The sequence below is a fragment of the Onychostruthus taczanowskii genome, unplaced genomic scaffold (assembly GCF_017590055.1).
Source record: "Onychostruthus taczanowskii isolate IOZ18803 unplaced genomic scaffold, ASM1759005v1 scaffold158, whole genome shotgun sequence".
Classification (NCBI taxonomy): domain Eukaryota; kingdom Metazoa; phylum Chordata; class Aves; order Passeriformes; family Passeridae; genus Onychostruthus; species Onychostruthus taczanowskii.
In genome coordinates, this window is record NW_024498773.1 from 1,136,698 (window position 1) to 1,208,430 (window position 71,733).

The 71,733-nt window shown below is 42.6% G+C and overlaps 1 protein-coding gene across 1 annotated transcript; it reads left to right on the plus strand.

Annotated features, from left to right (window-relative positions):
- The first annotated feature begins 2,376 nt into the window (after positions 1-2,376).
- Positions 2,377-44,542, plus strand: LOC121333116 (3'-5' RNA helicase YTHDC2-like). Its single transcript, XM_041399179.1, has 30 exons — positions 2,377-2,586; positions 3,203-3,293; positions 3,645-3,838; positions 5,849-6,048; positions 6,655-6,821; positions 9,278-9,380; positions 10,584-10,740; positions 13,345-13,452; positions 14,546-14,694; positions 15,091-15,226; positions 15,577-15,703; positions 17,283-17,348; positions 18,145-18,323; positions 30,151-30,247; positions 30,323-30,410; positions 30,510-30,590; positions 31,541-31,623; positions 32,549-32,654; positions 32,791-32,910; positions 33,267-33,539; positions 34,036-34,162; positions 34,604-34,809; positions 35,501-35,696; positions 36,784-36,893; positions 38,338-38,627; positions 39,028-39,205; positions 40,190-40,393; positions 42,197-42,379; positions 43,470-43,569; positions 43,720-44,542. Exons 1-29 carry the CDS (start codon positions 2,412-2,414, stop codon positions 43,557-43,559), a joined length of 4,284 nt encoding a protein of 1,427 aa, XP_041255113.1. The 5' UTR covers positions 2,377-2,411; the 3' UTR covers positions 43,560-43,569; positions 43,720-44,542.
- The last annotated feature ends 27,191 nt before the right edge of the window (positions 44,543-71,733 follow it).

Genomic DNA, 71,733 nt, shown 5'->3' on the forward strand with positions numbered 1-71,733 from the left:
GGAGAGGTTACAGAAATGGGGCAATCACCCTGACCAGCAGTCAAAGGTTTGGAGAACTATTAATGTATCAGTGTATACAGTAGAGGGCAGTAAAGCAAGAAATGCCCATTTTCACTGCAGTTAATTTATGACACAATTATCTCTCAATATAATTTGACATCAGTCTTACTTCCCTAAATGTATATAAATACGTAACTTACTTCATGGGATTATTAAAGATCACAGCAGCCAACAGCTGTCTGGTTATAAATTTACTATGATGCTTAAAAAATCCCTACATACTGGAATTCCTTTTTTTTTTTTTTTTTTTGTAATCAAGGAACTGAAAAGAGAAAGAAATCTTGTGTTCTTTCATTAACGTGGTCTTGAAGAACCGGCGTATCAGTGATCCTTGCATCATATTTCAACAGCTACTGAGTCTTATAACACTTAAAATCATTAAAAAATTACAAACAAACAAAAACCTAGTTAGAAAGACTATTTTGCAGCCAAATCTGACACAATCTAATACAGTACATAATAGGCAATACTATTTCACCAACTTCCTTTACAGTTCTTTTTCTCTTAGAACTGGCATCTTTTGTGGAATGTAAGGGTGTTTACAAGAGAGAAAGTGTTCTGCAAATTGAAAAGAAGTCAGCAAAAGTGCCTCTAGGGATGGTAAAATAAGAATACCTAATTGTATTTAAACATACAGACGTATTTTTGCATAAAACTGTGCTGCCTCTTAATGCTTCTTATAAAAATACATAGGCATTTGGACATATGTTAATAGAAGGAAATAATTCTTATTCCAGGTGTTATTTGTTTTGAGTAAACATTAGCCAGAAGGCATTTCTGAGGCCAGTCATGAAAACGGAATTTTTAAATACTTAAAGGTGTTATTTCTAATATGAAAGTCTGCAGCTACTAATTTTTATTAAGAGAATACGTATAAAGAATAAAACCTCCATGTCTAAGAGCTTGGGTAAGCACAATTCTTTGCTCATTCATATGCTGAGTGCAGACTGCAACTCAGTGTTTAGCAGGGCTGCAGCAGGCAGTGAATGCCTGACTACACTCTCCTATTTTTTTATCTTTCTAATAGCATTGGAGAGTCAAAAAAGCAGTGAACAAAGAAAGGTATGTATTAAGGAATTTGTTAAGCAGGATGCACTCAGGTTTCATTCCACTCTTAGCCACATGGATGAGACCTAACCCAACAGTTAGTTACCTCTGTTCACTGCTGTATTTACAGGATTGCAAACTGACAGCAGAATTGAGCCTGAGGAATAATTTTTCAGCATCATGGGGATTTTTGTCTGTAGGAAGGCAAGATAATGCTGTTAAGAGGCAAAAACTGATGATGCTGTTAAGAGATCTGGGTTCATAATTAAAGATTTCTGATGTGACTCTTTCAAATTAGTTAGGAGCTCTCATTTTTTACTGTTCATATCAAGGATAAGAGAAATGCTCATCTTATTCAGATGAAGTGTTTACTTTTCCATAATAACTGTGATGTGCTCTAAGGTGGCAGTACTGAATGCCACAGGAACAGCAATGAGGAACTAGCATTATATACTTTGGTTGAAAACACACAGGCAGACACCTGAACTGAAAAATTTTTAAAGTAACCTTAGAACAGATCAATTGTTCCGCTCCAGTGTGATCTCTCAGTGCAGAATTATGCTGACGTGAGCCTTGAAAACACTTTGGTAGAAGTGGCTTAAGAGCTATTTGCTGTGCTGCTGTCCGAGTTTCTCTACTCCCTCGGGCAGGGAGGAGGTCTCGCCGGCTGAGCTGAAGGCACGGCAGCCGACAGCCGGGGGGGGCACTCCCTAGATGCATTCTTCAGCATCTATATCAGACAGTGAGTGTTTATTTTCTATTTATTTAATTCCCCACTTCATTTTGCAACTGAGGAGGAGTAGCTTGTTCTTCTTCCAAGTACTCTCCTTCTCACCTAATGATGTTTCCAAAGCAGCAGCCTTCAATACTGAGCCCTGTCTCATGCCCAAGAGGTTTGAGTTTAGTTTCTACCTCGTATCCTCAGCGTGCAGTCGAAGGACAGCAGGAAAAGACGATCCCAAATCAAGGGCAAGTAACACTTTGCAGAGTGAGGAGGCTGAGGACCGAGATGACCCTCGCCACGCCTACGTTTAATGCCATGCAATTAAATCATGTAATTTATGACCAGACAGGGTACCAGTGCCCCTTTTTGGTCACAGCCACATACACACCTCGGTACGCAGGCAGGCTTTCCCCGTAACAGCAGCAAAAGAGCCGATTTCCTTCCGTTCGGGGCGATTCCGCCTGTGGGTGACTCCACCCAGGCCCCGCCCCGCCGCTAGCGTCGCCCCCCGAGCTGCGGCGCCTGATCCGTGTTGGTGTCGGGGCCGGAGCCCGGGCTGTGTGGGGGCCTTGTCGGGGCCATGTCGCGACACAGGCGGGTCCCGCGCCGGCAGCCCGGCGGGGCCGCGGGGGGCTCAATTGCCGCCGCCGCGGTGCGTGCCCGGGCCGAGGCCCTGTGGGAGGTCGGCGTGGACGAGGAGGTGGAAATGGCGGTGCAGCTCGCCCTGGAGCGGTTCCGAAGCGGGGACGAGGCGGGTGCGCGGCACAGCCCGGCCCGGGGGCGGCCTGCGGGTGTTGGGAGGGCGCTGGCAGCGGGTTAGGGCGGGGATCCTGCCCCTCTGCCCGGCCCTAGTAAGGCGCAGCTCAGCACAGAGACGGGGAGCTACTGGAGGGGATCCAGCAGAGACCTCTGAGATGAGATGAGGGGTTGGAGCATCTCTTATTAGGAGAGGTGTGGGAGATGGTCCTGTTTAGCCTAGAAGAGTCTGAGAGGGCATCTTATTAATGCATGTAAATGTCTTCAAGATGAGTCCCAGGAAGGTGGTGCAGACTTTTTGACAAGGAGCAATGGCCATAAATTAAAACACAAGAAGTTCCACTTCAACATGAGGGAGAACTTTCCATTGAGGGTGGCAGAGCACTTGAGCTGCTGCTCAGGGAAAGCGTTGAGTTTCCCCCTTTGAAGACATCCCAAACCTTGGATGTGTTCCTCTGTCACCTGCTGCAGGTTACTCTGCCTTGGCAGGGGGCTTGCATTGGGTGGTCTCCCTTCCAATCCTAACAATTCTGTGGTTCTGTAACATCGAGATAATATGTCAAGATTACTGCCAGTTGCATTGGTACTGTTTTTCATTATTACTTATCGTTCCAGAGATGGAATTTCCTTCTAGTTTCACTAGTAGTGAAAGAGCATTTGTTCACCGGCTCTGTCAGTCTCTTGGATTGGTATCTAAAAGCAAAGGGTGAGTTGGGGTACAATTTTTGGTTTTTAGGTGCAGACTAATAGAATTTCATGGCTAATGATAACCTGATTGATGTTTCCAACATACCCTACTGTGTTGTAAGGAACAGTATTAGAGAAAAAAGTGTAAAAGTAGACACAGAAACAAGTATGCTTGGAAAACTTGTGACATGTACTTGCTTTTCCACTTCCACTTAATCCACTTGGTAGATTTAATGGCTCCATTAAAAGAGCTTCTCACTGTGATTTCTGGTTTTTTTCAAAGATTTTGCATAGAGTCTCATACCTGGACAGATAAAAATTAACCTAGAGTAGGTTCCTTATTCCTGAAATATGTTTTTCCCCCTTACAGAAAAGGAGCCAATCGATACCTGACTGTAAGGAAGAAGGATGTATCAGAGGGACATGCAGTCATGACTTGTGACTTGGCTCTCCGTACGAGGCACGCTGTTCGGAGTCTAATTCAGAGCTTTCCTGTCACAAATAAGGAACGCACAGAACTCCTGCCAAGGACAAAGAGAGGACATGCCTGTGCTGTTGAATCTGGTATGTTCAGCATGTCTTCTGAACACCACTTGAAAAAAACACCTGCAACCCAGTGACAAAACCTCTTTCTGTTCTGTCCCCTCTTGTGTCCTAACAGACACGGTTAAACAAACACATGAATTTTCCTTTTAAGGTCTTTTATAACTGGTGTTGTGAGGAACTTGGGAAGTCATATCACACACTTGTGATGTCTACCTTGTCCTGTATTAATTTAGAATTTTTGAGCCAGTTCCAGCCAAATCTTTTTGGAAGCACATTTGTGAAATGTGGCTTCATGCAAGTACTGTGAGGTGGGATTGAAGAGTCAGTGTTACCATGATGCCATAAGAACACCATTATGAGAAAATGAAGTTGTGTATTCTGCTTATAGAAATAAATGTCCTCGATAAATCGAGAAGTATAGTTATTATATTTCTTTTTCTTGAGCCTGGTCTTATAAGCTGTCAAAAGAATATATAATACACCAAAGGATAGCAGAGCTATTATTTTGGGGACAATAAATAAACAAGGTGACTTCTGCTGCAGTGTGAGAAACAAAAATGTTTAATAAAAGGCAAAATAACAAACAGAAAAACCCGAGCAAGGTGCAGAGGTCTAATCCTGGTAAAAACATCTCACAAAAGGCCCTAGCTCTTTTGTTCTCTTCTTTTTCTACCTGATAGGTCAGGCAGGACTTTTTGGCTTCTATCCAATTAGATGTCCTCTAGTGTTTGGTGAAGTCCCTGAGGTCCTATGAGGTGACTTTTCACCTAATCGTTGAGGGAAACTTGTGGGCTTCTTTCCTTTCTGGGGACAAAGGCTAGTTTTGCCACTCTGTCATTAGGGGGCGCACTCCTACACTTAGTTTTTATTTTTTCATCTCCACAAAATAGATTTTATCCTTAAGAGACTAATTTCTGGAATACAGAAGAGTTCACTGAAAGACAAACTTCTGATATAATTGTGTTGTTTTCTTTTTTTAAAACAAGGCTTTCGTCTAGGTTCTTGCTTTAGCAACTGCAATTGGAAGAGTTACATTGTGTTTCTGTGTGCAGAGATGGGTGTAGTGACAGAAAACAGTGGTACCAATATGCCTTGTTTAATTGCGTGTTTCTGATACATGGTATCTGTTCTTTTAGTGCTTCCTTTGCTGTTTTTTTCAATTGTTTCAGTTTAACAGCATTGTTTAATGAACAGAGGGAAGCTATAATAGAAGTACTGAAATGCAATGGCTTAGCAATGTAAGGGATAAGTTAATAAACAGTCTAATATTTGTCTTTATCTGCTTCTCAAGAATGTACTTTTAGTTCTACTGCTCTCTTAGTCTGTGTTTGTCTTGGTACAGCAGAGCTTGAAATTTAGTATATGAATCTATTAATCACAGTTATCGTGTGTATAATTGAGACTACAGCAAGCTTTTCATTATTCTGGAAAATAATTATCAAGGAATTACAGAGTAGCGCTTGCAGTGATGGATTTGAAGTAGCTCCCTCTGAACATGTGCATGTTTTTGCGCTACTCATGCGCTGCTTTCTAACACATCACACTGCTGTGTAGGGTCCAGGACTCTTGATGCAGCGTGGTTGCATTAGTATGATTTCAGGCAAATGCATGGAATAGCTTAAAGGTTTAACTCTGTAAGTGTGTATTTCTAGGGAGAACTGCAGGTGTGAAATGTGGGCGCAGATACAAAAGCCACCAAAATACAGTGGCTGGTTTTCTCTGGTTTATTTTCTCTTTCTCCTTTTGCTCTTTGTAGGCTTTTTTGACTTGGAGGAATACTCTGGAAGAGTCTGGTTTTGTTCAAAGTACCTAGGAAAGTAATAACTGTTTTGAAAAATACCTATTTCAAGCACCACAGGAGGACATGTTGCTATAAATATGACTTCTAAATGTGTGATAGGTTTGTCACTTTACCCACAGGGATGTATAAAAAGTCAGCAACATTAATTTTTAAGTACAATTTTTGAGCAGTGTTTTAGTGACCTTCCTCTATATCTGTATAAATAAACTTTTAACTTCTCTTCACAGAAAACAAAGAAGTAAACAAGACAAGTGGTCGACTTAATGATGGTATCCCCCAGGTCCCAGTGAAAAGAGGGGAATCAGAGTTTGATTCCTTCAGGCAGTCACTACCAGTTCTTGAAAAACAGGAAGAAATTGTCCAAATAATAAAGGACAATAAAATTGTTTTGATTATAGGAGAGACTGGATCAGGAAAAACTACACAAGTATGTTTCTTCAGTGAAATAAAAAAGATAACAGTATTTATATTAAACTAATGCCAGTTGTGTAACATTTGTGATATGGGAATTTTTTGTGCTATTTTAAGGCCTTTCTTTTCCTGTATGATTGAAAATCTTGTGTTCCAATTCAAACACTAAGCCAGTGGATAGGTACTAAAAGCATAAATTTTTCCTCACAATTTTTCCTCACAATTTTCTCATAGTTACAATTTTTTCGTTAAAATAATGCAAACTATTGAAGGGACAGTTACTGTGATATTTGTATAGCCCTTTTTCTTCTAAGGCTATTTCTGTTCTCAGTACCCACACTAATATATTTTTTGTGTTAAAATGAGAGATTATCTACAGGTTGGTTTTTTTTTTTTCCTAGATTTCTCTGAAGCAGGAGAGAGACACTGCAAGTTTTTTTCTTAAAAAAAAAAACCTAAATAGGTTATGCTTAGAAATTTATTTTCCACTGATTCAGGTATGCTTGCAGTGATAATCGTAATGAAAATGCAATGTGTAATACTGAGATGCAGTTAAATTTTTTCCCTGTGCTAACAAAGCTGTGACTTTCTCAAAGAGTAAATTTGAACCACTTCTTTACAGATCCCTCAATTTATCCTTGATGACTGCTACAAGAATGGAACTCCCTGTCGTGTGTTTTGTACTCAGCCGAGACGTTTAGCGGCTGTTGCTGTGGCTGAAAGAGTGGCAGCAGAAAGAAGAGAGAAGATTGGCCAGACAATTGGTTACCAGATCCGGTTAGAAAGCAGGTACTAGTGGTATTTCTAAGTGTGAGTTGATCTTGTGCTGGTATTGTAAATCTTGTGTACATTTGAACTGTAGTATGTTTGGGATGCAGCCCCACAAATTGTAGGTGGGATATGTTATTGCAGATGAGGAATACTCTTAAGAGTATTAAGAGTAAATAATTTTCACTCTTAAGATGAAAAGGATGGCTTTCTTCCTGTGTTTTGCAGTTTCATATAGTAGCAAATTCACTTGAATTTCACTGAATTTCAAGTGCTTTCTATTGATTTCTTCTGCGGAGTGTATGCATGTATAATCCTTGTCTGATTTTCAGATCAAGTCTACATTTTCTATTTTTTTCCCCCTCTCTACTTTTAACATGTGTGGATCCAAAATTCTGCAAGCTTTGAAGGTGGATGTGAAGACCAGCATGATGTGACAAATGTTATGTAGTGTGATTTGATAGAAGTCATAAAAGGAAAAACAAGAAATTTGGAAAGTAACTGATGAAGCTGAGCATTATTATCAGTCTGTTTTGGGCTAAATTTAATCTGCTTTAGCTTTTGTGTTTAAGACATGAAGTGATGTAAAAGTAGAGATTTCAATATCACTTGATGAATTTGTCTGTAAAGCAGAGCATGAATGGAGTGTGTGGGGTTTTTACATCCTTGTACTGCATAGGCAGTGACATTTCAGGGAAGGGCCAGCAGTTGGGATGTGAATGACCAGAAGATGGGAAAAGGTTATGTTGCTTGAGTGACCAAAGATGACACATAGCTGATGAAAAACGCGCTTGAACAGCAAAGCCACAATAAGAATTCAAATTTGTGTATGAAAGCTCACAAGGCTATTAAGAGATTAGAAGAGCTAGTGAAGATGTATCACAAATAAGCTGGATGATTAATAAATGGAAGTACTATGCTGGCAGAAGAAGAGCAAAGTCAGATCAAAATGGAAGAATTACTGGAAGTAGTGCAGAAAATTCATCTTGAGAAGAATCAGGACATTTACTCCAGAGAAACACTAAAAGGGGGAGATAATATTTTGAGCTGTGGACAAAAAAATATCTGGAGTGGAGATGTATAGTAGCACAGAAGTATAATTAAAGTTTTCTTAACTGTCTTCTGGAGAAGAGCTGTAGAGTACAGTACAAAGGAACTCTTCAGCTCCTTTAGGATGGCAGTGCCAGAGGAAGTAGAGACAATTGCTGTTTTTATTGGGACAGCTAACTTGCCCCAGGTATAGAATTTTAACATTTGAGTATTTTGACCTCCTGAAGAACCAGAGGATCAGCAGATTGCTTTGTGATTTAGTCGTCTGTAGTGTATTGTGTCCTCAAGGCAAGGCTTTGGGAGCTGTGGGGAGGCTTCTGTGGGAAGGTGCCAGAAGCCTCTCCGATGTCTGACAGAGCTGGTGCTAGCCAAAACAGACCTGCCTCTGGCTGAGGCTGAGCCCATCTGTGATGGTGGTAGTGCCTCTGGGGCAGTGGGGAATGGGGGAGGAGAACCTGTACAACAGAGGCAGCAATTCAAGAAGAGCAGTGAGAGCATGTGAGAGAAGCAGCTCTGCAGACAGGAAGGTCAGTGCAGGAGGGGAGGAGGTTCTCCAGGTGCCAGGTGCAGCCCGTGGTGAAGCAGCTGTGCCCCTGCAGTCTGTAGAGGTCTGTGGTGCAGCAGGCATCCCCTTGTCCAGGATTCTGTGTTGGAGCAGGTAGATGCTTGAAGGAGGTTGTGATCCTCTGGGAAATCCATGCTGAAACAGGCTCTTGGCAGGACCTGTGGCCCCTTGGAGGGAGCCCACACAGAAGCAGGTTTGCTGTCAGAATTGTGATCCTGTGGGGGTCCCACAGTGGAGCAAGCCGTTCCTGAAGCATTGCACTCTGTGGAAAGGGACCTGAGCTGCAGCAGTTCATGGAGAACTGCAACCCATGGGAGGGACTCATATTGGAGAAGCTCATGCAGGACTGTCACCCATGGGAGAGACCCACGTTCTCCTTGTCCTTCTCTTGACCCTGTGAGTCTTTTGTTGTGTTTCCTCTCCCCTACTCATAGAGAGGACAGATAGAGTAGCTTGGGTAGGCACCTGGCATCTACCCAGGCTCGTCCCGCCATGTGTAGTCAAATACAAAGGCTATATCTAAGCATATGCTGAGGAATTGAAACCTGGTATTCCACATGGAATTTTCTAGTAATGTGAATGATATGCAGAGTTTCTTCATGGTTCTCTTTTACTTCCTTATTTATTAAAATTTGAATCAATTAATCCATTGTCCAGAGTTTTGAGGCAGAAACACTACAAATTGTTAGGAAACATCTGGGAAAAGGCATAGTTTAAAAACAAGGGGTGTGCATGAGTGTTTTAGGGAGAGAATTGTAATTCCTCTTCTGGTCAGCAGCTGCTTTAGTTTTTGATCCATGGAAAGCTAGCTGCCTTTAAATGGTGCAGACCCCCTGAGTTGTCTCTGTGATGTGTTCCATAGGGTTTCTCCGAAGACACTGGTGACATTCTGCACTAATGACATGCTCCTTCACACGCTGATGGCAGGAGACAGCACCCTCTCCACCGTGACCCATGTTATTGTGGTGAGCATCCTGTGGTCTTTCTTGTGGGGTGGAGCAATATGTATTGCTTTAGAAAATGAGGTCCTCATTTTTTTAAATTTAAATTTGCTGAGCACTTTAGGTGTTTTTGTTTGGTAGAATCTGAATCAACTTTAAAGATTTTTGGAGTCCTTAAAGTAGCGTGCATGTTTTGTACATTTTGGTGTTTTTCTGTTTGCGGGTTTTTTCTGTAAAAATATCTTATGTTCATGCCAGTGATTAGTTGTGGAATCGGAAGGAGTTGAGGAGGACAGAAATGTAAATTTTTCTGAACTTCCCATTCCCCAGAAAATCCTTAGGGAGGCTTACATTGATATGGTTCAGTGTGATCGTGTCAGAATTTCTGTTTTCATGTATTTGTTTTAGCAATACCAGGTTTTCAGTCAGTTTGTTTGCCCAGAGTTTTCAAGATAGTGTGGAGTCCAGTTGCTAGCAAATTATTCAGGTGTGTTTCTTTATGATTATGTTAGTATCCCTATTGTGGAATTTAATAAGTAAGGGGAACTAGAATGTTTGTGGCAAGATTTAAGTACTGAAGATTAAAAGGAATCATGGTAGGTTTAGGTGCCTACCTGTTTATCAAAGCATGAAAAAAGCATGACAATGATCTAGACATGCTTGATATCAGCCTACAAACCTTTGAGCTGTATTTGAGCCCTTGTTTCATTCATTCATAATACAAAACAAAATAGAAGAATGACAAGGGTGATTAATCGGGTATGTGCCTTAATTTACAGGCTTTGTGTATGACTTGTCTAAGCAATGTGTCTGTTCTTCTGATTATGTGGTGTCATACATTTCTTTAAATGCTCATCAGTGGTGAAGTGAGAATTTATTAAAGTAAGATTTGTAGGATTTGTGGTTTGTGGTGTTTTCTTGAAATTTGACTTCAAATGCAAAATTAGAGGTTTCAGATACTCACTTTGGCCTCTGAAGTTAAGGTGTGTAGAGCTTCAGCATTGCAGTGCACTCAGCTCTGATAAAAACTTTTTTTTGCTTATGGATAGCATAAAAAACCCGCTTTTTTAAAAAAAACCCAAACCCTATTACTTAAACTAGACTTACACATTTTAAGGTCCCTGCCACCAAATCTTTTTTTTTTTTCTTAAGGTTGGTTTTTGTCAGAAGTTGTGATCTTGAATCTGTGAGGTTTTTTTTAATCTCTCCTTTTTTCTTTTGTTATAGGATGAAGTACATGAGAGGGATAGGTTCAGTGACTTCTTGCTAATAAAACTGAGAGATGTGCTGCAAAACCAGAATAATTTAAAACTAATTATTTCTAGTGCTGCTCTAGATGCAAATCTCTTTATTAGGTATTTTGGAAGCTGCCCAGTAATACATAGTAAGTATTTATCTTAATTCTTAAATCTTAGTATACCTGCCCTGAGATTCACAGATCTTACTAAACTGTAGCAAACTGCCGCTCCTCCTCCCAGCTAGCTGATGATTTTGGGGGGGGTGGGGTGGAAGATTCCCCCCCTCGAGCCCCGTTGAATGCCATGTGCCAGTGTCGGCGCATCATAAAACACAGGGCTGCACACAGGTCCCAGGGTAACTTTATTTGATGGTAAACTTCCCCTTCTTCTGCCTCCTGGGACACTGAGGGGAGAAAGGAGCTTATATGTGGGAACAGGTCTCAGGGGAGAGTACAGTCTTTAACAAATTAGGAGAATTGGGAGTAAAAAACAAGGCGGGAACCACAATGTATAAACCAATAAAAATCCTAAGGGAGGAGGACAGTTTCAGTAAACTGATAGAGTTTGGAGAAATAGCAACTAACAACAAGGAAAGTGACAAAAATACTGGGAAAAGGCAGGAACAAAAAGGAAACAGCATAAGGACTCCAAAATTACAAATCAAACAATAAACCTACTAATAAAAAACACACCACAACAGCAAACTGTTTTGAGTAAAGGCACATGATGAATACACTGAGAGTTACAGGAATCCTTGTTCTTTGTGTAGTCAGGTTTCTTGTTTCTTAACTATTTTCCTAATACAGAGTGAAGTGTTTAGTCGCTGGGAGTTCTATAAAGGCAGGTGTGTCCTGCCCCCCTCCACTATTAATTGAAGAAGTAGGAAAAGGTTATTGAAGTGCTGTCTTCATGCTGATACAGGACTTATGAGCTACATGAGTATGACATATATTAATACACTCCAGTAGATTCTTATTCTTCAGGTCTCATAAGGATTGTTACTGGTTACTGGATAAAACACACATAACTGTACCTGTTCAGTTCAGAAATACAGGCTTAGGCAGATTGGGTTTCATGCTCAAATCACATGATTCTTTGATTTAAAGAAAATTAGTAGCCATTCATCTAGGTAAATAGTCAGAAAAGGCATCCAGTTTTTCTTGGTTTGTGTTGACTCAGTTATCTGCAGTTAGGTTACACTCAAATGAAAAGAAAAGCTACCATTATTGTGTTTTAATTTCATTTGACTAATCTTCAGTAGAGGCAAAATATAAATATGTGAGAGATGGAAGGGTTGTGTGGGTGTGGATTTTTTTCCCCCACCCTCCTGGCTTGCAGGTTTTCTGCATGGATGACCTCCTCTGGCACCTTTCAGTCCTCTTACTTTTTCAACAATAATGTCCATGTTTAATGTGTTTTGAAAAGTAGCTTTTAAGATAAATGCTTTGTTTGACAATCAGACTCTCTGCATGTCAGCCTTTTTTTACAAAATCTCAGCAGTTTTAGAAATGGGCGGGATTGCTTACTGGTTTATTTTAGCAAATTCTTGTGAGGAGGAAACATCTTTTTCCCTTTTTTTTGCAGATAGAAGTGTTTATTTCTAGTTCCCAGTTTTATTTCTGCCTAGTAAAATAAGGCTTGCACTTGTTGAAGACAGGAATCTGGAAATTACATGTGAATTCATGTTATCTGAATATTTTTTGCGTCAGTTGTGATTGTTGTGTGTCTTTCCAGTTGACTCTCTTTGCAGCTTCCTGTTCTTTCAGATTGGTATATTTATGTTGGAAATTCTGATGGCAATCTCTCCAGTTTACCACAGTGCTTATGTTGGTTATTTAGCAGGCCAATAGCAATTGAGAAGATTTTTTTTGTTTGTTTTGTTTTTGTTTTGTTTTTGTTTGAGAATTGAAGATTTAAAAGAAGTGATTGTTTCTGTTAATGTAATGAAAAAGGTTTGATTCTCCTTCAGCAGTATGGCTGACAAAATCCTGACCATAGAAACCAGCATTTGTAGTTGTGGATTGCTGTAGTACACAGAGTTTGTGATCAGTATTGGAAGACTTCCTCTGTGACAGCTTCTAAAAGTATGCGAATTGTGGATTGCTCTTTCTGAAGGAAGATCCTGAGTGATCTAAAGTCAGCTTAAGGGACAAGAAGTCAAAATGTAGAGATTTTAATTCTTCATGCAAATAGCATTCTTTAATGTCCACCAATAAGGTCTGGAAAATAGTCGTGTTGAAAAAGAAATCAGGATAAATTATTAGAATTTAAAGGCCACTGGGATCTGTCAAGAAGTACTCAGTAAAGAAAGCTCAGCTTTGCTGAATTAGTTGAGGACATGGAAATAAGTCTATCTCCTTACATACTTCTCATGAAAAGAAAGTAGTTCAATACAAAGATGTATTGTCTCCATATTAATTGCTTAATAATTAGTTACATTTTTAATCCAGGTAGCAGGCTTACATGATGAGTTCTTGTTTGTAACCCTAAACAAAAACGGCTGTTTGCTTTTTCTCATTTAAAAAAAATTTGTGCTTAATAACTGTCAATTATATGAACATCTCTTGCTATAACACTTGATAAAATTGAAGAGGTTGATGAGAAACAAGGTGGCATTTTACATTGGAAATATTTTGTTTTGTGTAATTTTGAGAAAAGTAAACTCCGGTGAAGATAATTTTTAAATAAAATAAATGCTGTAAGTGAAGTTAGTGAACATATAATCTTATATGGATTTTTTATACTTTTAGTCCAAGGGAGACCTTTTGAAGTTAAAGAGATGTTTCTGGAGGACATTTTACGAAGCACTGGGTATACAAACAAAGAGATGGTGAAGTATAAAAAAGAGAAGGAGCAAGGTTGGTGGACTTCTTAATTGTAAGGAGTGTTGTAATGAGAATCATTGATTGATTGAACGAACAATTGACAGGATTATTCTCTGTTAAAATTCCAAAGTCAGGAGATTAAATGAGATGTGATTAGATGACAGCAAGTATGTTTAAGCTCTCAGTATTTATATTATTGAAATAGTTTATGCAATTAAAGAAAAAAAATCACTTTGATTCAGTGATTGCATTATTTTTGCTTTCAGTTGATGAATGTCGTATTTTTTCTAATTATTATGGTGTAGAGTTACATGTAACTGGGGGCTTTACCCACATTTATACTAAAGAAGTATAGGATGTTCTGTACCTTTGGGTGTAAATTAAAGTGCAGCTATTAAAGCAGGCAGGCAGGATTTTGTACATCTTGCACAAAATGTAGAAGTTGTTCTCTTTAGTAACATTTTTCCCTGCTTTCTTGAGGCATGGATGTATTTTTCATAGATGTTAACACTCTTGAGCTAAACATAATTGGTTTCCAGTTGATTAAGTTTTCAGAAGTTTTCCTGGCAACTGAAAGTAATGACCCCAGTGATTATTTAAAGATTTTTTTTTTTTAAAAATGCAAACCCCAAAGCTATATATATAACAAAAAATCCTAACTGAATATTTTTCACAGTGCTCAGCTCTTATCACTGGGTACAGAAAAGGTCAGTTAAGACACTGGTGTTTTCTACTGTTTCTTGTGTGCAAAAATAAGTTGTTACATGCAGGGAGTGTATCACTTGTCTTCAGCATTCCATTTCTGGAAAAAGATCTTTGCTGAGTTTGTGTGGAAGGTGATTACTTAAGGAAGATCCTTTGAATGCAGTAGTTTGGAATAATGGAGTTTGGGGGATTAAACACCAAAATGGTAGGTTTTGCCCTGTTCTTATAGCCCTTGTTTGCAGTGGTGAACTTTGGGTACCCTTAAACATGTCATTTGTGTTGGATTGGTAGTAGCATTCTAGATTTAATAAAAGAGGTTGAATAAGTAAAAATTTACCCTGCTGTAATTGTCTTCTTTAGTAGAAAACAATGGATAATAAAGATGACTCTAAAACTTTCTGGGGAATATTTTGCATTCTAGAAGAGAAACAGAAGAACACTCTCGCTGAGTGGTGTTCAGCTCAAGAAAACACTAACAAACTGACATCTCGGAGACAAAAATCGGTTCCAAGAGCAAATGAGGAGTACAAATGGTTGGATGAGGGTGGTGACACAGTATTTAATCAACTGGTAAGTTTCTTCTTTTTTTGGAAGAGACGTTTGTATTTGTGTTGTATTACTAGCCGTTTAAAATCTGTTTTCTAAAGATAGTTCTGTAGAGTCTTTCAGGATATTAATGTATTTTAAAGATTACTTTTTTGGGATCAACTGCTGTAGCTGAAGTGTGTCTTCTGTTATGGTGGTTGTACACAACTTTTCCTCAGATCAAATGGCTTGACTGCCATTGTGTTGGTACTTGCATATGACAAAACAGTGCATTAACTTAGTGCTGAGTGCATTAACTGAGTGCTGGGATTTTGGTTCCTGCTGGGAAAAATAACCATGCAAATTATTTGTGGGTAGTGTATGAGAATAAAGAGAACTTTTGGGAGAGATTAATCTTTCAATATTGTTTTTTATCTTCAGACTGAAAAAGATGTGAATTGCCTTGAACCATGGATAGTAAAAGAAATGGATTCCTGTCTTTCTGACATCTGGTTGCAGAAAGATATTGATGCGTTTGCTCAGGTGTTAAATCTCATTTTAACTGAAAATGTCAGTGGTAAGTTTCTTGTGTTATTACATAGGAAAAAAGCAACCAAATTGTTTTAGATTTTTATGGCTACTTTCATTTCCAGTTTCAAACCTTTGCATTCTGATGCCTACTGAAAAAATGGATAGGGCTAGCAGAATTAATGAGTTGTTTAGTTGGTTGTTGTTTTGAAGTATTGACAGAAGTATGTTTCTAAAATAGTGTGGAATTCACATGAACTGACTGCAGAGATAAAGTGAGGAAACAAATTCTCTTTGGGCTGGAATTTGAAAGCAATATTTGTACCATATTTAGATGAAGAAATAACATTTCTATTGGGTTTGCTGATTTTTTTTTTTTTTTTTGTTTTTACTTCTCAGTTGATTATAGGCACAGTGAAACTGGTGCAACTGCTCTGATGATTTCTTCAGGGAGAGGCTTTTTGAGTCATGTAGAACAGTTGATCAGTATGGGAGCAAGTATCCACTGCAAATCATCTAATGGCTGGTAAAAACAGAGAAACCAAAAGATAGATTGATTTGTCAATATAGGAGAGAGACAGAAAATTCTTTAACATCTAGATTAATTTGCTAACTTATCACACTGCTGTAAGAACTATAGATTTTGACGGTCTCAACAGTTTCTAACTCCTGTTAATCACATTGTTTTCTGTAAATTCTTAACTAAATTCTTAATTACATGGTCTTGATTATGAGCTATAAACTTTGTTTCAGTAGGTGTTATCGAAGACACTGGTTAGCAGAACAACTGTAATCTACTGACTTGGGCCAAAATGTTTGGCAGTTCTTATTTTCATGGAGTTACCTATATCAAAAGATCTTTCTGTTATGTTTCTAAATCTGTTGTAGCATGTAAAAATATTTGTGAATCTGTAAAAACTCAAGTTTTGTGGCCATGAAGTATGTCTTCATATAAACACGGAAGTACAGTAAATAATTGTAGTATGGAATGATAAGAATTAGGATTCCAGGGGTCTGATATTTGGTGCTGTTGTAGGTAAAAATCGATAAAGCCAATTTAATAGTTAATAAAAATAGAATTTATTTCACGACCGATATACAGTCTCGATAGCCACAATCAAAGGGACAGCGTCGACCCTGGGATCAGCGCTGGTGAACACTGGTCTGATCTCTATCGTATTGGTTCCCCCTCTGTTCATGAAGGTAGTCTGGTAGAGTCAGTTTTTATCCACTTTTTCTTGCTCAAGGCAGAGTCTCTCTCTTTTCTTCTTTTCAAAGCTTCACATATTCATGTTGTTTCTTTTCTCTGTGTTGAGCTGGACAATGCCATGTCCAGGAAGAGATGTATGTCAGTCACAAAGTTACTGGAACTTGGCATTGAGATGGGTGCTCCTGATGGCTCTGGTTATCTAGATCAAGTATTCATCAGCTTCCGGTATTTCCCGGACCATTCCAGAGAAAGGGCCCCTCTCTGCACAGAGCTAGTCCTTTTCGCTTGCTAATTAGATTCTTCTCTTTCTGCTGCCAGCTGCAGTTTCACAACTCTGTGAAGCAGCCTCTCTGTCTGTGGCGTGTGTGCTTTTAAGAATATTTATTACAAACATGACATATTTCCCATATATATCACATAAGCATGAATTATCCCAAATACATATAACAGTGCTAACATTTGAAAAACTTGGGAAGGATTGCAGTTTAAAGATAAAACGGTGAACTGCATTGTGAGGAGGACAGCTTCTGAAAGATGTTAAATAGCCTAATGTTTTCCAAATGCCTGGGGCATGACTTTCTGAGATGACTTAAAGGATGCTGCAAATAGGCAGGTCTGATCTCTGCACATTGTTGTGGGCTTTTTAAAGGAATGGCACATTCTTCCTCCTCATTTCCTTTTTTGCAGGTACTCCTGTGTAGAACTGGCATTATTTGTGGCAAAGAACTGTAGTTATCTAAAAGTCAGATAGCTGTTAACACCTATTCAAGCACTTCCAGTACTGATAACAATACAGAAATGGGTACAAAAGTCTGGTGTCAGTTGCCTCACCTGATGTGCTATTCAGTTTCATCTTTTGAAGTGAAAACTAAAAATACTTGTGCAACTCTTTCAGGATGGCTGTGGACTGGGCTAGGCGCTTTGGACAGACAGAGGTTGTTGATCTGTTGGAATCCTACAGGTAAGCTGTAACAGTTTTGCAGAAGGCGTTGTATAGCATAGTGAAGAGAAATTTGAGGTTTGTGTTCTTTTAATCAGAACAGGTTTTCGCTTTTCTTGCTGTAAAATCTGGACTGAAGAGCAATACCTTTTTTTTAAGACTAGGAATGTTTCAAAAACAAACAACAAAAAAGTTTATACTCAGTATGACATTGTTTATGTTTGCACAACTTGCTAATTCTGTAGTATGTACAGAATGTATGTATGTGCTATGTACTATGTATTATTTTCACATGCTTATTTGGAAACAAATCTGTCATGTGTTTTTATCTGTATATTTTTATACACAATAGACATATTAAATTTTACAGAAGTACTGTGTACATTAGGCCATTCAAGAATGATTTTTTGATTAACTTACAATTATCATAGTAGAGGTAGGGTTTATAAAGGTTATATTTACTATAATTTCTCTTAGTGTAATTTCTACTAGTGGGAAATTTTTGGTTAATACATATCTCTTAAATATTTTTCCTTGAACAGATAAACAAGAAGTATCTTTATACTTTCATTTGCTTGTGGTTGTGTTTCAATGAAGTTTAAGAAAATGAAAGTTAATACTATTAAATTAAGTGGCATCCATTGTTTGGTTAACATTTAAATCAGTGAACAGTAATAGTATGGTGATTCTCTTCTGCTACACTTAAAAACTAGAATTCAAGACCGATAGTCATGTTGGTGTTGGTCTAAGTTTGAGTTGATTGCTGAATGCAAACCTGAAGGGGCAGCCTTGACTCTGGTGTATTTTTCTTTTGCAGTGCTTCCTTTGGATTTGGAAATCTGGATGAAAGTTCCCTGGTCCAAAAAAGTGGTAGTGACCTTAGTACAGAGGACAGAGAACTACTGACAGCTTATCATCACAGTTTTGATGATGAAAAAGTGGATCTGGATCTGATAATGCACTTACTTCACAGCATCTGTCATAGTTGTGATGCAGGTAGGTAAATACCTAACCAGCTGTTGTGGATTCAGCTTCTGATGAATCATGCTCTTTTTTCAGCAATCCCCAAAAGTTAAAACCTTCTGAGTGCTAGTCTACATGGCACTTGTTATAGGTAAAAATGAAATATGCCCAATTCTAATAAAAACAAAACTAATTTATTCATGACCGTGATACAGTCCTGACAGCCAACAATCAAACTGACAGCGCAACACCCCCGGGATACAGGCTGGGTGAACGTGGATTTGGCCTCTATCACACCAGATCTCTCTTCGTCCACAATGGCTGTTCTGAGGGAGCAGTTCTTATACTCTTTGCTCCACCCGTGGCAGAGTCCCTTTGTCTCTTTTTGGAGTTCTTCATATTCAAGTTGGTTCTTTTCTTCAGCCTGATCTGCACAAAGCCTTCCTCCAGGAATAGATTAATGCTTCTCCCCGATTCCCAGAATCCTGTATTCAGGTGGCAGGTGTTGATGGCCCTTGCTATCTCAGATGGGTATCTTTGTGGGCCATCATCTCTGGGAGTCTCTGGACACATGCCTCCATGAACGACCATCTCCTGTGCAGAGGAGGATTCCTTCGTATGTAAATGTCCTGGTATCTCCTTGCCAGTCTGCCACGAACATGGATTTGGCCTCTATCGCACCAAATCCCCCTTCATCCACGCTGGCTGCTCCAAGGGAGCAGTTCTTATACTCTTTGTTTTGCTCCCAGTAGAGTCCCTTTGTCTCTTTTTAGAGTTCTTCATATTCAAGTTGGTTCTTTTCTTCAGCCTGATCTGCACAAAGCCTTCCTCCAGGAATAGATTAATGCTTCTCCCCGATTCACGGAATCCTGTATTCAGGTGGCAGGTGTTCATGGCCCTTGCTATCTCAGATGGGTATCTTTGTGGGCCATCATCTCTGGGAGTCTCTGGACACATGCCTCCATGAACAACCATCTCCTGTGCAGAGGAGGATTCCTTCGTATGTAAATGTCCTGGTATCTCCTTGCCAGTCTGCCACAGTTTCACCTTCCTGAGAATGAAATCCCTAGCCTCCCCTCTGTACAGCCAGTTTGGTTCATATACTTTATAGAAGCCTGTATTTTATCTGCACAAATTACTAACTATACCCTAACAATTCCCTCCCCCTTTTCATAAACATTAATTCATGCTGCTTTTCTAAAAATATACCCACGTGTTTTATTTTTAGCTTCTTATGATGTTTGTACACCCAGAGAACCTATATACAGAAGGCTGATTTCTTACATAGTCCTCCTTTTTAATCTTCTTGAGGTACTTCCTGATAATTTCTAAGTTCTAATCCATTACCATCTAATTGTTTCTTGAATTGTGCCAGGGCATTTGCCACCCACTTGTGTGGATCATCTTCTTTGTTATAAATGAAAAATGAAAAATAGCTAATTTCAATAAAAATATAAAAAATAAAATTTATTGCGCGACCGTAATACAGTCTCGACAGCCAGCACCAAAAACAGACAGCGTATCACCCCCAGGAAGTGATGCGGGTGGACGTGAGGAAAGACCCACTGGTACTTTGACCTCCCTGTCCACACCAACTGCTTCAAGGCAGCAGTTCTTATACAGTTTATTTTGCCTGCGGCAGAAAGTCTTTGTTTCTTTCTCAGTTCTTCATATTCAAGTTGGTTTCTTCCTCTGGCTTGGGCTGCACAAAGCCTTCATCTGGGAATAGAATGATGCACTTCCCTGATTCCCGGAATCTGGCATTCAGATTTAAGTTGTTGATGATCTGGCCCCCTCAGATAGGCATCTTGTCTGGGCCATCAGCACCTGGCGTCTTTGGGCATGGGTGCTGTTGAATGCTCATCCTGGGTGCAGCTGGAGTTCTCTTCGGATGCAAATGCCGTGATCTCCATCTGCCATGGGTTTCGTGGCTTTGTGGTTTCGTCATCTGGCCAAGATTTCCCAACCTGAAGGAAAAAGGGATTCTTCCCCCCCCCTCCACAGTTTATTCTCTACACTTATATTTTTATACAACCTTTATTTCCACAAATTACTAGCTATATTCCTAACATTCTTCTAATTTCATAATTTTTGGAACTAGACTAGTTTTCCCTGTTGCACACTCTGGATCTATTGGCATGGCTGCAATTTGCAAGCCTTGCACTACTGAATGTATCAAACGGATAAAGCAAGGAATTAGGCAAGGCAGGAAGATGACTCTGGCTATGGAACAGAGTATGAAAAAGATTAACTTCTTCCATTATCCAAATTGTCCCACCAGGAAGCATTTAAGATTGAATTCCATTCTTGGATGGGCACATGAGCTACCCTTTTTATTTCAGCCGCGAGACCTCGGATGGTCTCCCCATAGTCATCAATTTCAATACAACACTCTGATTCATTAAACTTTCCACAGACTCCCCCCTCTTCTGCCAACAGATAATCTAGGGCTATCCTATTCTGATAAACAAATGCCCTCATTTGAGAGTGTTGTTTTGATAATAACTCGAGGGCGTCTGTGGTGTGTTTAGACACAATTTCTACCACTGCCTGGAGTCTTATCAGGCTGTTCAGGAGGTATATTGGGGTACAGTAACCCCAGCTACCATCCTGAGCCCAAGTGGCTGGCCCGTAATATTCAGTTATGTGTTCCGCAGGCCATTCTTCCTCCCTCCATTTTTGGCTATCTCCAAAACCAGGAAATTTCTTTCTTACCTCCCTCTTTTGACGGTCCAGGGTCTCATATAAGGGAGCCCCCGATTCAAATAAATGGGCAGGAGATCTTCCTCCTTTTTAATGCCTTTATTAAAGAGATTCAGCTCAGGTGGGGAGAAATCAACGGGTTGCGCCCACGCCGCCGCTGTCCCCAAGAGTGGCACGGAGGAGGAGGGTGGTGCAGCTCTGTCCGCTGGTCTGCAGGCAGAGCTGGGGACTGCGTCCTCACGGGAGATTCGCAGATTCCTACTTTTCGGTCCAACACTTCGGGTCCCCTCCCCAGTGAACATCGTTTCAGGTCAGGGTGAGAAGCAAAAAGGATCCAAGCAGGTACTGGACTTCGCGCCCATCCTTAGACATCACCTAGGGTCCCCTAATTCTATATTGGCTCGTTGTTTTTAGGGGTTTTCCTAGAAAACCGGAAAATTTTGGAGCAGTGCATTCCTCATCTGCATACGTGGTCTCAGGCCACTCCTATTCTCCTGGGCTGCCATGTCCAGGTGTAGCTCCCGGGCAAGCATGGGGAGGACAATGGCTAAATCACCAACCATTGACGGGCAATTAAAGAAGAACTCTTAACAATTAAGCTAATTTAACAGCAACCTGTCCAACCGGTTTTAGCTCTGTAACCTTAAACAAAAATAGATAACTTTTTATTCATAACACCAATGAACTGCTTTCTGACCGCGGCAAGGTGAAGAAAACTGGCCTGATTAGTCCCAGAGTGCACAATCCCTTCCAATTCCAAGGCAGCTCACTGTATGCCTTCTTTCCACAAATCCAGTATATTCCATTGGGTGCTTTCCAATTCTTTATATTTCTTGGCCCATTCCAAAATTCTCTTAATTCCTCTGTGGATGGGAAGGGGTTAGCCTAAGCCACTTTATTCTAGCATAGCCAATTTTCTCGCTCCATTCGCATTTGTCATTCTTTTCTTGGCTCCATTACTCTTGAGGGAGGTTCTGGTTGCCAACTTTGGCTTTTATCATCCGAATTCAATGCCAAGGTGGAAATACACGGCGTATAACCTACCACTTCAGTATATTCTTTCCCTTCCTGGCTTACACAAATTGTTCCAATCACACGTTTGTCCAGGACCCATCTTTCTGGCTGTTGTATTACTTTGGAGATTTTAGTATTATCCCATTTTAGTAGCTGTTCTGGGGTTAACCCTTCTCCTTTCCAACGCCATTTTTCAGCAGATTTTAGTCCTCCACATATCCAACAATTCGTCAACCCTAATTCTGTGGCTATTTCTTGCATTAGATCTATAAACAAGTTTCTGTCTGATGTAGGCAGACAGAAATCATTATATTGCTTTTCTAATTGGTCATATTGCTCGCTTAGGGTTTTTAATCTTTCCTGTTCCACTCTGCGTTTTCTCATTTCTGATTCCTGTCTTTTTAATTCCTGAGAAACTTGCTGGATCTTACTCTCCGGGTCTACTCCTTCTTTGTTCCTGGAGAAACAAAAGGTTTTATCATACTGTAGGCAGGTTCGGTCATCATGATCCTCGAGTAGGATAACCGGTTCTCTTCTTATAGGAAGCTTATTTTCGTACTCTACGTTTTTGTCTACCCAATAAGTTTTTCTCCCCATAGCACACATTCCTAATTTCTCATTATCGTAGCAGAACTTATTTACTTGGTAATACCCCACAAAAACTGATTCCATTTTTCCCCCAGTCCAGACAGTGTGGTTACATTTGTTGCATACAGGGATTTTTATAGATTCAACACTGCATTTTTGTTTTAAATGGTTTGACTTACTCTCTCTGGACACTATCCTCTGCGGGATGCAGACTTCTTTCCCTTCTTTAACACAAGCCCTATATCGAGTGCCATTAAAAAACCAGTACCTGCTTACTGTGCCATTTTTACAGTCCTCTGAGGTTAGGTTGGTTGAAGCCTCCGCTTCACCCTGTCCTTCCTTGAGAATCTGGGTGCAGACTCTACACTGGTAGCTGGGGTCCCACCGACCCAGGTTATCCTGGCTTTCGGCATGAGCACTAGTCTTGAGGCACATGACTAGACTCAGGCTCACTAGAATCAGTCTCACTATCATTCCTCTGCCTCCACCTTCACCCACTGGGTTGCCACCAGCAGCAGAGAAAACCATCTTCTTGGCAGCAGGAAGTAGTTTCCTGGAGATCATAACTAGCTCAAGCTGCGTATTTCCGCTTAAACACACCCCACCGATTGAGTCTCACTGGCCGGGCACTGCTGGGTACCTTGTTTAATCATCGGCACTCAACTGCTAAGATTTGGGCTTGAGATGGGAGTTTTCCCCTTACCCCATTTTGGAAAAGTCTGAACCATGCTAGGGAGTCTGCCTCAATCACCCGTAGTTCTGTGAGGAGCGTCAAAATTAGGTTAGTCAAACATATTTCATGATCAAAACACTATTCACACAAACCCCTTGGTCTCAATCCCCTTTCACAGTGCGCCACCCGTGACTCCTTCCAATACAAGCACTTGAATATAGCAAACGGGTGGCACGGACAGTCAGGCTCTTGACTTTATCGGGTCGATTTCTGTCATTAGCGTGGTAGGCGCAGTGTAAGCTTCCAATTCCCAGGTGGAGAAACTACTTCCCACTCCGCTGCTTCTGTCTGAGGCTCCACTCGCTTAACTCTTGACGCATGAGTCCAACCCTTTTCTGCTGTTCGAACTGCTGTGTCTGTGGTTAAGAGAACAAGAAAGGGCCCTTCCCAAGGAGGAGATAATAGTATGTCTTTCCACGTCTTTATGAGGATGTGATCTCTGGGTCGGACTGGATGAATAGTAAAACCTAAAGGAGTCCCTTGCATTATAACCCCTTTTTTCTGCAATTCCTGCAAGTTTTTGTTCATAGCTTTGAGGTACAGCCTTATTTGTCCATCCTCAATTTTAGCGTGCCCTACCGGCATCCCATGTTCATAAGGCATTCCATATAGCATTTCAAAAGGTAATATTCCTATTTCGGAGTGGGGCAGTGTTTTGATATTTAGTAGAGCTAAAGGGAGGCATTTGTCCCAGGACATTTCAGTCTCCAGTTAATTAATTTAGACAATAGTGCTTTTAGAGTCTGATTCATCTGCTCGACCTGTCCAGACCTTTGGGGATGCCAAGGGGTATGATATTCCCATCGGATCCCCAAAGCCTCTTTCATTTGTTTTATTACCTCGGAGGTAAAGTGCGTGCCCTGATCTGAATCAATATACTTTACTAATCCATATCTAGGCACTACTTCCTCCAATAATATTTTAGATACCATGTGTGTGGTAGCTCGGGAGCTTGGAAATGCCTCTAACCAATGTATCACTAGCAGACACCGGTACCCACCTACCTTTGGCAGATCTGTGAAATCAACCTGGACCCTCTCAAAGGGCCTGTATGCCACTGGGTGGCTCCCCAGTGCTGTTTGCCAGCCTCGGCTCCGTTTACCTTTTGGCATATCATGCATCCCTATATCTCTTGTTTTGCCAATTCACATATCCCTTTGCATCGAAAGAATTTTAAGAATTGTTCTGCCAAAGCCCGGGCCTCCCAATGAGTCTGCGTATGTAACCTCCTTAAGATTTTCCAGGTATACTCCTTTGATACCAATTCCCTTCCATCTGGCAACCTCCACTTACCTCCGTCCAGTTTTCCCCCAATCTTCACATACCCCTCAATCTCCTTTTGAGAGAGTTGGGGAGGAAATTCCCATTCCTCACCCTCACAAATTTCTGGAATACTTACCTGTAGGATTGCTGCATGTTTGGCTTCTTGGTCCACCAAGTTGTTTCCCCTTGTCCTAAATTGTGCTCCAGTTTGGTGTCCTTTTACGTGAACTACAGCGATTGCTTCGGGCTCCCTGATAGCTGCCAGAATCTGCTTTATAAATTCTTTGTGTACCAACCCCCTCCCTTTTGTGTTAATTAACCTTCTTTCTTTCCAGATCTTACCAAAAGTGTGAACAACCCCATAGGCATACTTTGAGTCTGTGTAAATAGTTCCCTTCTTACCTTTCAATGCCAACAAAGCTCTCAGCATGGCATATAATTTGCATGCCTGTGCTGACCAGCCTGCATTTAAAGGACCTGATTCCACTGCCTCTCCAGTTACCCCATTTATTATGGCATTACGTTTTTCGCTTTCCTTCGATAACCCTGGCTGATCCATCCACAAACCATTTTTCTCCTTCCTCCAATTCTTCCTTTTCCAAATCGGATCTGATTTTGGTCTGCAGCTGAACGATTTCAGTACAATCATGGGCAGGTATACTCAGAGTTTCTCCATATAGAAATTGAGCTGGATTCTGAGCTGCTGTGGTCTTAAGTTCTAAGTCATGGGAATGGATTAAAATGGCTTAATATTTCAGAAGCCATGCATCGGTGAGCCATTTTTCTGCCTTCTGCTGCAAAATGCTCCTGACATTATGTGGGGAGTATACTCCTAGAGGAGCCCCAATTTTGGCCTCCTCCACTAACACAGCTCTGGCCCCTTTAGCCTGTAGGCACATAGGCCACCCCCTGCTGACAGGGTCCAAAAGCTTAGACACATAGTCTACTGGTTTCTTTGACCCTGCCCAATCCTGTGTTAGCACCCCGTAAGCAGTATGATTACTTACATCCACAAATAGTTGGAAAGGTCTTTTTGCATCTGGCAAGCTCAATACCGGAGCCACTATAAGAGACTCCTTCAGTTCCCTAAAGTTTTTCTCGTCCTGCTCGCTCCATTTGGGTTTATCTGTAGTCAGCTTTTCATATAAAAATTTTACCTTTTTGCTATACCACTCAATCCATTGCCTACAAAATCCCAAAAGTCCCAGGACCTGTCTTACCTCCCATTTAGACTGAGGGGAAGGCAAGGAGATGATCCTGGCTATTCTATCAGGGTCTAACTTTTTCTTTCCTTTTACCAGCCAGTGTCCTAAATACTTTACCTCAGGATCCGTGAACTGTAGTTTGGATTTTGAGATTTTCAGACCCTTGTTTCCTAAAAAGTTTACGAGAGCAATGGTGTTTGACCTTACCTCACCTTCGTCGGGTCCTGCTATTAATAGATCATCCATGTATTATAGTAATACTGTACAATACTGTAGTAATACCATACAATACTGTAGTAATACCATACAATACTGTAGTATTGGTTCCTTCTGTCGGGATAAACTCACTTAAGAGTTGCTCAAGAGCCTGGCCGAACAGGTTTGGTGAGTCCACAAACCCCTGGGGCAGGGAGGTCCGCCTGAATTGTTGTTTACGATTCGTCTCTGGATCCTCCCATTGAAATGCAAAATAATTTTGGCTCTCCTCTGCCAGAGGGCAAGTCCAAAAAGCATCTTTCAAATCAGTCACACTATACCAAATATCTTCTGGTGACACATTATTGATGAGGGTATATGGATTTGGAACCGTAGGAAACAGAGTCTTAGTCTGCTGATTAACTGCCCTCAGATCTTGTACTAGATGATAGATCCTGTCAGTTTTCGGACTGCAAGAATGGGAGTATTATGTCTTGGCATGCAAGGTTCCAAATTACCTTTCTTTATCAAATCTTCTGTTATGGGTTTTAACCCCTGCTGTCCCTCCAAGGGTATCGGGTATTGTTTTACCCAATAGGGTCTTCAGGTTTCTCAATCTCTATGTGTATGGGCTCCATTTCCAGTTTCCCCGCCTCCCCTTCAGTATGCCACACCTTGGGATTGATCTTTCTCTCGTCCTCTGTGGTCAGCTTATATAAACTTACCACAAGCTGCGATTCTTGAGCAATTAGGCTAATGCCCAAGTTCACCATCAAATCCCTTCCCAATAAATTATAGTCTGCTTCTTCTACTAGTAACATATTCCCCAAGCATATTTTATTTTCAGATTCTACTTCTACCTCTTTGATTACTGCTACCTTAAAGGGTTCCCTCTTTGCCCCAATTACCATCATAGAATCCTTGATTTTTGTGCATCCCCATGGTAGATCTTGAACGGTGCTCCTTTCAGCTCCTGAATCCACCAGAAACATCACCTCCTGTTTATGGGGTCCGATTTTAAGTTTTATCAAGGGTTCCTTTGGTGTTATAGACCCCATATTAAAAAGCCCCTGACACCTCTAATCCTCTTGGAACATTTTCTCATCTTTCATTCTCTTCTTGCATTCTCTTTTAAAGTGACCTCTTTGCTTGCAATAATAGCACTCTGGCGCCTCCCTCTGACGGGACGCAGGTTTCCTTGGCGGATATGTGGGTTTCCCCAAGGGCTTTTGCGCTTGCGCCGCTCTCCCGGTGCTAGTATTCTGTTCCTTTTTCTGGGCTTCTCTTACTGCTGTAACCAAAACCTTGGCTTGTATCTTTTGTTTTTCGTCCTCCCTCCGCATGTAAACCTTTTGAGCCTCCTGCAACAACTCTTGCAATGTCCTTTCTTGCCAATTCTCCATTTTTTCTAATTTTTTTCTTATATCCTCCCAAGATTTAGCCACGAATTGCATTTTCAATAGTATGGCTCCTACTGGCGAGTCTGGGTCTGTACCTGAATACATTTGGAGACTCTTTCTTAATCTCTCTAACCATTCCATAGGAGTTTCATCCCTCCCCTGGCATTCCCCCAAAGCCTTCCCCAAGTTCTGTCCCTTTGGCACCGCTCCCTGAATACCTTGAATAACCATATTTCTTAATTCAATCATTTTCTGCCAATCTTCTTCTACCTGGGCATTCCCGGATGGCCTTTGGCTGGGCCATTTGACCTCCTCACTCCCTCCTTGTAGGTTTCTGCATTCCCAATCTTTTATTGCAGCCACTCTTATCATGTCCCGTTCTTCGGCATTGAACAATGACCTCATAATAGCACTAATATCATTATACGAGTAAATGCTGTTCCCCAAAAATTCATCCAGTCACTCCGCCACCCCCAACGGGTCATCCATGATCTTTCCCATTTCCTTTTTGAATGCCCACACATCCCCTGAATTTATTGGCACATTCACATAAGCAATGGCCCCTGGAGCAGTCAGAACTTCTCTGAGAGGAAAGAGACCCTGTTGTCCCTCCTCGTCTTCGCTATTGTCCGTATACACCTTCTGAGTTCTGCGTCTCGTACAGCTGGAGGGTGGGGACTCTTTCCTGCGGGTGTGTGTGTGTGTGTGTTGTGTTTTCCTCCGGTTGTGTAGGAGGGGGAAGGGACGGGGTTTGTTCTGGTGGGGAGGGGATCAACGAAGCTTGCTCCTGTAGAGGCATGACTTTAGGTGGTGGTGCCTGCGGCGTTGCCTGTCGGTGCCCGGTGTTCACAGGTTCAGGGAGAGGACCTTGCACCTGAGGGTTCGGGTAAGGGGGAGGAAGGTTTTCCAGGGGCTCCCAAGTTTTTACTGGATCATTAGGTTGTTTGTAATCTCTGACAGAGAGCAATCCGATACTGGCATATTCCCATAACCGAGCATATTCCATTTCCTCCTGTCGACCCCTCCTCCTCAAACACAAATTCCCCCAATGCTCGACATAGCTCTTTGTTAAATGACCCAAACATAGGCCAAAACAGATATTTCCTGATCTCCACATCTGCCCATTTTTCCGTACAATAATAAATTACCTTTTCCTTAGATTTTCTCCTTCTCATAGGGCAGTCTTCCCAGTGTTCTAACATCCATCCCAGAGGACTGTGCCTCGGTATGTCAGGAATACAATATTTTTCCCTTTTCCTTGGTTTTTCTGGGGTTCTTCCCTGGAGTTTACTCTTTTTTCAAGCCCATGTCCTTTTACCCTTAATTACCTTTTCTTTGGTGGATTTAGTCAAGAGCCAGCCTGTTTCCTGGTTTTTCTATGGGTCCACCCTATTTCTGGCTCTTAATCACAATATGCCACAAAAATAAAACTTTTTGATGACCTACTAACGGTGCAGTGAAGCAGTCTGTGGATTTTTAGTCGACAAAAAAAGAAGAGCTCTCTTACCTATCCCTGGATCCAGCGAGGTCTCGTCATTCCTGGCTGTTGATGGATTCCCGTTCCCTTCTGATCCAGCCCGTGATCGATAAAACAACCCCCTTCCCTCCCCAATTTCCCGGGGTTTTTGGGTTGGTGCGTGTGTGTGTTTTTAACGAGTTTTTTTTTCACTCGCTTCCCCCGCAACCAACCACTTTCCTTGCGGAAGAGTGGAACTGCGATCTTGGGGTCCACACTCGCTTTGTGATAATATCACGTCTCACAAACACACTCGATCACACGCCACTCAACCACACGATACTTACGGTTCGTTTTCCCCTGTGGAGTCTTCGTGCACGTCATTTTTACGAGTAAAAATTGCTGGCTTTACGTAGAATTAACTCTTTCCTTGAGAGCTCTGGGCCCGTTTTACCTTTTGATTGTGGCTTTTAGGCTACAAAAAGTTCATGTAATCTGATGGGTTCCATTGGACTCTCCCAGTCTTGTCCGGCTGCTGAATTCAGCGGGGCATCGTCCGGACCTTGAGAGGGGACCCTGGAATCCTAAATCAGATCCCGTCGGGCAGGTCACCAAGATTGTTACAGGTAAAAATGAAATATGCCCAATTCTAATAAAAACAAAACTAATTTATTCACGACCGTGATACAGTCCTGACAGCCAACAATCAGACTGACAGCTCAACACCCCCGGGAGATAGGCTGGGTGAACATGGATTTGGCCTCTATTGCACCAAATCTCCCTTCGTCCACACTGGCTCCTCTGAGGGAACAGTTCTTATACTCCTTGCTCCACCAATGGCAGAGTCCCTTTGTCTCTTTCTAGAGTTCTTCTTATTCAAGTTGGTTCTGTTCTTCAGCCTGATCTGCACAAAGCCTTCCTCCGGGAATAGATTAATGCTTCTCCCGATTCTTGGAATCCTGTATTCAGGTGGCAGGTGTTGATGGCCCTTGCTATCTCAGATGCGTATCTTTCCGGGCCATCATCTCTGGGAGTCTCTGGATACATGCCTCCGCAAACGACCATCTCCTGTGCAGCCGAGGGTTCCTTCGTATGTAAATGTCCTGGTATCTCCTTGCCAGTCTGCCGCGGTTTCGCCATCCTGAGAATGAAATCCCTAGCCTCCCCTCTGTACAGCCAGTTTGGTTCATATACTTTATAGAAGCCTGTATTTTATCTGCACAAATTACTAACTATACCCCTAACCGCACTGACATGTATTTGAATTTTCTGTTTAACTTTGGAAACCCACTTCCTTTTTTAGGAGCAATTTTAATATTTCTTCCTGGGTATGATGAGATAGTGAGCCTGAGGGACCGCATTCTTTTTGATGACAAGAGATTTGCTGATAATGCTCACAGGTAAAACCTTTAGTTGCTGTGGCTTTTCGTTGCTTCTTTTAAAGATCCTTAAAATGTTCTTTTGTCTTGCATTAGATACCAAGTTTTCATGCTTCATTCAAATGTGCAGACTTTGGATCAGAAGAAAGTGCTTGAAACTCCACCTTCTGGCATTCGCAAAATTGCAAGTATTAGAGGACTTTGTCAGATGCTACAATGATCTATTTTGCTGTTGCTTTTGCAGTTACTATAGTTTTGGTGGTTTTGGTTTTTTTCTTTGCAGATTCTTTCTACTAATATTGCAGAAACCAGCATAACAGTCAATGATGTTGTGTTTGTCATTGATTCAGGCAAGGTGAAAGAGGTATGACAGCCTTAAATTTTCCTAGTGTCATTCTAAAACACACAGTGCATAAATCTTGGAGAACTTTTTTTTTTGCTTTACAGTAAGGTGAAAAAAAGCTTTTATTAGCTGAGAGCTAGTGCCTGTCAGGCAACAGTCCTCACTGTAAAATTTCAACATCCATTTGTTTTAAGACAAATACTGTAAATAGCTAGCTGTCTGAAAAAACTTGTAAAAGCTAATATAGGTTGATGTATTAATGTATCTTTCTCTTTTGTAATTTAGTATTTCTGTGGGATTTTTAACACAAGTCCTCAGTTTGGACCACTACCTTCCTGAGAGTTAGAGGACACTGGTAGTTCCTTTTGTCCTACTATTGTATCAGGTCCAAAAATAATCCATTACTTTTTTAAGCAGTGGTTTTGGTGTGTTTGGTCCCCTTTCCTAATTACTTGTTCAAGAAAAGTGAGATCACATAGTGAGGCAATTTAAGACCTAGTGTATGGCTTTGAAAACTAAATTTGATTTCATAGGTGACGTGCACACCAAATTTCTGAAGTTCTCATAAAACAAACTTTTTTTTTGTAATTTTACATCAGTCTAAGAAAATAAGGTAATTTCCAAGTGAGATAAAAAGGAAAACTTTATTTGGTATAATAATGTATTTTTACTTGCTTTGTGATATCTCAGAACACAGATCTGACATACCTTTTACTGACTTGCAATTACTTATTGACTGGAAAATGTTTCATTTCAAAAACTGTGTAGTACTAAGATACTACAAAGGTGATACCATCATGAATTCACTTGAAACTGAGAAGATACCTGTGTGCCAGAAACTGCTGTGTATATTACTGTTTCATACTTTTTAGAAAACTTCTGTTGGTAATCTAAATAACTAGTAAGTTTTATTTCGTATTTCATAAATTCCTATTGAGTTTTCAGTTTATATTCCTTCCTTGTTTTTCTAGAAGTCTTTTGATGCACTGAGTCGTGTTACAATGCTAAAAATGGGGTGGATTTCAAAAGCCAGTGCTATCCAGAGAAAAGGCAGGTAATAAATGCCTCATAATGGTTTCCATTTTGCAGGTATCCACAGTCCTTTATGTTTAGAATAAAGTACACAACATAGTAACTGTTTCTTGCCTAGTCCAGTGTCATGTTGGATAATGGCCAACACTACTACTGTGCAGACAAGTAGGGGTCAGTATGTATTTCTTGGAATCATTTCCCAAGTTGTAGAAAAGTGATGCTCAGGCATTTCCAAAGGTCTAGCTTGTTTCCCCCCCCCCACCCCATTAATTTGTTCTCCTTCCTCTTTCTCCCATGTAGCACCAGCAGTCACAGTGTCCAGTGGGGTGTTTTCACACTTTGTGGGCAGAAGACTGCCTTTATCACTTTCTCCAAGCTATCCATGACTTAACAGGCCATGATTATATTCTTCCAACGCTATGGGTGAGGGCTCAGAACTTTATGTAGCAAAAAATGCCTGTTTAATCAATCACATTGGCATTAAGCTGCACGTATACACATATACGTATATGAATGAGAGAATTTGCTGTCTGTCATTCACTCACAAGTTATTTAATCTTTATTCTACCTTTTACTCCAAACACTTCTGTTTGGGGGATGTGAGGAGAAGAAGTGATGTTTGCAACTGGTTCCTTACAACAAAGGATGATTGAGATTTGGACTGGTCTTAGGTTAGCAAAAAACCCACAGCACTTTACATTAGATATGCCTTGTTTTTCTTCCTCCAGATTTCTCAGTGTTCGGTTAAAATTACAGTAAAAAATTGCCACACTCTCAAAAATAATCCATGATTGGAAAACTCTCACTTTGTGTGTGACTTACAGCACTTTCTTCATAGAACTGCTTCTACTTTTCCATTCTGAGTTTCTGTGTCTGTTTATTGGCTTTTGGTTTTGTTTTTATAAAGAAATCCTAATTTTCACAACTTCTGATATTTTATTTTCAAGGGCTGGGCGCTGTCAGCCTGGAGTCTGTTTTCGTCTCTTCAGCAGGCTTCGATTTCAGAACATGTTGGAATTTCAGTCTCCAGAACTTCTAAGAATGCCACTTCAGGTGCATGTTCAGTTAGAAATTACAACTTTAAAAAATAGAATGTCATCAAACCATACTATTAATTGCAACAAATCATGTGTTTGGGGGTTGTTTCCAAATCTTAGTAATCTTTTTTGTTCTGCCTTTTAACTTGCAGGAGATTTGTTTATACACAAAACTTCTGGCTCCAATTAATTGTCCAGTTGTAGACTTTCTTATGAAAGCTCCTGATCCTCCACCTGCTGTAACTGTGAGAAATGGCGTGCATATGCTTAAGGTCAGAAAAAGAATAGGTTGAGATGGTAATTGTGTTTGATCCCAAATGTGTGGTTTAGCAATCTATCTTACTGACTTCAGTTTGTACTGAAGCTATTTTTAATTACTTAAGGATGTTTTGAATTTTTGTTTATTGTCTGTTTGCATTTTGCGTGTGGGGATGTGTTTTTCCATGTCAAGGGAAGAGAGTGCTTCAAAGTCTTGTCTCTGTTAAGTTTGACTTGCTTTTTTATTGTTTGGAAACAAGTCTAGTTAATGTCCACTATTCACATCTTTTCTGCTTTCACTGTAAATTGATTTTGTCCACTGTCTCCATCCCTCTCTCCTTTGTTTGTTTGTTTTTTTGTTTATAAACAGACCATAGATGCCATGGACCCTTGGGAAGATTTAACTGAGCTTGGTTATCACCTCACTGAATTACCTGTAGAGCCACACCTTGGTAAAATGGTGTTGTATGCTGTAGTTCTGAAGTGCCTGGATCCTGTTCTGACCATTGCCTGTGCTCTTGCCTGCCAAGACCCTTTTGTGCTGCCCACGCTGGCCTCCCAAAAGCGTGCAGCCATGCTGTGCAGGAAGCGTTTTGCTGCCGGGACGTTCAGTGACCACATGGCCCTGCTCAGGGCTTTCCAGGTAGCACTTCATTTCAGAGAGTACTAATCATAGTAGATCACCCAATCAAGGCAAATAATGTCTACTTGGATGCAGCGTGGTGGACTGTGATTAAGTCCTTGGAGAAGACTTTATTTTGCCTAGTGGCTTTCCTGTGTATTGGACTCATACATTTGTGACGGAACACTTTTTGTAGTATGTTTTGTTGATATTTTCAAACCTTACAAAATTCTGAGCATTCCAACAGTGTGCCTCTTAATATCCTACTACACTGAACTTCAAATCATGATCTTAATGTAATGGTCTTTATTTATTGTTTTAACTTGACATAACCATCATTGTAGTGAACACGTAAAGAGAAGGTAATTCTTGAACAGAAAGAAGAATCTGGTTTGATACATTAACTTTTAGAGTGGGTTTTGCGTTCATTTTATTGACATAAATGTAATCTTTTACAAAAATACAGTTTTTAGTTTTAGCCTATCAAATTAATAGGCAAATGTAAAAATATTTTCAGGCATGGCAGAAGGCACGCAGTGATGGCTGGGAGAGAGCCTTCTGTGAAAAGAACTTCCTATCCCAAGCCACAATGGAAATCATTGTAGGAATGAGAACACAGTTGCTTGGCCAGCTTAGAGCCTCAGGTAAAGAACTTGGAAAAAATTTTAACATTTTAAAGTCAAGCATATAGAAATTGTAACAAAAATCATGTTCACTGGTGTAATTTTCCTTAGTTAATTTGAAATACACCTTCATGTACTCATTCATGCAGGGTATGGTGTAGGTGAGGAAGTGTGGCTGATCTAACTGAAAGCACCCTCATCTCCACATGCCACTGCATTTCATGTTTTAATAAATTATTCCCATAGGAAATGTCTTTGTACTGTAGAAAATAGTGATATTCTGTGTTAGTATAAAACCCCTTATCAGGAAGAATTTCAGTAACGGTTTCTTTTTGGTGCTGTTAAGGTTGGCAGTGATGAAAAATGTAACAAGTAAGTAGTTTATTTCACCTTTAGTTTCTAACTCCTTTTGAGAACCAAACACAAGCTAACATGGCACTGTTTTTCTTGTTCTTTTGTCAGGTTTTGTGAGAGCCAGAGGAGGAGCTGATATTAGAGATGTTAATACAAACTCTGAGAACTGGGCTGTAATTAAAGCTGCCTTAGTGGCCGGGATGTATCCCAATCTTGTGCATGTAGACAGAGAAAGCCTGGTGTTGACTGAACCAAAGGAGAAGAAAGTGCTATTTCATCCTACCTCTGTTCTTGGTCAGTCTCAGTATAAAAAGGTAAAATCACTTTGAATTCATAGTTCAAAAAAAAGAGCGCTATCACATTTTAGAAGTGTCTTTTCCTAGTTGTCAGTACTTTAAAAGCAGTAGGGCATTTAACAGCTTTAGAAAATATTATTATAGAGATAGAATTGGAGTTGATTCATTTTTCCAATGTTTCAATCAGTCCTTTCTCTAGATGGAACAAGGCAAAATGGCAAAAAAACCACTCCAGTTATAAGATTGTTTTAAAGATAGAATGATCCCTATTCTTAAAACCGAGAAGTTCTTATCTAAAACTTTTTTTTTGACGTTTCTTTTTAATGCAAAACATTTTATTTTATCATGGTAGGATATTTTGTGAATCTGGTTGAATTCTCTCACGCTTTTTTATTTGCATGTATATTTTTATGTGTATATAATTATGCGTGTATTTATTTCTCAAAAGATAGAATCATAGAATGGTTTGGGTTGGAAGGGAGCTTAAAGCTTATGTCATTCCAACCCCCTGCCATGGGTAGGGACACATTCCACTAGTCCAGGTTGCTCAGAGCCCCACCCAGCCTGGCCTTGAACACTTCCAGGTTGAGGCATCCACAATGTCTTTGGATAAAATGAGAAATATGTTAAAATTTACATTACTTACATGTAGAGGGTATAATAGCCTAGTCTTACCTGCACAGGTTCTTACCTGCACAATCTTGCACAGATTGCCCCAGCAAATGGACAAGCTGCAGCCATCCAGGCCCTCCCTACAGACTGGCTTATATATGATGAAATGACGAGAGCTCACAAGACAGCAAACATCAGGTGCTGCTCTGTTGTGACACCTGTCACCGTGTCCCTCTTCTGTGGACCAGCCAGACTGCCAAGTAATGCCTTGCAGGCATCTTCATCCTTTCGAGGTACACTGGAATCTGGATTTGGAATTTTCCAGTGGTATATATACATCAGTGTTTGACTTCGAAAACTTACTCAATACATATATTGGTTGATTCTGAAAACAACATTGTTATAATTCCTGTAGCTATTCAGGAATAGTTTGTAGGTTCTGTAACAAATCTGTCAGTTTTGGGATTCCTGACATATTCAAGTCCATAAATTACACAGTTCTGTGGTCTCAGAAATTACAGTATAGTTTGTAAGGAAAGAATGCAGCCACAATGTCTAATGATAATACTAGTACTGAGATGTGTAGTATGTATGTTCTTTTTCTACAGACTACTTTAGTTGATACCTAGAACCAGATTATTCAAACTGAATAATTTAGAAACAATCAATATGGCAAACAAGTCATGTTGTTTCTAGCTGACACATGCATTTTCAAGATATGTTCTACTGATAATTTTTTATGTCAATTAACTGTACCATTAACTGTAAGTAATAGAGAATATATAGAAATTTCCATTTTTTTTCCTTATTTAAATTGAGTCCTGTTGGAATGGAAGCAAAAATAACTGCTGCTAGTTCTCACAGTTTGAATCAAACTAAAAGTCCAACTTATTTCTGAAGCTTTCCTGTCTTGCTTGTTAACCTTAGAGTAGTGTTCATGCTGTTTGAATTGCACTTTAGGAAAATAAGGATTCCTAATTAATAGCCATATTATATATATAATTTTTTTCTTACTAGGTCTTTAAATCTGCTGTTTTACTAGGAAATAGAGCCATGTGTGGTTTTGCAAACAGTTTTAGGCAAAAGTTGGATAGTGGCTTGTGAATACTGGTGAAAGTACATGAGTTGAGTCATATCATATCAGTACAGGTTTTTACGTAGTAGGACCTTCAGCAGGTCTGCCTACTTGATTGCTGCTATCTGGAGCAAAGACTTTTCAGTGTATGTGCAGGAAAGAAGAGGTAGTTTTACAGATGTTTACATTTTAAAGTCAATTTTAGAAGGAAAAATATTATTGCTGGTAATACAGTAGTGTTCATTTTTTTATATATAAGTGGAAATAATATAGAAATGCTAATAAACCCTTTGTCTTCAATTCAGGGGGAGGGGTATCTAATGACAGCAGTGACAGTGAGATGGAGGACAAAACAACTGCTAATCTGGCACTGCTGAAGCTGGATGAATGGCTCCATCTCAAACTGGACCCTGAAGTAAGTAAAAAATCACTCCTAGGTTTGCTTCAGGTAGAAGAATTGTGAAAAGATATTAAAAGTTTTTTGTAACATTTGAGTAGCCAAGAATTTTCTCTATGAATGTCACGCTCCATTTGGGTCTCTAAAACTATGTACTCAGTGATTTAACCTTTACTTCATGAGCACATCAAGAATTAAAGGGCTTCAATCCCCTTTGGCACAGTTGTCTGTCGTGTGAATTGGTGTATTCAACATCCAAGTTGCAGTGTTTCATAGCCTATCACCCATACCTTTCCATTCTTTTACTTACGAGCAAAAAGAAAGAAAATAATTAGTCACTTAAGTCAACAGTGAGAGTGCTCATCCCTCTTCCTCCATCTTGGTGTGGGTGTCCTGTCTATCACACGAGGGAGGAGGAAAGCCTCAGCAGATGCTGTTGGATTTGCTTCAGAAACTTTCTGGGCAGTATCATGATTTATATGTCTGAGCTTTGCAGTTTTGTCTCTTTCCACAAGTCAGCAGATTCTGAAGAGTTTACCCGACAAAAGATAATGGCTGCAAGGGACAGCATGCTGCAGGTGACAGTGGCTGCATAAGGACCCTTCTGCTCCTTCTGGCCTCCTGTCCTGCCTGCATGGTGCTCCATCATGCTGTAGCAGGAGCTGGCATAGCAAGAATCTGAACAGGAGCTGAGAGAACAGTCACATTGGCATACTGTGTTCTTCTTTCTGTGCGAGGATAGCCAAAATTAGATCAAAAAAGGAGCACTTAAAGTTGGAGTTGCTGAAAGGAAGTTGTTGTCAGATTTTGGAAGGATAAATATAAACGTCTTTGAAATAGAAGTCTTTATGTCATTGAGGAGCTCCTATCTCCTGTGGTAGGAGGTTGTTTATGGGTCATGAAACACACAACTTTACCAGCTCTAATAATAATACTGTCTCTCATAGACATGTCCAAAAGAGTGATTTTTTAAAATTTACTTTAATGGAAGCATTTCTGATAACATGGGAATTAGACTATAGTCTTCTGATTTAGTCATCACATTGGAGCAGATATCTGTGTAAGAAAAATGTCACTTAGAGCTCTTTTCCCTCAAGTATGACTGAAGAGTGCATGAGTAGAGACTGATTGAGAGGAAGGGCATAAAGCATGAAAGGATTGGGTTTTCTCAAAAGATGAAAAGGAAAAAAAAAGTCTGTGGGTTTATGGTACAAAGCTATGTTTAGCAGAGAGCTAAATGAAATCTTTCAAAAATTAGCTTGTGCCCAAGGAAAAGAAAGTAAATTAACATTTGAGTTTAAATATGTATTATTCCCCTTCCTCAAGACCTTAGTCATGCCTTTCATTTTGGGCCCTGTTTATATTAGAATGCCAGGTGCTGCCTGATAGGAAGAAGATAGGGTCCTCTTACCTGTCTGATCTAATTTTCATCAGCATTTAACAGAATTGGAATTCATTACAGGCTGCCAGTATGCTGTTGCAACTCAGGCAGAAATGGCACAGTTTGTTCCTGCGTCGTATGCGAGCTCCTTCTAAACCATGGTCTCAGGTTGATGAAACAACTGTAAGAGCAATTACAGCTGTTCTGAGTGCTGAAGAACAGTCTGCAGGCCTGCAGCAGCCTTCAGGAATCGGCCAGAGACCAAGACCTGTAACTTGTGAAGAACTTCCTTTGGCATCCACATGGAAGTCAACCAACAGCAGAAAAAGCTCAACAGAAACTGAATTGTCTGACTCCTCTAATGCTGAAAAGTAAGATGTTGAGGTCTTCTGCTCACTGTAGGTTGCAATTTATGTATACAAGCTTTACTTAAATTTCTGCTAGTAATAAGGAGGTGGGAACAGTGGAAATACAGTTGAAAGGTGTTATACTGTTGTATGCTGCATTGAAATCCCACAAAGAAGTATTTCATACCTGGGCCTGCTGTTTGAGAGAGCAGTCAGGAATATTGTCCCTGAATTGTGATGTTTGAGAAGTAGCAGAAGAGGTTCAACAGTAGCATTAAAAAGCAATGCATGATCAGTATGGTGTTTTTAGTTAGGGTTTAATAGATTTTGTAGTTGCTGTAATACATGTGGTCATGCAGTAGGCTGACAGGTCGATGTAAATTGTTCAGTGACTGCTTGTGAAACTCAAGGTATGTCTTTTTAGGGTTTCAGTGAAATCTACATCTCCTGCACTCCACCAGCCAAAGAAGTACAAAGAAAAAGACATTTTGCTCTCCAAACGAGCCTCAGATGACAGATCAGCTCAGTCCTCAGTGAAGCCTGCAGACAGCAGTAGCTATTCCAGCCCCTGTGCTAGTGCTTCTTCTCCAGTGTCTGGAAAGGTAGAGTTCTCTAACATATCACTCTGCTCTTCAAAAGCAAAAGAATTTCTTGCTGATATCATTCTGCAATTAGGTATTTTACTGATAAATTAGGAACCTAACTTAACTTTTCATTTATAACAGCTGCATAATACTTCCTTCTGGAACTTAAAATCTAGACTAAATATCCTTGTTCCACTAGATTAATACAGTAAAAATAATTTGTGGACTGCTGAGGTAAAGCTATCCAAAGTAGAAAAAATGAGATTTTAAAAAAAAACTTGTTCTAGTAAACATGTTAGTTTTTTCAACTAAATTAGTATATTATACACACACTTCTGAAGTTTTGGGTTCTGCCTGTCTCTGTTTCTGTAATATCATACACTGATACTGATTCTGTTTTATCTGCCTTACTATGATGCTTGGGGTTTTTGTGATGGTTATTTTAATAAAGCACACATTTTCACTGAGATTATTGTCATAGTTGACCCTGTATACTTGAATAGTAGACTGCAGTAACACTAAAGAGATCATTGAGAGGAAACGTTATGGACTCATTGGATACTTCAGTAATTCCTCTTGAATCTTTCAGCTTTTAAATTAAGACAGTGTAAAAGGAAGAAAACATCTTTCCTGAATGTAGAAATGCAAATAGGGTGCTGTAGGCTGCACTCTAGGATGATTAATTTTGGTGTCATCTTAAGGTGTGTCAGACTTAAACCAATTATAATTAATCACTAGACTTTTTGATCCTATTTTGCTCTACTTGTTTTCTGCCATCATGGATGAACTACTATTTTGAAAAGTGCTTTAAAAATGTAAAGTAGAGATGAAATATATTTCAAAGCCATTTCAGACAGGACCAGCTGACAGATTTTATGTTTCTTCTAGAACCTAGAGGAGGAAGGGAGGAGCAGAGTCAAGGGATTTCTGTCCTCATATGTGTGAAACTTCAGAAATAAAGCCTGTTGTATTGTATTTATTAATTTAATTTATTTTTTCCAGGGTTGCAAATCTCCTTCACCAAGACAAAATATGCCAGTTCGGTACTTTATAATGAAAAGTAGCAACTTGCAAAACATTGATATTTCTCAACAGAAGGGAATATGGTCCACTACACCAAGTAATGAACGGAAACTGAATGGAGCCTTTTGGGAGAGCAGCGTGGTTTACTTAATATTTTCTGTTCAAGGGTCTGGATGCTTTCAGGTGAGTCTTAATCTTAAACTAACTATTAGCAGTGGTTGATAGTTTGGGAGGATGCAGCAAATGACAGTGTCTAGTGTAGACAGCTTTGCTTATGGCTTCTGACTTTCTGAGAAGCAGAGCAATGTGCAAATATCTGTGCTTGCTGAAGAAAGAGTATATTTCATTCTCTGAAACATGCTTGTCCCTCAAAAGCTGAGATGGAATTCTCCAAACATCATGAGTAAAAAAAATGTTTGTACCCTATATTAATCCTCTAAAACAACAACAACCAGGAAAAAATCCTAACAAAGTAGTGGGTTGCTACTGTTTGCATGCGACAATGTGTATTGTAAGTGAGCAAGCACTTACAGTCAAGTCACAGCTTTCTAAAGCAAAGAAATTCATACATTTTTTAATTAAAATTTTGATTAAAACTGATGTTATTCACTTCCAGTTAGGAAGCTGGCCATGACTCTTCCAGAGCTCTGTCTTGACTTTATATTCAGTGAGATACATGCCAACAGTTTGTTGGTCAAATCTGTGGTCAGTTTAAAGTAAAAACTTGACCTGGTAGTGCAGAGTTGCAGGTTAGCTGTGAGCCACCTAGATTCAGTTTTTCCAGGAAAGAAATTTCAACTTACTTCTTCATAGATAAGTTAGTTATAAAAGTCAGCCAAACTTAAGATCTAATGGACCAACCAAAACACAGCTGTCTTGGCAATACCACTGAAGGACTAGAGTCACGTATTACATATGATAGTTTGGCAAATGCAGATACTGGAAAGTAATTTTCAGCAAGTCAGTTGATACTGAAAATGGGCTGTTGCACTGGTCCTCTCAGACAAGAAAGCGGGGAAGGGAAGACACCCTCAAGTCAGGAGTGTAGGTGGTTGACCTTTCCCTGCCCTTCCAGTTTTAAGAGTGCACTGCACTCTCATGGGAATGTGAGATAACTTCCTATTAATTTTCTCTTGTCCCAGCTGTCTCTTTCTATTCTACATTTAATTTTTCCTCGGTTCCTTTTATTAATTCGTGTTTAAATCTAGCTTGAGCTATCTAGGATTGCTTGTCTTACAACAGTAGCGTGTGTTGGTAATTTACTGAACCGCATCTTTTGGACTGAGAAGTTCTAAATGTCATAAATACACCTGAATAGTGTATTGATACGTTGTATGTGGGTGTTGGTTTACTTTCAGTTTGTTTGGTGTGTGGGTACATCAGGGTGTCCTTAAGTAAGTTAGATGCTGTCTCAGGTTGGGGGTTTCATTAATTTTCTTTTGGAATACTTGTTGTGTTGGAATTCCGTCCAGCTTCACTAAAGCAGGAAATAAAAGCAAGTTTGACTTCTTTCTTTGAAGAACAGCTACACTCTCCTAATTCTGCGTGAAAGTTTGTTAGCATAGAGGGAACATGAGAATGAGCAAATGGATTTCTGCAAAAATTACCTAAAAGTAACAAGGAATATGAATATCTAATGGACTATACTGTAGTAGAATATTCATCTCAACTTCCTTTTACTTCAGGTGGTTATGCAGCAGCTTTTTTATCTGTTACAAAGCTCAAAAAACTTCTAGTCATAATTTTGTCAGAGATATTCTTTATGGTCAAACCCTACAAGGCATATTTGAAGTGGAAAAAGAAATTATTCTTCTAACTTTCTAGATGTAAACATTTTGGAAGCTCCAGCTTCATGGTGAAGAGTGTGTGAATCACTTTGAAACTACTTTGAAAGTTTCATAGAAAGTTTGGTTATTTATCTCATTCCACCATAGACATATATGGTGTCATTATGTCTGTTCTTTCATATTTCAATTTTTGTCCCAGGGTTTTGCTAGGATGGGTTCAGCAATTGGATGTGAGAAAAGTCAAGACTGGGGATCTGCTGGTTTTGGAGGTGTATTTAAGGTGGACTGGATCCGAAAAGAAAGCATTCCTTTTCAGTTTGCACACCATTTGCTCAACCCATGGAATGACAGTAAGAAAGTGCAGATAAGTAGAGATGGCCAGGTAATGTTACTCTCTTCTGAAGTTTTCTTTATTTGGTAAAATGTATTTATTGTTTTTTTTATTTCCTTGTTCAGCCTTGACATTTATTTCCACTTGTTTGTGTATCTGCTAATCTGAATTCACAGTTCATTAGTGTATTGTACCTTCAGCTAATGCAGAATTACTGCTGAAGTAATCTTTGATAAAATCAAGTTTCTTGCTTATGTGTTAAAAATATTATTTAAAGGTGGATGCTTCCAAACAGAAGTTGTTGGGTTTGGTTTTTAGTTTGTAATTTAGTTCTGGAGGTTTGTTCCCTGTTTGGTTGAGTTGTTCTCTTAGATAATCTGTTACACCCAAATAACTGTTCAAAATTATTGGTTTTTTTCTGTAAAGCCTGAAGAGACTCCTGAGTTTTAAGGTAGAGTGAAGCTTAGGACAGTTCTTGTACTTTTTACAGCTCTAAAAATGCAACTACAAAAAGCCAAAGAATTGGTACAAAATTCTGTGTGGCAGTTTCTTCTCTCTCCCCACCCCCTCCCTGAACATCTCCTTGAAGATTCAAGAGCTAAAGTTTTTGTATCACTTTCTCTCCTTCAAATCCTCTCTCCAGCTATAAGAAACTGGAGGAAAGGAGAAGTACAAGGAAAGGAGGCCCACTGTATTTCCTGTGACCTCTCTTTCCATATTCTCCACCACACTTGATGGAATTCAACTTAAAAGATGTGGAAAATAATGATCTCTAGTTAGTAAGTGACTGATCTGTGGGAGGTGCAAAATGTCTGGTGCATCTGTTCTTGTGTATGGTGGTAGGGTGTTCACTGGGAATTGTCTTTGTGAGAACTGACAACTCACTGTCAATGAAAACACCCCAAACAGCCTGTAGGCCAGGATGGCTTGTGAAAGTTTTTATCTCCTGCTGAGCCCTAGTAAGAAAACTTTGCTCTGCTGGGAGTTCTAATGTTTGTCCCAATAGCAAAAGAGATGACCTCTTCTAGAAAGGTTGAAAGCAATAACCAGCAACCTCCTGTAACAATTCAGTAATGAATAGTTTCTGTATGCTCAGCAGTAGCAGTGCATGTAACTTCCTTGATTTCCTGATCATTCCTAGGAGCTGGAACCACAAGTTGGAGAGCAGTTGCTGCAGCTTTGGGACCGTATTCCTTTGGCAGGAAAAAAACTGACTGAGCATGCCAAGTAATGTGACAGAGGTAGTTTTCCATGCATTGCTTGCTCATTTTGTGGTAGAGGAAAAGCCATGTACATACAGTGTATCACCATGGTACTGTCTTTCCTTTATAGCTTGTGGAAGAACAAGTACACCCAGTACTAAATATTCTATTAATTTTGATTTTTTTCAGCTGGTTTAGGGTGTTGAAACATCAGCCATGAGAACCAGCAGCATATCTACAATAAAGATAAGGAAGAAGGTGACGCAACAACCTCTTGACATTCTTCCTCATGCTGGGCAGCTAGAAGTGGAAAAATAAGAGGGAATTGTGTTGTATTCAGTGTTTACTTGCCTGCCTATTTTTTGACTGAGCTGGTTTTTTTACAGTAGTGTGCAGTTGATACTTTAAAATACAGTTAAGTTGAAAACAAAGTTTGAAACAATGGACCTCCTGTAAGTTGTCTGTGGGTTTAAAATACCATAACAGACAGTTTAAGTATGCAGTTTACAGTTAAAGCTTTCTCAACCCAGTAAAAGGTATGAGAATGTAAATGTTAATTAATCAGTCTTGCAGTTCAGTTTAAAAAAATACTAACTCCAAATATGCTGAAAGGCTCCTTAAGTGTACTTCCACATCCACAGTGCGAGAGAGCAGAATATGTTCATACATATAACTAAGCAGCTGGAAATGTTAATTTTTAATTTATTTAAAGGTAATTATTTTTAATTCATTTAAATTTATTTTATTTTGGTTTTGTTTGTATTTAATTATTTATTATTGAATTTAATTATTTTAAATTAATTTAATTTAAATAGAAAAGAAGGAGCATGAGACTTTTGAGATTGGGTGCATCTGCTGATGTTTCCAGTTTCAGTTATTTTTAACTTTTAAGATGTGACTCACACCTTGTGAAGCTGAAACAGTCTTTCAGAGGCCTGTGGCCAGGTGGTACTTCAATAGTTGACTAATTTAGGCAGTTTTAGAAGATTTGTTTTTTCTTTAAAAAACAATAAAAATCATTACCAGTACAATTTCCTTGATCATTTAACATTGTCTTCATGCTTTCTTTCAAGTTGTTTCTTTTTCTTCCATGCCACTGCAGTGTTGGTTTATTTGGCTTTTTCTTAGTCCTTAACATACTGTACTGTAAGGCTGGTATAAATGTGTATGATCACTGTCAGCAGTGTTTGTGGTCATTCTTAGGTTAAACCAAGATTTTTTTCTGCTTCTGAGCCTCTGCCCGTTTCCTCTTGTCTGTTCAGGATACTACCCCATGCATTCATTTTGCATTCAGTGTGGTGACTTCCACACATGAACCATCAGTTTGACCTTTGCCAAGACTCGCTGGGTGCCTGTAAGGCTGGTATGCCCAAGAAATAGTTTCTCAAGACAGTGCATACAAAGGGAGGCATGAGGCTCTTCCTGCCTTTTACAGTACTTCCAGGCCTGTGCCCACACAGGAGTGTGGGGCAGTACTGCCGTGTACAGATATACAGGGCCCTGTGCGCTCCAGAGACAGAGCTGGTACAGAGAGGGAGCACGGGCAAGTGTAATGTTTGGTTAACCAGCCAAATGGTACTTCTGCAGCTTGATGGTAACAAACGGACAGTCCAGCCATGGAATTTGCATTCCACAAGGCCACTGGCCAGCGTAGGTTGCTTGTGTGGAGAAGAGATTGTACCCTGCTGCCCGCCTGACAAACATGGTCATGTAAGTCTTTGTATGCCCAGATGTTAGATGCAGCCCAGTCATGGTGGATTACATAATATTACCCAAGTAACTGTACTACTGACCTGTATTTTCTCACACACTGTATTTAGATGTGGACTGTTCATCCTTAAGCTGTTGGTCTGGTGTCTGTAACCATCTCCTTTTAACGGGGCTGCCTAAAGCCCTTACACTCTAGTAGCAGAAGTGGATTGCCACTTCCTGTGATGATACCAACAGTATCATCAGCCTTCAGAAGAACGCCAGCACTACAGCACAATTTTTAGAGACAGCCAACCTGCCTGATCATGACTGAATGTGATCATAATACCTGATCTGAAAACTAAAGCAGAATGAAGAGCAAGGAGCTGAATCTATCTGAAAAATAACAGGGCAGCAACAGCCAGCAATTCAACAGAATCCTTGCATTGATGACAGTAAAAGGGAGAAATGGCCCATCACCATCTCCTCAGCAACAGTAAAAATCCCACTTGGGAGATTTTTCTGTGTTAAATGACATACAAAAAAGCTAAGGAAATTAACACAGAGCCATCCCACACTTGGGAGACAGGAGAGTGCTAGGTCCTGTTCCTTGCTGCAGACAAGACCGTGGCAGCATGGACATGTGTGACATATGGGAAAAACTTTGGAAAAGAAAGGCCTTGTGAAATAATAGTTGAGGCCTTGCTACTTCAGCTGGTACAGCTAACAGCTAACTTGATAAGTACCCTTGAGAAAAGAATTGTAACAGTGAGAATTAGTTTGTATATCAATCTATTCTTGTGGGAAAACAATTTGGACCTGTGAGGAGAAAGATTCTACCTGTGTGAAAGATTGACTTTCCAGGAGATAAGAATATAAACATATGCAGAGAGGAATGTTTTCGATAGACAATACACTAGCCATTACCAATGAACTGAGGAAGCAAAAAGTTGTTAACCAATTAGAAGTAAATATGATGCCCTCAGAAAACCATACAAATATGATCCATGGAGAATAAAGATAGCCTGTGGTAGATAAAGAAACAGGAGTCCTTATCCGCCTTTGCTGTGACAGAGATGTCTTTGACAGTGCCTTCTGACCGTAACTAGAAATTTTGACCAGCACTGACAATCCAAGCCCAGTGTCTGAACACATTTGCAGCTTGTATGACTTCACACATGATAGCTATTCCACCAGCAAAACATCTGGCCCATGCTTTTGTAGAAGTGACTGTTGTTCAATGTAGTAAATGCTGGCGACCCCCACTGAAGGGAAGAATCATGCATCTGACTCCATGATATCAGAAGCCTAATTAATTACTTTATTATACAATATTACACTATACTATATTACACTACATCTAAACTGAAACTACACAAACACTCAACCAAATCTCGTGACTGTCTGCCAACAGTCCTGACACACATGTGGGATTCAATTGGTTAATGAATAAAACACACTAGAATCCAATTACCAATGCCCGTCAGGTGAACAATCTTCCACAATGCATTCCACTTGTGCACAAACACAGGGGCAACAACTGAAATAAGAATTGTTTCTTCTTTCTCTGAGGTTCCTTGCTGCAATTCACAGAAAATAGCCTTGGGAAGTTGTGCCTTGCTTTTCTCTGTGAAGAGAAATGGGGCCACAGTTGGACTCACCCACTGCCAGTAATTTCCACTTCAGTATATTTGGTCTTGGGATTTTTCATGTTCTCCATTCTCCCTGAGGGAAACAAAATACAAGTTGCTCACTTGAAAGGAGAGATCCCAGCTTCCAGGAGATAGAAGAGGCCAGCCCCACTGTCTGGGGCTCTCAAGGGAAGGCACGTTTGGGGAGAGACTGGCATTTAATGAAAGAAGGAATAAGGAAAGTTCTGGGAAAAGGGCAGAAACAAAAAAACAGCATAAGAAAATTACAAAATTACAAATCAAACAGTAAGCATACTAATAAAACAAAAAACACACTACAACAGCCTTACACTAAAGACAGCACCACCCACAACTGGCACTTACTGGCTAGGAATATTCAGGCTCCGGTGTGACCAGTGATGGAGGCTTGTGGTCATTTTGCTCCTCTTTGGCTTCTTTGGGAGCAGAGGAAGCCAGGGCAGAGACTGCAGTTGATTCTGTGATCTGTGGACAGACAGCAGTGTGAGGGACAGAAAGTACCTATCATTTATAACCTTTTTTCTATTCAGCACCTATTTCTATTCAGCTCTATTTCTACAACCAGCTCTACTAAGGACAAATCAGGAACTTTGATAGCAATGGGATTCTAAGTCACTGCAACTAAATTAAAATGGGCTAATTCAACAGAACTGCACATTTTTCTGAATTAGATGGGAAAATTGGATGATCTTCAGGGAGGACAAGGGCAGTCTGGAGGAACCACCAGCACCCCCAGACACATCCACTGATATGAGGAGGGGTGGACAGTTGTCATAGCCTTGGAGCTGGGATACCAGAAATCTCAACATGAAGAAGACAGCTGGGGAGGGGCTTGGGTGAGTTTTGCTTTATGAGTTCTTGTATTCCAAGAAGTCGCATGGCTGCATGTTTTTGTTTTCTTGACCTGTGTTTGGAGAGCCAAGTGTGCCAGCAGGCCAAGCAGACAAGGACCAAAAGACAAGAACCTGTCTGGATGCATCACTCTCTCTGCCAGAAATCCTCAGAGGAGATGGGAGAGACACTGTAGTGGCACCCAAGGGGCAGGCATATGTTAGCTTCACAAACACTGGGACAACGGTGGGGAATTTCTGGGGAGATCAAGCCGTTGCTGTGCCTCCTCCTGACAGCCCATGTCTTGAGCCTTTGGGGTTCCTTCCTCACCCCTCAGTGACACATCCTAACAAAAACTGGACAGGTTGTTTCTCAAATGCCGTAGGCATGTGCTTAATCCAAGTACAAAATACCTACAAATTAAAGGTAGGAAGGAGTAGCTGTCAGCTGGAGAGGGCTTTTGCTCAGATCCTTCTTTATCACAGTTTCCTCCAGTCTATTGTGGGGAAGGTGTCCTGGGTGAGACATGGCTGATGCAAAGCAACATCTTCTCTGCAGAGCTAAGGTGGCAACTTGGCAGTCAGCCGCTGTTAGAACCCACATCCATGGAGGAGAGAGTAACCCAGGCTCTTGTTAATAATCCCTTGGATTGGCTAAAAGTGAGTTGATAATGAATGAATGAATGCATGATTGGTGTCTGTAAATATATATAGTGTTTATTTTAGAACAATTTGGTTGCAGTGGAAAGCAGGTGTTTAGCCATTCCAGTTATTATGCTCTATAGTTGTATAGCAATATGACAACATAAAAATGTTACATAAGGAAATGTAAGAAAGAAAGAAAGAAACATTAAGAGAAACAGAAAAGAGGTTGAGCACTGGGAATGGTCAGGGCCTGGCACAGGGAATGTCCAGCAGATTTGCTGACCTGGAGGTCTGCAGCCTCCAGTTCAGCTCCTCTGCAGTAGCCATTACTCACCAAAGCTCACCACCTCCCTCAAGGGATGCAAACCTGGCCTTAGAAAGCACCCTGGCCCTGCCCAAATGACCAAGGTTCTGAGTCACTGATCATGAGTAGATAGTCCAGTCTCTCACAGTCACCACTCCAGGTCACCTTCTCTTGCCTCCAGAATTTCTGTTTTCAGCACCTTCAGATTTACCTCCAAACTCCCAAAAGAATCAAAACAACACACACCAAAATCTGTTCTTCCTCTTGGACATGGCTTAGTTCCAGCATCCTGGGGATTGAAAGCTGGCCCGGCAGGTGTGCCAGAGACATTCCCACAGCTTGGCTGGTGTGCACCAAGAGGACTCTCTTTTGCCATCATGATCATGTCCAGAAAGAAAGGTTGGTTACTGACCAGGCCGCTAAAGGGAGGACAGATGAGCAGGGATGCAGACACCGCCTAGGCCAGCAGCCCTTGGCAGCGGCTGCTCAAGCGCAGCCCACCAGGACTGTCTGTGCTGATAGGCCTGTGGGAGTGGTCAGTGGACAGGATTCAACCTGAATGACCTCCGTGAAACAGAGTTGTCCTGAGTTTGGAGCAAGTGAGCCCAGGAGCTGGTTCTGGAAATCACCAATCCAGCACCTGGAAAGCTTGTAGCAGCTGTGGCTATCCTGGAACAGACCATGCCTTGTACATCCAGTTAACAGTGTTTCTCCTAGAAATGTGGGATTTGTTCTAGGAAAAACTTTTGCTGGGGAAGAGGTACCAATGAGTGTTTGAGAGAGAGGAAAACTTACCATAATACAAGGAACCAGGTGTAAACCAGCTTGTTTACTTGTTTAATTTTTGTTTTATTAAGAAAGGGCATGGAGGGTGGGGACCATGGTTCACAAGCCATCAGTAGAGCATCAGCTCATCAGAGCTGAGTCCTGCACCCAGGGAGGAACAAGCCCTTGCACCAGGAGATGCTGGGGAAGAGCCAGCTGTAAAGCAGCCATGCAGACACCTGGGGTTTTGGTCAACCGAAGGCTGAGCAATTTGGAGCTGCTGAAGTGCTTCTGGGGCACTGACGGCATGCAGGGCTGCAAGAGGCAAAGCCTTGGCAGGAGGTGGAGGAAAATGAGCCTTGGCTTCAGTTGTGTCTGGGCTCTCCAGTGCAAAGTAGGCATTGTCCATCCTGGAAGTAAGTCCTGCTGGAGTGTCCCTCCTCAGTGTCTAGACTGGCTTTTCTTGAGCTCTAATTTTTTGTCAGTTGGAGGCAGTGCCAGCCGAATCAGCAGCACGGAGCTGTCCTGGCACAGATGGATACCGGGAGAAGGCAGGGTCTGGGCAAGTGGCACTAACTCAGCCCTGCCATCCTGCTTCCCATCCTTGCTGTCAGCAACTGGCCCATGTCCTTGCAGCAGGGCCAGGGTCCTGCTGTCCCAGGCCTGGAGCTGCTTTGGCTCCAGCTGGGCTCCCCCACAGCTTGGGGATACACGGCCATGGCCAGGTCCCACAGCAGAAGGAGCCACTTTCCTCATGACCACCACTCTGCTCTGCAGAAAGGTTCTCAGCAATGACGAGGTGGTGCTGAGCATGGCCATGGCTCTGAGCCATGGCCCAAAGGCCAGTGAGAGGCACCTTCTCCTCCAAGAGGAACTGGTGGTTGCCAAGCTGCAGTAAAACCTTCGGAGCTGTGCTCTGAAGGGCCTTTCCCCATCCCTGGCTCTGGGGCCAGGGTGCAGACACCCTGCACCAGTGTTATCCCAACATCAACAGGGCAGAATGCCAGGGCCCTGCCCCAGGGGGTGCCAGGAGGCCACCTGCCCCTCACTGCCTGCCTGTGCTCTCTGCAGCCAGGACAACAACGCCCAAAGCTCTGCCTGGCTCTGGACCAGCTATGGGTGCTGAGCAGCAGTGATGGAGAAAAAAGAGGAGGAGCAGCAGAAAGGCAGCAGTGAAGATGGCAGCTCCAACATCCTCACCTGTCCCACCAGCTCCTGTACTGTCACTTTTGGGTTGTCATGGCAGGGCAGGAGAGGTTTCTAGGCATGCACACATAATGCTGGAAATGACCTCTGCCCTCTATGCAGAACCTAGGCAGGGAGTGGATGGGGGCATTTGCATGTCCTGCATCCCCTGGTCACTCTTCGGGAAGGGTAAAAGCCTCTGCTTACCGCACACCAGGGGGAACCAAGGCTTGAGCAGAACCTATGTCCTGCCCCCACCATGGGGCTTCATCCTGTCCCCATGTCCTTCCTGCAGGGCTGGGCAGGTGCACATCTGCCCTCGGGCTGGGGAGCAGCCTGGCCTGCGCTCGCCTTTTTTGAGGCTCCCAGGTGCTGAAGGAGCTGTGGGTGGGCAACCTACAGGGGTAGTCTGGGGAGTGCTTCAGGAGCAGCCAGACAGAGGATGCTCAGGAGCAGCTATACAGGGGAACACCACTCTACAACTGGGGAGAGCTGCCGCTGCAGCTGAGGGCAGCTCTCAGACAGAGCTGCCTGACAAGAGAGGAGAGGTGGCTTGGGGCTCATGCAGCTCTCTCCCTCTTCACAGGACCAAGGGAGCCCAATTGACTCGTGTCCCATCACTCAAACCCCTGGGGAAGGAGCTGAGCCACTGCTGTGCCATGAGTGTGCCTCTACTCTGGGCTGAGCACTGCTCCTTCCGCCAAACCGCAGAGACATCACTGCTCATCTTCTTCTGCTTCTTTCTTGTCCTGAGGTGGAGGTTGAGCGCCAGGAGGCTGGAGAGGCTGATTAAGGACCTGGAAAATGTGAGAATGGCTGTCTTTCACCCACCTCTGGCTGTGCTGGGGTGCTGGGTCTCCTATGGCTAGGAGAGAGAAAGTGCCTGTGGGGCTACTCAGCAAGCAGAGGCTTTGGAGAGCCAGTGGCAGTGCTGGCTCGTCCTTGCTGCTGCCGCTGGCAGGAGTGCTGTTGTGTGGGGCAGAGAGGCCGGCGGGCCAGAGGCTGCCAGCTGTGTGCCACGCTCAGGCTGCTGGGGCTGGCTGGCAGCTGGCTGTTGGCCCTTTGTGCTGCGGGGCTGCTCTGCCAGTGCAGCTGGCTGCTTGCAGGCTGACCCCCAGCAAGGTCCTGCCATGGCCCCATCCAACAAGGGAGGACAACCTGGCTCACTTCCTGGGTGAGTTTGGGAAGCAAAGGCAAACCTCCTGCTCTGGCCCAGCTGCGCTCACTTGCACCCCGAGTGTGGCTGTGCAGCTGTGGCACCCTGAGGGGGGACATCCCCTGGATGGGCGAGGGCACCTGCTGGGCAGTGGCCTCTGCAGACAATTGTGCAGGGAGAAGGGAGCCTGCACTGCTGCCCATAGCTTGGAAAAAGGCAGCGCCAGGGCTGGGGTGAATTGTCTTGGCACCATGCCAGGTCTCAGGAGCCCGGTCAAGTTATATAATGAAGATAATTCTACAATGACTTACATTTTAGTTATAAAATTATAACCAATATTAATTAAAACTATAAGGCCAGCTGTTAGCCACTACAACGCGTGGATAATCCCGAGCTGGAGTAAATAATGACAGCGACAGAGAGGAGAAAAAGAAAGCAGCAGGGCATGATCCGCTTTTAGCCTGGTGCAGCCTCCTAAGCACAACAGATTTTTCATGTTCTGTCACGCATGCATAGTCAGCCCTTTTAGCCCTTCTCCAGGAACTTGAGTTGAGCTTGGGGACTGAGCTCAAGTCTCTAGGCAGAGCAGGAAGCTGGCTCAGGGCACTGGTGCTCCACATCTTCAGGACCTTTTCTTCTAATCACAACTTTCCTTTCACAAGTCGGAATGTCTGAGGCAAAACACGCTTTAGTCTGGTCCTCTACACCGAGCTATGTGAGGTTTTCTAAAAGTTTCAAAGATTTGCTCTGTGCCTAAAGTATTTGTGCAAGGCTCTTACTGTCCTCAGGCATGCACAGCAAGTGGAAGCTCAAAATGGGTTTTGAAAGTGGAAAAAATTAAGCATGCAGGTGTCCAGCACAATGTGCCAGTGACCATTCCTGCAGGGAGCTGCTGCAGATAAAGCCCTTCTCCATGCTCACCTTGCTCACAACAGTAGGATTTTGCACCTAAACTTTTCATAAAACAGATCAAATGGACACAGATCCTTTTCGCTCTATGCAATGAACACAATACTGACTTCTAAGACACCTTACATCTGCTACATATCCCTCGATCTGCTTCACAAGGTTCTGGCTTCAATGTACCACACCTGAAATATTTCTACACTAATGCATGCAACATGAGGAGCAAACAAGAGGAGCTCGATGGTTTGGCCCAGTCCCAGAGATCTGACATTGTTGGTATACATGAAACCTTGTCGGATGAGTCCTGTGGCTGGAGTGCCCTGTTGAAGGCTCTTCAGGAAGGAAGGCAGGGCAGAAGAAGTGGAGGGATGGCACTGTATGTAATGAAATATTTAGAATGTATGGGGTTCACAACTGGCAATGGTACAGCTGAGAGTCTCTGGGTAAGAATTAAGGGGCAAACAGATAATATAGATGCCATTGTGGGTGTCTACCTGTTATGAATAAAAAGTTATCTATTTTTTTTAAGGTTGCAGAGTTAAAACAAGTTGAACCAGTTGCTGTTAAGTTAGCTTCATGTTGCAGCTACCTATTGTTGAAAGTTCTTCTTCAATTGCCTGTTAATGGTTGGTGATTAGCCATTGTCCCCCTGATGCTTGCCAGGGAGTGACACCAGACCCTGCAGGTAGCAAGGCAGGGGAGTGGCATCAGAGCCAGTATGCAGATGAGAATGCATTTCACCAAATCTTGCAGTTTTCCAGGAAAACCCCTAAAAACAATGAGCCAACACAGAATTAAGAGACCTGAGTGATGTCTAAGGATGAGGAACTTAATCCAGTACCTGCTAAGATCCTTTTTACTTCTCACCCTCACCTAAAAAGATGTTAACTAAAGAAAGGACGTGAAATGTTAAACCAAAAAAGCGGAATCTCCTAATCTCCCGTGAGGACGGAAGCCCCAGCCCTGCCTGCAGACCAGCGGACACAGCTGAATCATCCTCCTCCTCCTCCGTGCCACTTCTGGGAGCAGCGGCGGCATGGGCGTGACCCGTCCATTTCTCCCCACCTGAGCTGATTCTTTTTAATAAAGGTATTAAAAAGGAGAAAGATCTCCTGCCCCATTTATTTATTTCATACCCAGAACAATGATGCCCATGAATTATTATGAGATAATAAGTGCAGATAACCTAAGGGGAATAGCTTGAGAAACATGAAGGGAAAAGGAGAAATTTGAGGGGAGAAAATAGCAGGAAAAGTGAGGGGGAAAGTGTGAGAAACAAGAGGGGAAAAGGCCAAGTATCATGAGTGAAAAAAGGAGAGGAAACACACAGTGAAAAGTAAATATATTCCCCTGTAACGTTCTAAAACAAGGTGGTCTGGAGAGGGGGTTGTCCAAATTTCAACACCCTCTGTCACTTAAGGCAAAGAGTTTGCATTAACAAGAAAGGTCAGAAAACAGGCTTATATTTGTTATAAAAGTTTCCATTTCCTGCAATATTTTCTTAAAATAGGCACATCTTCATAGTAGGGGTACTGGGCTTCCACCATCTACTGATAAAATTAATTCCGTGGACAAACCGAAGCCCTGAAAAAAAGAATATACCAGAAAAAAAACCAAACCAAACCAAACCAAAACAAAACAAAAAAACCCACAAACAAACAAACAAACAAAAAAAAAAACCACCAAAAACTTAAGTATATGATATGTGCAACAATGAGAGAAGCAGTTAACAATGAAACTGCTTTATTGCAGAAGTTTAGTACTAAGTTCTGTAATCTTAGACTAAGTAATCCTAGGTTTTGAATAAATAAGCTACTGTTCAATATTAACATAAATAATCATAGAGAGACTAATCTTCAGTTTGAAATAAAAAAGCTGGAGTTCACAGATGTTATCTGGCTAAAGCAGATGACTGGTGCATGTTATATTTCTTTTTCTTGGGCCAGGTCTCATAAGCCCTCAGAAGAAATATAATACACACAAGGATAGCTCAGCTATTATTTTGGGGGCATAAAATAAGCAGGATGACTTCTGCTGCAATGTTAGATACAAAAAGGTTTAATAAAAGGCAAAATAACAAACAGAAAACCCGAGCCAGGTGCAGAGGTCTGCTCCTGGTAAAAACACCTCACAAAAGCACTTTAGCTCTTTTGTTCTCTTCTTTTTCTACCTGATAGGTCAGGCAAGACTTTTTGGCTTCTATCCAATTAGATGTCCTCTAGTTTTTGATGAAGCCCCTGAGGTCCTATGAGGTGGCTTTTCACCTAATCGTTGAGGGAAACTTCTGGGCTTCTTTCCTTTTTTTGGGGACAAAGGCTAGTTTTGCCACTCTGTCATTAGGGGGCACACTCCTACACCGCCAGGACTCCACTTGCTGCTTATCAAATTCAGATACTCATTCCTGAATATGGGACAGCTTTTTGTGGAGAGACTGCTACCTACTCTTCACTTCAGAGCAGCTGGAGCTACTCTATGAAGGAGAAATAAAAATTAGGGCAAGCAAACCTTTCTGCAGAGTTTAGAATTTCATGCCTTTTCCTTTAAAATAGCCTTGAGCCAGACTCAGCAGTTACCACACCTTGCAGATGGGGTGTCACACATACCTGTTGTAGCTGCTAATAATCCGCTAGAAGTCAATATAGCAACATTTTAATGAAAAACCCCCCCGTGAAGACAATATGAAGAACATTTTACTACCACAAGAAAATGCTAACTTATGTAAAATACGAAAAATACACTCAGTTTGACTCTAGAGATTTTCTTGTCTGTGAGCCACCGCTTTTCTGGGAGGTTTGCAAAAATTCCCAGCTCCCAGCATCACTCAGGATCTGAAATTAAGCCTCTCAATAGGCAACAGAAGAAGCACATGCTCTAAGACTTTGCTTGGGACATCTCTCACCTTGCTGTGTGTTCACAGACAGCTCAGACAGTGTTTTCAAGCAGGGTTTTGCAAAAATCAGACCCAGACCAAGCAGCATCTCAGCATATATGACAATTCCACAAAGTTTCCCTTTGTCTCACTGAGCAGTGCTAGGGAATTTAAAATACTCTTGCTCACAAATACATTTGCAACATGGCCAAAACAGAAATTAACACCATCCAAAAAGCCTCAGGGTGCACACAGAATTAAAGATGTGGAATGATTGTCTCCAAACCAGAGAAGCCCAGGCTGGACAGGCAGAGTATCAGGTTTTTAACAACCCTCTCTGCTAAAATCATGGTGAGAATCAGCCACCTAGAAGATGAGTAAGTGGCGGCTGTAGGTTGAGTTTTGTGCTTAAAACACTGAGAGGGAGAGTGTCAGGAAACATTTGGGGTTACAGCTGCTGGTTTCTGGTACTTCCAATTTCCTCCTCTCTCTGTGTATCGGCACTCCTCCGCTCGCCAGGATGCTGAGGCAGTCAGCAAAGCCTGGGCCAGTCTGGCTCTTCTGGGTATGTGATGGTTACTCCATCTCAGACACTGATCCTAGTCAATCTTTTAACTCCACCTCAATGGAATTTCATAGATAAAGGCACCGAAGAGTCTGCATGTGCTGGTAATGTGGGCTCGGGGAAGAGGTCAGAGAGAGATGGAATACAGCCTTCAAAGTTTTATCTTTCTTTACCTGATAAGCTTTGGAGCCTGCAGTCAGAGACTTCTATTGTTCACTAAACCATCCACAATTCTTTTTGATCTAGTCTACCAGGACATGTAAATTCCAGTATTCTTCATACTCTACACTGAAGTCATCCTTGTAGTGCTGGTGTTGCTCCAAGGAGATGATGGCTACATATTATAATCTCTATCTATGTAGGGACAACTTAATTAGTTATATTTACTTTTGAAAATTCATCTGCAATACACTTTTGGCAGGGACTGCATTTATGGAGTTTTGAGCTACATTTATGTCAAACAGCAAAGCAGAGTTAATGATAAAATTTCTTTCTTCTAGTGAACAGCAGTTACATCACTGGCCATTCTATTGAGGCACTTGCAATACAGCCCTAAAAACAAACTTGAAATAAGCCTGAAACCACAACAAAAACCCAAGCCACCACGTCAGCTCCTAAGGAGAGCAAAACTCATTAATGTTGAAAGCCATTGACGTATAAAGATCTTTTCTCATTCCCTTCAAGAACTACAGGAGGCCTGACTGCCCCTTGCTGATGTCACTGTTCTGACAGACGGTGTGAGCAATTTCCAGTGTTTCACTACACATACACAAAGAATTCTCCCTCATCTCCTGCACTGCAAATGCAACAAGGGGATGCAGCACCACCGCTGCAGCTCGCCCTGTGCAACTGCACTGCAGGAAGGGAGGACCCGTCCAGGCCTTACCCACCTCGGTGTCCATCTCAGCTCTGAGCCTTGGAGGCCCAACAAAACCTTCTCAAACTCATCCTTTCAACACTGGAAAGATGGGAGCTAAAGTCTTTACAAACAACTTGATGGGGTGAAGGTCTTGAAGAGAAACGAGTGTTTATGTCTTTGAAATGGGTCTTAATTTGACTACAGTTTGAACTCCTGAACTTTAGGGTAACAGAACAAATGGGTCCACTCAGAGTCTATTGCAGAGGCCAGACAGCCTGAACTTCTGAACTTTGGAGGAAAATGACAGGTTTAACATGTGCTGCAGTGGCGAGGGGGTGGTAGGGTGCCACGACCTTACTGAAGAGTATCCTGAGAAGGACGGCTCAGGGGCACAAGCATGTCCTTCTCTCAGCCCAGCATGCAATGTATGCCTTTGGCTTTCTTCTTCTGGGCAACATGGAGAAAGAGACAAGAGCTGTGTATGGTGTTCCACAGAGTAGCAGCCCTTATTAAGAGCAGAGCCCTGTCTCAAGAGAGCCAGGGACAGAAACTCTCGGAACCGAGCAAAATGGGGATTATATAGGTAAGGTGAGGGGGTGGGACAAAACTGGTAACCAGTGGAGTAAGGGCTCAAGGGTGGAGCTCAGGGCAGTCCATAATAAAGGGAAGGACCAATGAATAATTGAGGATCAACACAAAGTTGCAAAGATCTCTGGGGGCAGTATTTGCTCACCCTAACTACAAAGTCAGTGGCTCAGGGGTTGGCCCTCCAGGGGAAGACAGCAGCGTTTTCTCTGACTGGAGCTCAGGTCCCCACAAATCCCCCTCCTTTATTTAATAAAAAGGTTTACCCAAGAGACCTTGTGAGTAACTTCATAAAACAGCTGAACATACATAAGAAAATAAAAACAATTAAAAGGACCCAAATATCGCCCACCAGGGGTCTATGTACAAATCACAAACGGGACAGGACTGCTAGGAATGTGCCTTGAGCAGCTTCATTTTCCAGCATCACTCTCATTACATGGTTATGACAATGGGAAGATGCCAGCAGCTCACATCCCCAGCAGCAGACAAAGAACTTAATGTTACAACTTACTTTAAAAGTTTTTTGACCAATCACACAAAGCAAAAGCACACTGACAGTAGTTCTATCCAACCACTAGAATCACATGTACCTTTTCTTAAAAAAATGATGGCTTATTTTGAATACAATACCTGCTTGTAAGCCTTAAAACGCAATGCACAGAGCTCCATTATTAAGCTTAGAACTTCCTGATATCTCACTAGATATACTTTTCTGCAGCTTAGGGAGTTATTCTAGACAAGTGTTAAAACACAGACCATTGTTCTATTTGTCCTTACTTTTCCACTTCTTACATAATTTTTCTGCTGACTTATCTTATGGCTACTACTTTGCTCTAATCACAGTTCAGCTGTCTCTGAGGCCTGCCTTTCACAGCTTTCCCAAAACCCTCTGATTTTATGGATTCCCACACTCCAGCAGTAAAGAAACCCACAAGTCCCTCCAAGCCAAATCAAAATATGACAGAACCTCCACGGAAAATAAAGCTGTTTTCTAGGAACTGCACAGAAAAATGTCTCCAAGTTTATTCGCTTAAAAGCCTGGGTAAATCCAGGCTCATAATCATGACACCCAAGAATTTACCGCCAGAGTGAACACACTCGGCCGAGGCGGCGAGGGACGGGCGGCGAGGGGCCGGGGGCATGGGGCGGTCCGGGAACAGGCGGCCATCCCGAGAGAGGGAGGAGTGAGCGGGAGTGGGTAGAGATGCTGGGAGGAGGGCAGAACTCTGGGAGAGGGGAGGAATCCTGGAAGAGGGAGCAGTCACGGGGGAGAAGCGGGAGAGTCCGAGAGAAAGGGGAGCTCTCGGGAAAGAGAGGAGGAGGCAGGGATACAGGGTAGACTTCGGGAGAGGAGAGACCCTGGGAGCTCCCGGAAGCAGAGAGCGAGCCCGGGAGCCGGGGAGATCCCGGCAAAGGGGTGAGCCAGGGAGAGGGGGAAGAGGCTGGGAGGGGGGAAGAGTCCAAGAGAGGGGAGATCCCGGGAACGGGGATAGAGCCCTGGGAGAAGGGGAAGAGCCATGATTGAGAACATTCTGAAGAAAGGCTCATAGACCCACATTTGAATGCAGTTGCTGTGGGTTTGATAAATGGAATCTATCTGCTTTTATGCCATGATTCTCTTGAAGGTTTGTATTGTAGGAGTTTTTTTCCATGCAGGCGTGCATGCAAAATTTTGGGATCTAAGATAAAGTCCTTTTATAAGGGATATGGAAGAGACTAGCCTTGGGTAAGCAATAGGTCAGTGAGAGACAGCTACGCCATTATTCCTGAGAGAACAGCTCTGCAACACAGGTGTGAGCCAGGGCTCACATGCAGTAGAACCAGAACTTGGGCAGGATCAGTTAGAAGGTACCGAAGTGAGAAGGGTCTAATCCTTTGGTGCAGTATTGTATGGACTTTGGGATCACTTCTCCATTCCAAACGGCTTCCCCTTCAGTCGGAAGAGGCTCCCATCTCTTCCAAAAATTGCCTACTGAAATTCTTTTGCTCCCTTCCAAATCAGTTCTCTAGCACAACCCTTGAAGCACGGACAGATGACTTTGACTAATTCTAGTAGAAAAGAAGGGTATTTATTGCAGTGCTGATACGTGTGAAATAGTTTCCAAAGACATGTGCAAGGAGTTGCAGACTCCCGCTCTCTGTTGATACAGAAAAGGTTTGACATATTCACACGGTTTCTAAGGACACATAATTATTACCTGCCCTCTTCGACTTACAATCAGCTGAATATCTATTATAGCTGTGCAATTGTACTCCCTTAACTGGGTCAGTGGGATTTTGAAATGAGGGAGTGGTTGTATGGGAGGAAGAAAGTCATCTTCCTCATGGTGAACTCTTTACCCATGGGCAGTTGGCAAGACCTTTTGACTTGCTGGTCACAGTCCATCCAAGCCTCTCCTAACTGTTTAATTATTCTTAAGGCAAGGTATTTCTATGGTCTCTGCTCCTTCACAATTGCTTCATCTATCCCTGTCACTCCTAGCTTTATGTTGCTAACATATTTAGTACTCTAAGTAAGGTACATGCTTTTGGCTAGCTATATTACTAACTTATCTTCTTAACTAAATTTAAAATCTTAACTAAAATATGCAATCTACTGCTATCCCAATAAAATTCCAAGCTGGCCCCTTGACTCATCTGCAATTTTGTTCTGCTTTCTGTGTCCAGCAAGGCTCTCCTTCTGCCAAAGAGATTGCACTTGGGGATACAAATCCAAGTTGCAGGAACTCAAACGCTCTCGAGTCAAAGCTGAAAGCCTATAAACCACACAGTGTATTTGGGCTGCCCCATTCTTCCTTTGGTTTTTCCTGCAAATGCCACTGCCCTTTCTGCCCCAAATAGAGGTACCACAGATGACAAAAAACAGACCTGTGGGCCATATTCCAAAGGCAGTGTGGTCTGGAGTGGATGAATGAAGAAGAGCCTTCCCCACTTTCACACCATGTCAAAGACACTGTAAATGTGACTTTCTACCTTGAACAAATAACAGACAATTCAGAAGGAAATACTGAGCTTATTCACAGACTGAGAAGGAAGGAAATTTCAAGGCAAGTTATGGTTTCAGAAACTTTATTCATATTCAATCCTACTCTACACTCCTATTAGACAATCTTACCCTAACCCTAACCCTAACCCTAACTCTTGTCCTAACCCTAACCTTAGTCCTAACCCTAGTCCTAACCCTAGTCCTAGCCCTAACCCTAACCCTAACTCTAACCCTAGTCTTAACCCTAACCCTAGTCCTAACCTACAATCGTACTATAAACTGGTTGAGGAGTAAATGGTCCTGATGTGATTAGCACTTTCTTGTCTCCTTCCTCTTCTTCACTGAAACAATCAGTGGCACCAGGCTGGACGCAGGCTCAGCAAATGTTACAAATGGATGCTGCCCAAAGGAAAAAAGAAAATCAACAAAAATCAATGAACCATGACTTTCCAAGCTCAGTGCTTCACAGGATTCCTCTGGCTCCTAGAAAGATCCAGAAAGAGGACCAGTGGGACCATCTGCACCTCCATCTTTATGTGCAGGACATTGCCATCACAGGCAAACCTGGCCCAGAATCCCACTCATCCATGTATTCTGGTTGCTTCATCTTGCTGGGATTTTTGCTCTGCCAGTGCTCTAGAAATGGTGCTTTCTGTCCCTGGGGTTTCTTCCTCTCAGGAAACTCGAACGACTCACACAGATCCCTGCCTTTGAAAGACAGGCACTGTGCTAATTTCCACAGGGAGACAGAGCAGTGTCTACCTTTCCATGCCTGCCCCTCCTGTGCTGGACAGCACCTTTCTTCCCAGCAGGGACAGCCCAGTGGCACTGGGTGCTGCAGTTCCCTCTCTGCCACACAAGCTGGCAGTAACCCTGGGGCAGTTGCTGTCTGCCTGAGCGTGCCAGGCAGCAGATGGGGCTGGGACAAGTCCCTCTCAGCTGTCCCTGTTTGTGTGCCAGAAACCTCTAAGGCTGTGGTGGGGGCACAAACCAGGGCCCCTCAGAGGCTCACAGTGAGGCCTCCACAGCCCCTGCTGCCCACAAGCAAATCTCTGACCACTCAGCCAGGCCTGGCTTCCTTGGGTTCCTGCACCACCTTTTCACGTCTCTGTACCCTGCATTGCTCTCCTTCAGTTCTTTTGCCATTAGATAAAATGGAGCACACCACCAAATTACAAAACAGGGCAACAGAAACAGAGGACAGAGTGCCTCTCTTCTGAGGACAGGCTGAAAGACCTAGAGTTATTCAGCCTGGAGGAGAACAGGCTCCAGGGAGACTTCATTGCTATGTTCCAGTATTTCAAAGAGGATTCTCAGGAAGTAGGCGACACCTTTTTTAACAGTTGCAATAGGACATGAGATAATATTTATAATATATAATGGGGATTGAGTCAGATTAGGTCTAAGGAAGATCTTGTTTACTTGGAGCATGATGCAACCCTGGCACAGGTTGCCCTTAGAGCTTGTAGGTGCCCCAGCCCTGGGCAGGGATGGGGCAAACAGTCCAGGTCAGGTGGGAAAGGACTCTGAGCAACCTGATCTCTTTAAAGATGTCCCTGCTTATTGCAGGACACTTGCACCAGATGACCTTTACAGGGCCCTGCCAGCCCAGCCCAGTCCAGGATTCCTCACCGTTTTCATGTGAAGAGCAGCAAAAGTGGAGGTGAGGAGGAAGGGGGCCCATCTGATGCCTTGGACTTCAGGGGAGGAGGAGCCCATCCCTCACACCCTGTTTCACCTGCAGCCCCTTTGCATTTTACCTGCAGGAGCTCCTTGGCAGACCAGCGCCGCTCCTCGTCTGTCTGCAGGCAGCAGCTCAGGAAGTCACGCAGGCAAGGTGAGAACAGGTTGGGCTGCTGCAGCTTTGGTATCCCTCGTATGGCTATCAGGAGTTGAGGCTGGGGGAAAAGGAAACAGGAAGCTCCACCTCTTCTTTCCCATCTGTAACTGCTCTCCCTGAGCCCATTGTTTAAGCTCCATTCTGCAGTGGCAGTTTCTGCCCTGGCAGAGACCCAGAGATGCCTTTCCTTTACCAACCAAAAACCCAAACCCCGATGCAGCCACAGCTTTACCAACATGCAGCAGACCTTGCCTTAGCAGCTGATTTCATTGACTGACTACTCAGTGGAAACTACATCACCAAAAGAGTGTTTTGTTTCTCTGAAGATTCACACCAGCCTGACAGGCTATTTGGAACGGGAAGTTTGCTCTATCTATACTATTTCCAAGGATTATTACATGAAAATAATCTCTGCCATGCTTGTTGGTCCCTTAAGCACAGCTGCCATAAAACAAAAATCATCAAGTTTTTTTTTTTTTCTCCTCTTGGAAAAAATGCAGGTGCAGAATCCATCTAAAATAGACAGCAATAACTATGGAAAGAGGCCTTGGAGTCTCCATGAAAATGCCTGCCCCAATAGTAACAGCTCTGTGCTGGTGGCACTGAAACAGATGGTGACCAAAGAGACTTTGTTACTTTCTTCTTCAATCCAGAGGAAAATTTCCTTCACTTTTCCCACCCCACCAGATGTCACAAAGAGGGTTTTATCCTGTCCCTCTGCAGCTGAGCTCAGCCACAGGACATGGTGGGGAGCTGGAGTCCTCACTGCCATTGGAACTGTGCAGCCCAGGGATGGCCCTGCTCCTGTGCTAAAGAAACACTGCACCGGCATCAACTGCCCACGTTGGATCCCAGCCCAGCACCTGGCTGCAACTCACCAACTTGTTAAAGTACCAAGAAACAGCCAAGGGTTTGGCATACAATTCTAACTGCAGTCAGGGAAAAACACATGTTAAACTTATCCAGGCCACCCACACACATGACTGAACAATGTAGAGATGAGTTCAAAGCCTGAAATTTTTGAAGATGACAGGATTTGGAAAAGATGCTACAGTATGGAGGAAAATTGATGTGCTTTGGTTAATAAAGGGAAAAGCAAGCAGAACTGCTTGGGCATTGCTCTGTTATTTTTTTCTCCTTTTTCTTTTTCGTTTTATTTTTCTTTTTTTTTCTTTTTCTTTTTTCCCTTTTCCTTTTCTTTTCCTTTTTTTTTCTTTTAATTTTCTCTTCCTTTTCCTCTTCCTTTCCCTTTTTCTCTTACTTTTCCTTTTTTTCCTTTTCCTCTTCCTTTTCAATTTCCTTTTTTCTTTTTCTATAAAATTGAGACTAGGACAATTCAATCTCCATTTTGAAGGATATTTATCACACATCCAACCATTCCACTGACCAAAAAGTTCCAATTAGGAAACTAAGCAAAAGAATTCCCCACTTTTAGTCTAAGAATGTGCTGTTTAATCTCCTGGAGAACTGCCACACTTGGTTTCCTTGGGGCTTTAGCCAAGGAAGTACGGAATTGGCCACTTCCAAAAAAACCCAGGTTTTTTAACACTGCTCACAGCAGTGGCCTTTATTCCCCTGAAGCTTTAGATTGTAGTTTCCTCCCTCTGGAAGGGACACACACAAATCAATGCCACTGTTGACTGCTTGTGGTTCCTTGTCATACCTCTGTGCATGTTGCAACTGTGCTGTCAGCCCACAGCAGAGTCCCTGCAGTGCCAACAGCACAATTTCTGGGGAGCTGGCAGTCACTCAAAGCAGCCCCTCACCCACTTCCCTGCAACGCTGCACCTGACAAAGAATATACTGACCCAGCTTAACAGAGCCGTCGGTTCTGAGAAGGATGTTGCAGCTCTTCACTTCTAGGTGGATCACGTGGTTTGAGTGAAGAAAATCCAGTCCTTGCAGGCACTGAGAGAGAAAACAGAAACGGGAGAGCAAAAATTACTGCTGTGATTTCATCATACAAGGAAGGAAACAGCTCTAAAACATTCCCTTTCCCCAGGGGAATGGGGAGTAATGGCAGAACACAGTGCCTTTGAGAGGAAGAGCTTGCTGCTGCAACACTTGCAGAGCAGGACCTTTCTGAGGAAAGGCATGTCAGCTTTTGAAAGAGCAACAGCACCTGCTGTTGTAGACTGTCCCCTGCACACCAGCCAGGATGACTGCTGCTGCAGTGGATGTGGTCTCTCCAAACAAGGGTTTGCCAAGAAAGAAAAAGTCCCTCCTTTTGCTGTGAGTGGATCACTTTTGCATGGGAGGCTGCATGACAAAGGTTTTATTGCCAGCTTCAGCACAGGTTTGGAAGTATCACATCAGTCACCTTCCTGAAGCAAACACTGTTTTTTGTGACTACTATCCTTTTCAGCTGAGGACTGTGAGAAATGAGTCTCTTTTTCTTTGTTAGTTTCAAATCCTGCCACCAGCGCCTTTGCTTTTAGAGGCAAGGAATGCAGTGCAGACAGAGGCTTGAGCTAAAGGTTTAGGGAGGCAAGATGGAGAGCAGCAAATACAAATACAAGAGAGAGAATAAGAATACAACAGCAGGAGAGAGTACAGGAACACTGTACAGTAGAGTACAGTGAGTGTGCAGGGGCACCAGCAAGCAGTTCCCTTGAGATGCTTTTGCTTGCCCATAGCATAGCAGCAAGACAGAAACAAAGCATTATGCATGAAATCACTCCAGTTCCAAGCCCCTGTTTCCCAAACAATCCTGCCCAAGCCCTCTGAAGCACAGGTGGGATCCCTGACCTCCCGACTGACAACTGCAATCTCTCTTTCAGACATGTGAGTCTCATTGATGACATCGCTCAGAGTGCCTCCGTCCATGTACTCCATAACCAGCCAGAGTTCCTCACCCAGAAGGTAGCTGAAAGAAGAAAACAAGGCCATGAAGATAAACATGATGGCTACATTGCTGTTTGGAAACAACAACGGTTGTTTCTGGGTGCCTTTGTGATGAGGACAGAATCAAAGGAATAGACATTCCCTCTCGGCTCTGCATTGTTTGCAATCTGTTCAGTCTCAAGGAGAAAGGCACAGCTGTGAAAAAGGAGATGTCTTAGATGGTCTGCAAGTGAAAAGTGCAGTTTAGTAAAAGCCCAGATAAAAAACCTGTCAGGCATGGTGTTTCTGGAAATAAGCAACTAGTCTTCCTGGCATGAACAGCAATGGAAAAGGGACAACAATCCAAGGGAAATCCTCTACAGGGTGGTTTATCATAACTTAAAAGGTGCTGAGAAAAATTTGAAAAAATTAAGCTTCAAAAGAATGTGGAGGCAGGGAACTTACAGGGTATTGAATTGGTAAGATAGGGCTGATCCAGTTTTTGAAAAATTTTCAAACTGTGTTTGCCAGGGTAGATTAATGCAGACAAAATGCACTCTTCCCATCCACTGGAGATTAGTAGAGAAATAATAATTAACCAATAATTACCAGCTCTATTTTCTGCCAGTGACCAAAGTGGGTTTTTAACTTTGGATACTTGCAGCATGTAAACAAACATTGCAGGGATAAAACAACAACCACTCACCTCTTTAAATAATCCACAATATTTGGGTGCTTATTAATTTTCATGACCATGAGATCATTAAAGGTTACTTTCCTTCTGATCAGTCCTTGAAGATTGATTTTCCTTATGGCCACCTAAAATGATGTTGAAAATCAGTAACAGTAAAAGCTGGTGTCATGAGAACAACTTCTCACATGGAGTAAGTGATTTTGCAAGGACACAGCTGAGCTGTGCCAAACTGCCTTGTGATTAGGCACTGCAGTAATGAGGAACTGACATTCCAACAGCCCATTTCTCTGCTCCCTTGGGGGCCAGTTATACCACACTCTGCTGCTTTGTATGGGATTCAGAAGAAGTAATCCAGGCCTTAATACTCTGTGGATACTTCTTGGGCTATGGGCAGGGCTTAGGGCTTTTAGGGACACCTTGCAGATCTCTCCCTACATGCAGTTCGCAAGTGCAGCACTGCAGGTGGCTAAGGAACTACCAGTAACTTTCAGATGTATTTGCTGGCAGCCAGAAATGAGAATTCAGGACTCTGAAGCTGTAGCCCCAAAGGGCAGTGAGGTGCTCTAAGGCACCACCTTTGTTTTAGCAATGGAGAGCGAGCGAGCGCATCCTTCTCTGAAAGGAACTGCTGCCCTCCGTGCCTTCCTTCTGGCAGCTGGGGAGGACAAAGTCCCAAATGTATTTTGCAGGCTGGCACCAGTCTGTGCTTCTTGTGCCTTTTCAGCACAGCTCTACCCAAAGCTCCAGCCCCAGCTGCTCACAGCAGAGGGGAAAGCCCCTCAAGAGCAGCAGAGTCTGCTGCGGCTCTTGACATTTACCTCTCCTCCTGTGGCAGTGTCAAGTGCTCTAACCACATCTCCAAAAGTCCTAGAAAAAAAACAGCAGCAAAGAAAGGAGAAGCCATTTAGATCTTGCAGTGAAAGCCAGCCCACACAGGAGATCTCAGCTGTAAATGCGTAAGACCTGCAGGACACTGGAAACATGGAGGAGTCTTTGACAATGTCTTCTGACCACACTTACAAATTCTGATCAGCACTGACAATCTAAGCCCAGTTGGTAGCTTGTCTGAATTCACACACGATAGCTATTCCACCAGCAAAAAACCTGGTGCATAGTTTTGTAAAATTAACATTGCTTGGACTCACCCACTGCCAATATATTCCAGTTTAGTGTATTTCATAATGGGATTTTCCATATCCACCATTCTCCCTGAGGGAAACAAAATGCAAGATGCTCACTTGAAAGCAGAGATCCCACTTTCTAGGGGATACAAAAGGCAGTCCCACTGTCTGGGGCTCTGAGCCCTCCCTTTGTGGACAGCTGGCTAACAAAAACAGGAACAGGAACAACAACAAGAAAACAGATGTTCTGCAGCACAAGTGGCTGGCACAGAGACTGATTTTCTAGCGTCCTTTGAAGAAACAGACCTCTTGACAGCAGACACACAGGGAAGCACAGGGACATAGATTCAGAGGAGACAGAGACCAGAAGAGAACAGATACCAAAGCAAGTAAGTTTGTAATCTAGAAACATTAAGGAGACCTTGAACTAATAGTGCCTTGGTTTTCTTGGGAAAAAAACACTGTGAGATTCAACAAAAGGTTTCCTACTTGCTAAGATTAAATGTACCTTGACATCTAGAATCAATTCCTTTGAACTGATGCCAATTTCAAAAGAGGAGGAATATTGCCAAGTGTTCCCATCTTTTCCACCTTGCAGCAGTTTACCAGAAGAATGCCTCTGTGTTTGTAAAGCAGAGCAGCTTGTGCTATTACCAATCCCAACAGGACTTTCAGCATCAGGACCCTCACCCTTTTATGAGTAGGCTGAGCTCAAAGATGCCTTTGCCCGTGCCCCATGTAAAGAACCACACTGTTTCTCTTCACCCTGACAGCGCGGATCAGTCACTCCCATTGCACTCGCCCTCTCGGCACCGCACACATCCCCATCTTCCCAACTCGGCACGGCGGGCACGGGCAGAGAGGACAGCAGTGCTCCTGAGGCGCCAGTGTGACAGACAGCTGCCCAGAGGAGATGCTGACCCTCTCGTGAGTCCAGGCTGTGCAACACTGAAGCCGGCCTGGGTGAGGGGCTGCTTCCTCAGGCACCTCCGTGCTGCAGTGGCTGGGCAGCAGCAGGACTCTCCCAGCTAAGGAAGGCTCCAGCCTCTGCAGTCCCACCAGCCCTCAGGGACAGGGCAGCTACCACAAGAAGGCTGGCAAAGCCCAAGCAGGAGCACTGACAAGCAGTGGGAAGAAGGCACAGGCAGCCTGAGCCCAATACAAGCTTTTGCCCCCATACAGGACACAACAGGATGGGCTTTGACATCAGACACAGCAAGGTGCAGATCAATGCCCTTCTTGTCCCAACAGGTGATGGTGTCTACAGAATCCACTGGGCTCTGCTCTCAGCCCCACCAGGTCTTATCTGAGAGCACAGCACTGGCAGCTGCTATGGGCAAGAAGCAGATTCATTGGGTTGCGCTGCAGAATCACAAAGGGCTTGATGTGTTCTCCTACAGACTGATCTGAGCAGGGCTTGGGCCAATGGCTAGCATTTAAGCAGTCACAGCCTTCTGCTGATCCAGGAACAGTCCCTGCTTCTGTCTTCGCAGAGAGGGAAGTCCAGTCTAAACTGCCCTCAGAGGCAGCAGGAACACCCAGGTGCTCTCTTGCTGCCTCAGAGCACTGCCAGCACTTCCTGTGGGCAGTCCTAAATGTCCTTGTGACACCAAACAGAGGAGGACCCTTTGGTACAGCTATGTTGTCACATGCACACAATACACTGTCACTCAGACAAGAAAGACACCAGACGTACTCCATTGCTCCAGGGAGTCATCCTCGATCTCCTGTTGCTGAGCAGCAGCTGGGTCAGCACAGGAGGTGAACCAAGTGCCCCAGCTCCACTTCTCTGGCTGGAGAGCAAAGGCTCCTTGGGACGGCGCTGCTGCTGCTGCTGTAGCAGCTTCAGTGACAAAGCCAGTGCAGATCTGAGACAAGAAATGAGTTTGTGTCAGGAAGGTGGCTGGAAAAGATTGCCCTGAGATCCCATTTCAAATGCAAGCCCTTAGGAAAGCTGCTGTCAGCCACATGCAGAGCTCTTCAACTGGTTTAGATGTCCACTTGTGAAACCAAATGGTCAAAACCAAAGGCTGGTTTAACTTGAGTTCATAGCCAGTTTCATGTTCTGAAGGAAGACTGCAGCAATGACAGCTCCACTTCCTCCCAAGGACTCCTTTCTCCCCCCTTAGGCCTGCAGATGCATTGCAGCTCCTCGTTCTAATGTTCTACCTCCTGTGCAATTCTCTTTTCCTGCACCATCCTCGGGATGTGCTTATCCTGCAGCATCTCTGGTTGGTACGGTTCCTGGGCCTCACACCAGCCTCGGGACTCTTGGTCTCCTCCCATTTGCTGGAACTCTTTGCAGGCTGCCAGGTAGGATGGCGACTCTTCCACCTCAAGTCAAAGAGAACAAAGCAATCAGAGACTACAGCTTGTCCCTGCCAGCCAGGAGTCACCGACTGTGAGGAAAGGGAAAGAACAGGACAGGAGCAGATTCACAAGGATTACAGACAGCTTGTTGCTCCTCTGATTCAAAATATGAATGACCGTGTTTGTAGCAGGCCCAGGGCCTGCAATGGCTCCTTGGCAGTCAGAAGCCTGAGCTAAGAAATGCCAAGTCATGATGACTGGGCCTTAGAAGCCCCTCTCTTCTTCCTTCGGACCCTGCTTATCTCTCTGTAAGCCTGTAGGTCACTTTCCCCTGACCCTTACTATTGGACAATTTCCAAAACCCCTGTAAGGTATATAAACCCCAAATTCAGCATGGTTTGGCAGAAGAAGCTGTCACTGAGAACCTTTGTAGACCAATAAAGAATTCTTTAGAACCTCATATAGCCTTCTCCTCTCTCTCCCTGCGTCTGCTGCAGCACCTAGAAAGCTAAAGAGCTGAAATCACAAAGAGCTGATAATCACTAAGAGCTGATATCACTTAAGCTTGCTTAGGTTGCCTGCGGCTGGGAGCTGCTTGGAAACTTGGACGCTGTGCTGAGCACCACTGAGCTATCCTGGCCAAGACAGCCTACCTGGCATAGCCCGGCTGGAAGCCGCCCCCAATACATGTTCACCTGCAAAAATACCTCAAGAAACAAGGTGACCTGGAAGAAGTCACCAGGACTTCTTTTGCATGACTTCTGATCAAGATGTCAAAGGACTAATCCCACTGTCCAAGTAAACATCTGAGATTCAGCAGACCAGGAAGTGTCCTTCAGAGCAGCTGTGATAGAGGCCTCAGCAGGATGGCACTCAGAGGCATCACCCCACCCTCCTGCCTCTTGGCAGAGGAAAGGCAAGGATAGCAGAAAGCACCAGTTTGGTGACTGCACAGGCTATTGCTATTTCACTCACTTGCTTTTCTAAAGCCTTTTTCTCTTGAAGGAGGAGTTTAATTTTCTTTCTGATGATTTTAATTCTTTCTTCTGTCCTCTTCTCCCTTGCCTTGATCCTAGCCTCAGTTTCTTGCAGCTCTGCCTGCAGCTGTTTCTCAATGTTCTGTAAACAACAAAAGAGAGGATGTTTCATGAGTGGAGTGGCTGCCACTCTTTCACTCACTTGGCTTTGATGATCGCCCCTCTGTTGGTGGAGATTCTTCTTCTCTTGGATGCTTCTCATGTCTTCCTTGTTCCTCCTCTTCACTGCCATGATGGCACTCTGAGATTCGGGCAGCTCTGCTTGTGGCTCTGCCTTGATGTTCTGTACACACAAATGCAGAGCAAGTGACTGGGAGCTGCCATCAGGCTCAGCTTTTTCCCCTTACAGCCTCAAAATCACATCTATTCAGCCATTTCTTTCTGCTTCCCTACCCACATCTGCTTCCAATGTAATCCTCCCTCCTGTCCAAGTGCTGATCTCTGCAGATTTCAAGCTCTGTGCTTTCAGTGCCTGTGGGACTCCTGGCCTCCTCAGTCCCAAGAACTCTGTTTTATGCCCCTCTTCCTGCCCTTCCCTCTGTCACCTGGCCAGTCAGGCTTACCTGGCCATTCTCCTGGGGCTCTTCCACCTGCTGCCTGGGCTGCTCTTCCTGCTCTTGGGCTGGGAACAGCTCAACTCTAACAGCCTCTCAGGCAGCTGACAGGGAAGGCGTGGCATTTCTCAAGGCTCTGGTGAGGGCCTCCCTCTGCTTCTGCCTTGTCCTCTTTGTCTTTAGGTGAGCTTTGCACGCCCAACTGCTTTGGAGCAGAGCCACGAAGATTCAGATAGATAGATGGATAAATAGATAGATAGACAGACCTCACTTTTATAATCTCTCTCTTACTATACTTTCTATTGCTACACACATCAGCACTCAGTAGCCAGTGCCCTGATCAGCAGCAATCCTGAACCTGCTCTCCTGTTGCTTCAAAAAAACGACAGACTCGGGGAATCTGGAGCATGTAGGTCCTTATGGAAAGTGATCTGACCCAGAGCATTGCACTGGGAACTGCACTCTGTGCTTGGGCAAGTTCTTCTCTTGGATTTGACCACGGTGACTGTGGTGAGAAATGGCTGTAATGAGAAATGCAGCCCAGCCCCTCCAAGCTCCTCTGATCTCTGAGGACCATCTGCAATGCAAGGGCATTGTTTTCCTGCTCACTTCCCAAACACAACACACACTGATTCCTGGGCTGCCAAAGACACAGGAGCTGTTAACATGAAAGTGATGTACAAGCCCTACTGGCTGGCCTGGCACCAAAACAGCTCCTTCTGCACCAATGCTCCTCATCCAAACTATGTGTTCTTGTGCAAAAATACTGCATCTTCCAGAACTGACTCCTTGCAAACTAAAATTCTT

What these genes read in the sequence shown, in the direction of transcription:
- LOC121333116 (XM_041399179.1), top strand. Translation starts at nt 2,412, where the DNA reads ATGTCGCGACACAGGCGGGTCCCGCGCCGGCAGCCCGGCGGGGCCGCG. An exon ending in CTTCTGGCATTCGCAAAATT is followed by an intron (nt 30,411 to 30,509) that starts GCAAGTATTAGA and finishes TTTTCTTTGCAG; the next exon opens with ATTCTTTCTACTAATATTGC. An exon ending in ATTCAGGCAAGGTGAAAGAG is followed by an intron (nt 30,591 to 31,540) that starts GTATGACAGCCT and finishes TTGTTTTTCTAG; the next exon opens with AAGTCTTTTGATGCACTGAG.